This window comes from Phalaenopsis equestris, unplaced genomic scaffold (assembly GCF_001263595.1).
Source record: "Phalaenopsis equestris unplaced genomic scaffold, ASM126359v1 Scaffold000372, whole genome shotgun sequence".
NCBI classification, from domain to species: domain Eukaryota; kingdom Viridiplantae; phylum Streptophyta; class Magnoliopsida; order Asparagales; family Orchidaceae; genus Phalaenopsis; species Phalaenopsis equestris.
In genome coordinates, this window is record NW_018164814.1 from 922,200 (window position 1) to 990,501 (window position 68,302).

At 34.7% G+C, this 68,302-nt stretch overlaps 2 protein-coding genes across 7 annotated transcripts in view; both read left to right on the top strand.

The window, feature by feature from the left end:
• Nucleotides 1-18,508: 18,508 nt before the first annotated feature.
• Nucleotides 18,509-57,113, top strand: LOC110026495 (probable peptide/nitrate transporter At3g43790). Of its 4 annotated transcripts, none has more exons than XM_020727450.1 (17): nucleotides 18,512-18,789; nucleotides 19,156-19,196; nucleotides 37,108-37,168; nucleotides 37,278-37,380; nucleotides 37,479-37,581; nucleotides 38,282-38,335; nucleotides 38,420-38,482; nucleotides 39,071-39,120; nucleotides 39,199-39,274; nucleotides 39,747-39,956; nucleotides 40,129-40,216; nucleotides 43,522-43,607; nucleotides 43,695-43,802; nucleotides 53,258-53,302; nucleotides 53,408-53,496; nucleotides 53,991-54,031; nucleotides 56,828-57,113. In XM_020727450.1, exons 1-17 carry the CDS (start codon nucleotides 18,645-18,647, stop codon nucleotides 56,890-56,892), a joined length of 1,428 nt encoding a protein of 475 aa, XP_020583109.1. In that variant the 5' UTR covers nucleotides 18,512-18,644; the 3' UTR covers nucleotides 56,893-57,113. The 4 variants fall into 4 exon arrangements, 3 of the variants coding, with proteins under 3 accessions (XP_020583109.1, XP_020583108.1, XP_020583110.1); XM_020727449.1 differs by having other exon boundaries at nucleotides 18,514-18,789; nucleotides 56,795-57,113; XM_020727451.1 differs by lacking the exon at nucleotides 19,156-19,196 and having other exon boundaries at nucleotides 18,727-18,789; nucleotides 56,795-57,113.
• A 1,372-nt stretch (nucleotides 57,114-58,485) lies between these two features.
• The window catches only part of LOC110026435 (glutamate-rich WD repeat-containing protein 1), a 17,641-nt gene continuing 7,824 nt past the window's right edge, over nucleotides 58,486-68,302 (top strand). Inside the window, exons 1-12 of one of the 3 annotated variants that reach the window (XM_020727368.1) lie at nucleotides 58,486-58,705; nucleotides 59,087-59,195; nucleotides 59,288-59,309; nucleotides 64,391-64,519; nucleotides 64,758-64,864; nucleotides 65,196-65,274; nucleotides 65,849-66,022; nucleotides 66,113-66,211; nucleotides 66,971-67,139; nucleotides 67,462-67,565; nucleotides 67,645-67,784; nucleotides 67,887-67,959. In XM_020727368.1, coding sequence (XP_020583027.1) covers nucleotides 64,427-64,519; nucleotides 64,758-64,864; nucleotides 65,196-65,274; nucleotides 65,849-66,022; nucleotides 66,113-66,211; nucleotides 66,971-67,139; nucleotides 67,462-67,565; nucleotides 67,645-67,784; nucleotides 67,887-67,959 — 1,038 coding nt within the window. In that variant the 5' untranslated portion in view covers nucleotides 58,486-58,705; nucleotides 59,087-59,195; nucleotides 59,288-59,309; nucleotides 64,391-64,426. The remainder of the gene's footprint in view (nucleotides 58,706-59,086; nucleotides 59,196-59,287; nucleotides 59,310-64,390; nucleotides 64,520-64,757; nucleotides 64,865-65,195; nucleotides 65,275-65,848; nucleotides 66,023-66,112; nucleotides 66,212-66,970; nucleotides 67,140-67,461; nucleotides 67,566-67,644; nucleotides 67,785-67,886; nucleotides 67,960-68,302) is intronic. The other 2 variants (XM_020727367.1, XM_020727369.1) reach the window with 2 other exon arrangements.

Below are 68,302 nucleotides of genomic sequence, written 5' to 3' on the forward strand. Positions count from 1 at the left end.
TATATATATCTCTCTCTCTCTCTCTCTCTCTCTCTCTCTCTCTCTCTCTATACATATATATTCTTTTGCTTCTAAAAATGAATTACACATTTGTATACATAAGAAAGATGGCATAAATGTAAAAATGAGGTTTAGATGATAGATATGTAAATATATAAAAATTTGAGTGATATATATGTAAATCTTCCAAGTATAAAATCTTTCAAATCCAACCCTTTGATTAAAATTCGAATAAAATAGAAAGCATCAAGTGAGATAAATAATAGTTGAACTTACGATAATAGAAGACTTATTCAAGGAATATGAAAGCATATATATATATATATATATGAGAATTGAGTGGTGTTATGTTTGTCAATTATAATTTTTTAATATGTGGTATAAATGGTTATAAACATTTGGGGCACTTGATGAAGTCGACAAATAAACACATTAGTGAAAGCTTTATCAATTAAACGGATATTATATCTCTAAAGTCACATATTTCAATCGCATAATTTATATAAAAAAAATATTGGCTTCAAGAGTTCCCTTCCTACTCAATTTGTCCCCCCGGGAACTGTCCCTCTAGACCCAACATGAAAGGGACTAGAGCAATAAAAGACAAAGTAATATTTTAGGAGGAACAAAACTGATATTTCAGAAAAGACAAAAGACTAATTATTCTCTCATATATGTAAAATATTGAATTTGAGGGGAGCAATTGGCCCCTCGGACCCTGCCTGAGTGCACCCTTGCACGAGTCGATTTTGACCCTTAACTACCCCGAACAAATGGTGGTGCTACACTAAAGCCATCTTTTCCAGATAAATACTACCTTAGTTTCACTAAGCCTTGATTTGTGATTATTTAATTGGTCATTTACATACATACCCCTGAATTCTTATTTGTTTTTATATCAAACCCCAGAGCTTTGCTTTTTTACATTTACATCACCAAAAATTTTCATATTACATGAAAAATATCACTGTTTTAATTTAAGAACATATATGAAAAAATAATAATAATAAAGTAAATGTGCTAGATATGTAAATACATAAGAAATGAGTGGCATGTTTGTAAATCTCCTTTTTTAAAATTTGTTTGAATTTGGACCCTATATACTACATTTTTAAGTTCTCCAAGAAAACAAAAAAGATTTATTAGACTATTTTAAGTGTTCAAGGCAAATGGATGAATGAATCATAGTATTTGTTGCTAAAATGTTTATATTGATAGAGAAAGAATTGGCCACCTTTATATTTGATACGCCAAGAACAAAATCCTTCTTCCGGCATGAATCTCTAGTCGTGACACAGATCTCGAAATAATCGTTTAAGCATGAAATATTCAAGTTTTGATTAAAAGTCATATGGAGCTCTGATTTCAATAAACTCAGTCAAGCTGACCAGCTCAAAAAGTTGGACCCAATGATATCAAAATTGGTCAAATTTGAGTCGAATCAAGCCCATATCAAGATACTAAACCGCTTTTAGAGGTTTTCTGGATACTCTTGAAGGTTAAAGGGATGTTGAATATGACAAGCTCATAACCGAATCGAGCGTCTCGACAAGATAAATCCAACGAGACTAAATTCACTCAATTCTGACATCGTTAAAACACTCAAATGTTCATCAAATACCGTATGATCAAAAGAAGGTCAGAAGTTGTACTCTGAGTAATATGAAAAATAAAAAAAATTAATGCATTATAGTAGATAAATACAATGGGAGGTGGTTTGTATAATAGAAAAATGAGATGTTTTGTGATATTGGAGTTGTAGCCATCTGAGAATAGAGAGTGGGCAATTGCCTCTCCTGGAATTATAATTTATTTATACAAATATTAAAATTTAATATTTTTTTCTTATGCAATTTAGGCAATTTAGTAATTTTGCACCCAACCCCTCCTCCTTATATTTTGTTTGCCCAATTCTCAAACAATAGTAGACATTTGGTGATTTGGCCCACCTAAATAAAATTGTTGGTTCCAGTTCCCCTGTTTGTCAGCAAGAGAAGATCATTGGTTAATTTCTAATATCATTCTCTTTATAAGAGAAGATACTAGTAATATATAAGGTATCTATAAACTTAATTTTTATGATGTCGACTTTGTTGATGATAAATTGTTGTTGATGTTGTTGATCATAATGAGTGTCATAGTTGTCGATGACGATAGACATTGCCTTACCATTGAGGATAAGCAATGCCTATTGGTGATAATGATGTCGATGTTATTGGTTGTAGTGGATGTTGCCATTAGTGGTGATGATAAGCATCAATATTGTTAGTGAATTTGTGTCGATTAGATAAAATGCTTTTTTTTACCATGAATAAAAACATTTCACTCAAAGATTCTCGTTGATCCTAATTAATTAGATAATAAATTCTAGACATTTCATTATTTTGATGTGTATGACTAGATTATAGGAGCACAATTCTAAATGGAAAATTAAGGAACACGACGAAAGAAGTGGGTCCTCGATCAAAATATGACAGACCCAATAAACGCGCTAAATCAAATAATCAAGAAAATTATTGCACGAGTCAGGAGATCGTTTTAGGGCTGTTAAGTTGTTCGCCTAATCAAAAGGCCAAATAACGATAAAGACCAAATGAAGAGCACATTACTGCTCGACAAACAAGGAGGGTGAATTAGTATATGAGAAGAAGTCGTGGGAATACTTTGTTGAAGAACTTCCATACTCACTTCACGTGACTCGACCCATGATCATCGAGCAAGCGGGTGCAAACCGACGTCTAATAAGCGTGCTACCTTCAGTTAATGATTGTATATTAGCCTAATCACATGTATCACAAAATTACCGCAATGCCCCTATATCCTTTTACATAGGAAAGAGCTTAAAGGTAATAATGTAATCAAGTTGTCTCATATACTTATAAATAGGAAACCATTTCATGAAAAATAATAATAATAAAAAAAAAAACTTTAGGTGCCCATCATTACTATTCACTCTCTGCCTTATCACTTGTTTGAGTGTTCTATTTCTTAAGTGTGAATCCCAAATATTTTTGGGTTCAACACTCTAAAAGATGTGATGAGCATGGATAAAAACATGATGATAAAAATATGATGATATCATAATCGAACAATCTTATTCATTACATTTGTATCCATTTGTATCATAAGCTAGCTCCCATTTCAACTATATGAATGAATGGTTTTATAAAGTCCAATTATATTTCATGTGTAAGACTATGAAGCATTTTTAAAGTTTCTTATAGCTGTTTTTGACATTTCTACCTAAAACTTAGACACTGTAAGGCAATGTTAATAATATTTTACATCATTGTATATTGATAACTTGCTAAAATATTCATAATAATAGAGTTTAATGTATAAATTATGTACAAAGTTTTAGCACAGAGATATATAAGAGATTGTTATAAGAAAATGGAGTTGTTATATTAAAAAACTAAAGAAACAAATAAGATTATAAAAGTTCTCTTTTCTCCATATTAAAGAAGATACTATTATAAAATGCACAGCACAAGCTTGAGTAGAGAATGTAGGATGAGCAATGTATTGCCATAACAATAGTTAAGAGACTAATAGGGCAATGAAAAACAGATCATGTGGTCAAGGGATGATCATGATCAAGAGATGAGAGTTGAATGATATTGATTGAAAGATTATGTTCATTTGATGATAGCTATATGACAGTGATAAGACATTAGTAATTGAACAATACTTGTGACATAATGGTTGTCTGCAGAAGATGAATAAAATATGATGGCCACACAATGATGATTAAGCAAATAATTGTTGGATGATGGTGATGGGATGACAATAACTATTTGTGACAATCATCAAATAAGGCTTTGTAATTCTTCAAATACCTATTTTTTCTCTAAATTTAACTCCTAGTCTTCTTTATATGAATGATGAAAGTTTATTAAGGCATTGAATTTCCTTCATTGACACTTGTTTTGACTATAGAACTATAAGATTTATATTGTCTAAGTTTTGAAGGTCAATTAATCATTTAATTATACTATTAAATTTATAACAGCACTTCAAGTACTTGATTTCAGACTCGAATAAAAAAAAACTTTAGATCAATGTTGTTGGACTTGTTTTGCCGCCTTGTGTTCTATGACTATAAATATATTAAAATTAGGACCTTGATGCGCATTTGATCAAAATTCTTAGGAGTGTCCTAAAGATCCATAGGTATCTTATGAAACAAAAAAAAAAAAAAAGAAAAAAAAAGAGGTAAGAACAACTATAAAAATCTAATTAAAGAGTTTAAATAGTGACATAAAAAATACAAAATATATCTTATCAAAGAACAAAAATAATTAAAATGAATTATCGAATTTGAACATTTACTCGTGCATGCTACGCATAATCGAGCCTTCAAATAATTAATAAAAACTAATGATCACTGTTAACTATCTCTGCCTTGATCTTCATTTTATTTCAGAAGCAAATCACAACAATTCTCAATGTTCAGATAGTGATTGAACTTTACCGCTGATAAGCTCTTAGTTAACATATCTGCTGGATTTTCTTCAGTTGTCAACTTCATAATCTCTACATTTCCTGCAGCTATACTATTTCTGATAAAATGTAATCTGACGTCTAAGTGCTTTGATCTCTCATGCTAAACAGAATTTTTCATCATGAATCCTTTTAACCAAAGTCCCTATTTTGATGGCTTCAGTAGCAGCTATAAATTCAGCTTTAGTGGTTGGTAAACCAAATGTTCATTTTAGAGAAGATTTCCAGCTTATAATAGTCCCAAACATAGTAAATGCATACCTTGATGTAGATCTTCTTGTATCAATACCTCCTGCAAAATCTGCGTAAGTATAATCAGTAAGAACATCATTTTCAACAGCAAATCCTAAGAGTTGCAGACCTCGATTTAATGAGCCCTTTATGTATCTCAAAATCCATTTAACAAGTAGCCAATGCATCTTACCTGGATTAGACATAAAACGACTAAGCATGCTTACAAACTAGACAATATCTGGACGTTCACCAATCATTCCATGCATCAATCTAGAATTTTGATATTTGCGTGAGTATTTGATAATTAGATGAAAGAGGCTGGTAGCTAGAATTGAGAATAGTAGTGTTTCTAGTGCTATGTGTGTAACTATGGATATTTTAGTGCTTTCTCAATTTAAATCTAACCATAGGAGTTGCGATGAAATCGTGGCTTTGTATTCGTCTATTTATTCGGCATGGGTGGTTTGTTTTGGATGAAGTAAATGGAAGAGAATGAAAAATTTTAGTTCAAAATATTTCGATCAAAATTTGATGAATTATTTTGAGATGAGTATTGTTGGATACTAAATTGCACTTTAAAAGTACAAACCTCGAGAGTTAGGGCCGAGAGAAGGAGAAGAGGAGAGAGCAGAGCAGATAGAGAATCCGGGGAGAAATGTTTTTTACTCATGATCTTTTGACCCTCCTATTTATAGGGGCCTAATTGTACAATTATGGAAAGGAAGGAACGGTTATGGTAACCGCCCTAAATACAATTAATGTGATAATTTGATATCAGATTTGCAATACAATTTGAGTGAAGTACAATGACTATAAATTGGTACGTGAGTTGGATTCGATCGAACGAGGCGATCGGTCGCATGAAGGCCGCTCTCTTCGAGGGAAAACGGTTGGTCGACTAGTTTTGACCAGTTGGCCCTATGAGAAGCTCAGGTGGTTGGGACCATAAGCAAGGTCCACCGACTGGATTTGTCGACATCGTATGCCGGTAGACTCAATCAAGCAGTTGGTCGCCAGATGAGCTGGTTCAGATCACGCTCATTGGTTCGAGACATTAATTGTTTGGTCATCATCCTCAGCCACTCGATCCCTTTGAGATTCGTGCTAACAATTTTGGTGCATATATATTAGTTCGCCAAGTTTTCCTGTTACTTGATAGAGACAATTACGATAAAGAAAAAAAAAATTTATTATACAACAAATGACATAAGAAATTAAACAATTAATTTAATAACCAACTTTCCCTTGGGTTCTCGTGCCCAGTTTCCTTAGTTTTTCTTAGGGTTGGCATTACATCCTTTGTTGTCAACTCTTCTCAGGCGGTCGAGGGACATCATGGTTGACGGTACAAGCCAGGATGATATGGACGCCTAACTTCTGGCTATGGCAAGCTTTCGGGTCCCTGCCTCTGTGGCAACAACAAAGAAGAAAAGGATTATAAAAAAAGAGAAATGATTAAGACCCAAACTTGTATTTCATAGTCCTTATCGCTAAAAAGAAGGAAGACAACCTCCCACGAGATGGTTCTCTCCAGTTCTCTCCACAAGCACTCAAACCACAAGCACTCAAACTTTAAAAGCAAAACCTAATTTAAACTTTAAAAAAGCTTGATTTTTAACCATAACTGACAAACCTAGGTACAAAGAAAAAAAATGAATTAAATAACCTAAGTAACACTTAAAACAAAAAAAAAGATAAAGAACAAAAACTAAACCTAGGTAGATCTGACATAAACCTTAAGTTAGCTAACTTAGACACAAAACTTACGATCCTACACTTACACGAGGTTAATTTGAGTATGGAAACCTAGGTTAGTTTGATAGTTGCTCTTATTAGTGATAAGGACTATGGACTATAAAACATCCTCACGAGAAGAACTTCATCGTTCTTTAGAGAAGAACCTATGCCGGAGCTTGGAAAATTCGCCCCTTTTCTTGTGACGAGCCTATGAACTACATTATCATTGTCGATGACGTTAGATATTTCCTTACTATTGAGGATAAGCTATGCCTCTTGGTGATAATGATGTCGACGTTATTGGTTGTAGTGGATGTTGCCATTAGTGGTGATGATAAGCATCAATATTGTTAGTGAATTTGTGTCAATTAGATAATATGCTCCATTTCACTCAAAGGTTCTCGTTAATCCTAATTGACAAACCTAAGTATAAAGAAAAAAAATGAATTAAATACTAAACCCTAAGTAACACTTAAAACAAAAAAAGATAAAGAACAAAAACTAAACCTTGGTACATCTGACATAAACCTTAAGTTAGCTAACTTAGACACAACACTTAGGATTCTACACTTACACCAGGTTAATTTGAGTATAGAAACCTAGGTTAGTTCGATAGGTGCTCTTATTAGTGATAAGGAATATGAACTACAAAGCATCCTCACGGGAAGAACTTCATTGTTCTTTAGAGAAGAGCCTATGCCGGAGCTTGGAAACTTCGCCCCTTTTCTTGTGATGAGCCTATGAACTACATTATCATTGTCGATGACGATAGACATTTTCTTACTATTGAGGATAAGCTATGCCTCTTGGTGAAAATGATGTCAATGTTATTGGTTGTAGTGGATGTTGCCATTAATGCTGATGTTAAGCATCAATATTGTTAGTGAATTTGTGTAATATGTTGCATTTCACTCAAAGGTTCTCATTGATCCTAATTAATTAGATAAAAATTTTAGGCATTTCATTAATTTGATGTGTATGACCAGATTATAACAACACGATTCTTAATGAAAAGCTGAGAAACATGACAAACGAAATGGACCCTAGTCAAATTATGACAGAACCAACCAACGTGCCAAGTTAGATAATCAAGAAAATTAATGTCTGAGTCAGGAGATCGTTATATGGCTTTGTCAAGTCGTTCGCTTAATCAGCTGACCAAATAACATAAAGGTAGAACGAGAGACTTCCAAGGGGAGGGCCGAACCAAGAACATCTTACTAATCAACAAACAAGTAGAACGAATTGGTATATGAGAAGAAGTCATGGAAATAATTTGTTGAAGAACTTCCATACTCGCTTCACGTGACTCGACCAGCGATCATCGAGCAAGTAGGTGCAGGCCGACGTATAATAAGTGTGCTATCTTCAGCTAATGATTGTTTATTAGCCTAATCACATGTATTACATAAATTCCTGCAAAGCCCCTATATCCTTTTATACAGGAAAGGGCTTAAAGGTAATAATGTAATCAAGTTGTCTCTTATACTTATAAATAGGAGACCGTTTCATGAAAGAAAAAACTTTAGATGCCTATCGTTACTGTTAACACTCTCTCGTATCACTTGTTTGTGTGTTTTATTTCTTGAGCGTGATTCCCAGATACTTTTGGGTTCAACACACTAAACGATGGGATGAGCATAGATAAAACATGATGATAAAAATATGATGACATCATAATTGAACAAACTTATTCATTACATTTGTATCATAAGCTAGCTCCAATTTCGACCATATGAATGAATGGTCTTATAAAGTCCAATTATATTTCAAGGGCTTTATTTAACTCAAATTGGACTTGAATCAATTTATTTTGATATTAAATGATATATATCACATGTAAGACTATGAACTATTTTCAGAGTTTTTTTGACATTTCTACCTAAAATTAAGACATTATAAGGCAATGTTAAATAATATTTTTCATCACTGCATATTGATTACTTGCTAAAATATTCACAATAATAGAGTTTAATGTATAAATTTTGTACAAGGTTTTAGCAAAGATATAGATAAAAGATTGTTACAAGAAAGTGGTGTTTTTATATTAAAAAACTCAAGAAACAAATGGGATTATAAAAGTTCTCTATTCTCCATATTAAAGAAGATACTATTATAAAATGTACAACACTAGCTTGAGTAGAGACTGTAGGATGAGCAATGTATTGCCATGACAATAGTTAAGAGACTAATAAGGCAATGAAGAACAGATCATTTGGTCATGGGATGATCATGATCAAGAGATGAGAGTTGAGTGATAGTGATTGAAAGATGGCGTTCGTTTGATGATAGTTATGTGACAGTGATTATACATTGGTGAATGAGCAATACTTGTGGCCACGTAATGATGATTAAACAATATTTGTTGGATGATTGGCAAAGATCGTCCAATAAGGCTCTATAATCCTTCAAATACCTATTCTTTCTCTAAATTTAACTCCTAGTCTTCTTTATGTGAATAATGAAAGTTTATTTACAATTTTAGCTAAAATATGCATCACCAAACACTCAATGGAATAGTCTATCTTGATTCCTCCATTTTCATAGGCTATTCTTTTAGCATTCAAGTGCCTATAGATATCAAGTTTTATACAACAAAAACAACAAAACCTTAATCCCACTACGTGGGGTCTGCTGACAAAAGGATTCATGTCATAATTTTTTTTCGACAAGTTTTACGCTAGTTGTTGACTGCCTAACATAGCTCTCTACTTTTCACATTCGGGACCAGCAATGGTAGTGTTAATAGATATCAAGTTTTATGTTATATATATATATATATATATATATATATTGCACACGTAAGTATTTCTAGGCTTACTCCTTAATTGTAACGTGAGTAAAAAACTTCAAACTACAATATTGACAAGATGCCAAAAATATATCAAGTTCTGAAAAAAATACTGAAATAAGATGCGATCACTGCTAACTTTCTCTGCCTTGATCTTCATTTTATTTCAGAAGCATACCACAGCAATTCTCAATGTTCAAACAGTGATTGAACTTTGCCGCTGATAAGCTCTTAGTTAACATATCTGCTGGATTTTCTTCAGTAGTCGCCTTCATAATCGCTACATTTCCTGAAGCTATACTATTTCTAATAAAATGTAATCTGACATCTATGTGTTTTGATCTCTCATGCTAAACAGAATTTTTCATCAAATTTACAGCACAATTATCATCACAAAACATAATGAATTGTTGTTGTGTGAATCCCAACTCCACTAATCCTTTTAACCAGAGTTCCTACTTTGATGGCTTCAGTAGAAGCTATAAATTCAGCTTTAGTGGTTGGTAAACCAAATGTTCATTTTAGAGAAGATTTCCAGCTTATAATAGTCCCAAACATAGTAAATGCATACCTTGATGTAGATCTTCTTGTATCAATACCTCCTGCAAAATCTGCGTAAGTATAATCAGTAAGAACATCATTTTCAACAGCAAATCCTAAGAGTTGCAGACCTCGATTTAATGAGCCCTTTATGTATCTCAAAGCCAACGCATCTTACCTGGATTAGACATAAAACGACTCAGCATACTTACAAACTAAACAATATCTGGACGTGTACCAATCATTCCATGCATCAATCTAGAATTTTGATATTTGCGTGAGTATTTGATAATTAGATGAAAGAGGCTGGTAGCTAGAATTGAGAATAGTAGTGTTTCTAGTGCTATGTGTGTAACTATGGATATTTTAGTGCTTTCTCAATTTAAATCTAACGATAGGAGTTGTGATGAAATTGTGGCTTTGTATTCGTCTATTTATTTGGCGTGGCTGGTTTGTTTTGGATGAAGTTAATGGAAGAGAACGAAAAATTTTAGTTCAAAATATTTCGATCAAAATTTGATGAATTATTTTGAGATGAGTATTGTTGGATACTAAATTGCACTTTGAAAGTACACACCTCGAGAGTTAGAGCCGAGATAAGGAGAAGGGGAGAGAGCATAGCAGATAGAGAACCTCGGGAGAAATGTTTTTTACTCATGATCTTTTGACCCTCCTATTTATAGGAGCCTAATTGTACAATTTTGGAAAGGAGGGAACGATTATGATAACCTCCCTAAATATAATTAATGTGTCAATTTAATATCAGATTTGCAATACAATTTGAGTGAAGTACAATGACCATAAATTGGTACGTGAGTTGGATTCGATCGAACGAGGCTATAGGTTGCATGCAGGTCATTCTCATCGAGGGAAAACGGTCGGTCGACTAGTTTTGACCGGTTGGCCTTATGAGAAGCTCAGGTAGCTGGGAATATAAGCAAGGTCCACCGACTGGATCTGTCGATATCGTATGTCGGTCGACTCAATCAAACAGTCGGTTGCCAGATGGGCTGGTTCAGATCATGCTCTTTGGTTCGAAGCATTAATTGTTCGGTCAACTCGATCTCTTTAAAATTCGTGCTGACAGTTTTGGTGTATATATATTAGTTCCCCAAGTTTTCCTGCTACTTAATAGAGACAACTACGATAAAGACAAAAAAATTATTATACAACGAGCGACACCAAAATTTAAAAAAATTAATTTAATAACCAACTTTCCCTTAGGTTCTTGTGCCCAGTTCCCCTAGTTTTTCTTAGGGTTGGCATTACATCCTTTGCTGCCAACTCTTCCCAGACGGTAGAGGGACATCATGGTTGACGGTACAAGCCAAGATGATATGGACGCCTAACAGCTGGCTATGGCAGGCTTTCGGGTCCCTGTCTCTGTGGCAACAACAAAGAAGAAAAAGATTTTAAAGAAAGAGAAACGATTGAGACCCAAACTTGTATTCCATAGTCCTTTTTGCTAAAAAGAAGGAAGATGACCTCCCACGAGATAGTTCTCTCCACAAGCACTCAAACTTTAAAAGCAAAACCTAATTTAAACTTTAAAAAAACTTGATTTCTAATCATAACTAACAAACCTAGGTATAAAGAGAAAAAATGAATTAAATACTAAACCCTAAGTAACACATAAAACAAAAAAAGATAAAGAACAAAAACTAAACCTAGGTAGATATGACATAAACCTTAAGTTAGCTAACTTAGACACACAACTTACGATCCTATACTTACAACAGGTTAATTTGAGTATAAAAACCAAGGTTAGTTTGATAGGTGCTCTTATTAGTGATAAGGACTGTGAACTACAAAACACCCTCAAGGGAAGAACTTCATCGTTCTTTAGAGAAGAGGGTATGCCGGAGCTTGGAAACTTTGCCCCTTTTCTTGTGATGTGTTTTAGATCCCTTGGATCTTTAGGACGGGACCGGTATGGCGATCCTGTCAACTTCATAAGGTAGTCGAAAACTTTACCATGTGTACTTAGATGCTGGTTAGGACACTTTCCGTTATATAGTGTGTTAGGCTAGGACTAGGTCGATAGGTAGTATTTTTTGGCATCTGACTATTGTTCTACGCTGGCTTGGTTATCCTAGCCAAGTGCCTTTTTTTTGCTCATGCTTTGGTGTGTATACGTGTTTTTTGATTTCAATATGCATTATAGTATAGTATGTCGGTCTTCTGCAAAGAGCCATGTCATATATATACACACTCACATACACAATAAAAAGAGGGAGCTTGTGATGATTTATAGGCTAAATTTCGCTTGGAGGTGCTGCTTAGCTCCCCACCAAAGATGACTCAGACACGTTGCATGTAGATAACTTTTGTGTTAATATATTTTTCATAGAGGTCTAGTTCTTTTCTTATTTACTTTTTAGAGTCCTTAAGAGAGCCATGTAGTGGAAATAGGTACGAGCATGAGTTTCGAGACGTTTTGGCGAGGAAATCACTTGGCGGAGGTCTAGAAGCAGCAGCTCGTATCCTGTATCTTAATTCTGCATTGATATTGATGTATAGATTTAAAATCGGACATATGCATGAAAAGTCCAGCTATTTCTTTTTTTTATGTGATATGTTGTAGACCCAGCGACACCGATCTCTTATTATTTTGATTTGACTTGCTTTCCTGTCTTATTGCAAGCTTGAATGATTGAAATGAATTTTATTATTTATTTATGTGAGGTTTGTCTAGGAATCACTAATATAATTTAGGTTCTTTAGAATTTAAAATTCTAAATTTGTTACAAAATCCTAATAAAATATTCAAGTTTAATCAAAATTTAGGATTAAAACATTCAAGTATTTAAAACTTGTACTTTAATTTTTTGCATGGTCTTGGGGTCGAATTTGAAATGGGTTTGCAAGCATGACTCTCACCCAAGTCATCCCTAATAGGGCCTCCACGATTAAAACTAAATAATTGCATCATATTGCATGTCCCGAGGAGAAGTTCCCATGCTTTTTCAACCTGACTGGTCAAACATAAGTTTTTTTATACTTAGATGCTTGTCTAGCGCATGTAGGGTGTTAGAAAACTCCCGATCTAGATGAGTGTAAGTCCTATTGTCAGGAGCATTTTTAACTTTGCAGTTAAACCTCCATTTCTCCTTTTTTCCAGCGAAATATGCTCCACTTTAACAAGTAAAAGCCTCACCTCTTGAAGCTTCACCTGATAGTCGTGTGATAGAGTCTCGTTCCTTTGACCTTCGGACTGGCGAGATCCTCGTGTTTAACACATTTCACGAATTGCTGGCTGGAGATCTCTGGATTCGTTGGGTCGATTACCTAAACAATCAGATAGACTTAAGATCCTAGTAGCTTGGGATGAGGAGTCTGTGGTACCCCGACCCGATTACCTTGATCTTTTAGGATTAGTTTACCATTCCTCTTGTTGAGCCCCTTCAAGTCTCGTCGCTCCTTTTGACTTTGTTAATATCATCTTAATGACTCGATTATCGACGAGTTGTCGCTCGTTTGGGATACGGTGATTCATCATTTGCCCTTATGGTCTGATGAGATTTGATGTATATGGATATCCCCGTCAACATGATCTTTTTTATTTCGTAGGTTCCAATGCTGACGAACCACTACTCATTTCGAATGTGAGAAAACTTATTCTCCACCCTGTGGCTGAGGGAGAGCTTTAAAGCATCGGGGCGTTATCATATGAAATAACCTTCATTTGATAACCTATTATCTAGGTTCATAATAATATAAGTGAAACTTGTTTTATCGAGAGTGTTCCTAGGTATCTCCCAAGATATAATTAACCAGATAGATATGTTACTCTAGGAGATCCTAACCCCAGAAAAAATGCTCTTTTTGGTTCTCTGATTACATGTGGCTTATGTAGGAATTCTCTTCATGGATGTTATGTTTCGAGGTACTCCAATCCGATCATGTTTAGGCGTATATTCTCAACCCACAACATGAGGATTACTCATATATAAGCCTCTCGCTTATTTTTTTTGTTTTCATTTGTTTATCTGTTATTGTGTATCCTTTTTTTCATTTCTTCTCCTATTCGAATCATTAAAATGATTCAAGGGAGAGATTTGTTCGAATAAAAAAATTACACGACAACATATAAATAGCCAAGCTGGTAACTTCGAGTCTTTAAAAAGAACCGAGAAAACAATATCCTTCAGACAAGCAGTAATGAGGTTGGTAAAGTTGACACATATTCTTCATTTTCTGCCTGGCTTTCGAACCATCACTACATTCGAGAGCCAGGTAGGCTGCCACACCTCCCAGATGTAGCCCGCATCCTTCAGTTTATAGACCTTCGTTGCTATTGGCTCGACCAAGGTTCTTGCAATCGACCGAAGCTTCTCCTATACCAGTCGAGTGAATTGGTTGATATTAAGCCAATGGCACATGACATCAATCGAAACTCCAGTCATATCCACGACTGCCCAAGAGAAGGCATCCCGATGCGTGTGGAGGGTTTGGATCAACGGGTCCCTGTTTCCTGCATCAAAACTCTCACTAATAAAAAAAACTTTACCAGGCTCCTCCTTATCGGGCACCCGAAGAATGGTCTCACTGGTCTTGAGACCCCCTTCCCTTGATATCTGAATGTCGAGCGGCTCTTGATTGATAATGTTGACCGCTCGAAGGTGACTGCTTCTTGAGTGCTCTAGGTTTTCTAAGACCATGATTATCTCCCCATCTCTGAGAAATTTCATGATCACGTGGTAAGTTGAAATCACCGCTTGGTAACTATTCAGGAATGATTAACCAAAGATTGCATTATAAGTCAGTAAAGATTCTACCACCAAAAAGTCTTCCATACTTATGAACTTCTTTTCTCGCTCACCACAAGAGATGGCCAAAGCAATCACGCCCAATACTTCTTTCTTTTTACCGGAGAAGCAGAAAAGTGGACCAGCCGATGTTGCTAACTAGTCAGTTTTAAATCTCATCATGTTGAACACTGTTTTGAATAAGATGTTCATCGAACTTTCAGTGTTGACCAGGATGCTACCCACCTGATAGTTGTTTATGATTGTCATAACAATGATTGCATCATTGTACGGGTACCCCTTTGGTGGGAGATCTGTATCTGTAAAAATGATTGGAGGATGAGTATGAGCGTAAGAGGCGAGGGAACATACCTCCCCCGATCGGTGTATCTTCAAGCTAGACTACTGGAATGACTCTCCACTTCCCCCGAAGATAGCTAAATTGATTCCAGCTAGGTGGATCTTATTTGCTCAGACGGGTCCATATACAACTTCGTCGTTGGGGCCTTCCCTTGTCACCGTGTGTGCCCTTCGACGCCAACGAACTCCCTCAGTTTCCCGACCTTAATCAGCTTCACAAAATTCTTGAGATAGAGACACTCCCGTGTGTCATGCTCATGGTCCTAGTGGTAGGGGCAATACTTGGTTGGATTTTGAAGTGCCAAAGCGATTTTCAACGGAGGGGCCTTCTTGCATCAACACATTTAGGGGTTTTGAATCCTGCATCCCCCAAATGCGGTTGCTCATAGTATTGAGCCGACCACTAGTCCAAATGGTACCTCTGACCATTGTTGCCCTAGTTACTTCCTCAGTTATCCCGGAACTGAGGGTTTTGGTTTTGCCGACTAATAGGGCATCGATCGTCCTTCAGCTTTTTCCCATTGTTTCGATCCTTTCGCTTCTCCGACCGGCGGTCGGATGACCACAGTTTGGTCTCTAAAGAGTCCATAAGGCCTTCCTCGGCAGCGATGAGAAGGTTGGCTAGTTCTAAGACCTCAACGAAGGATCTTGACTTGACCAGGTTCAGGTCGTACTTGAATCGCCTGTTGTGGATTCCCTTCTTTAGGACAGTCCGGGCGATGAGAGGCTCCAAGTCTTTTTTTTCCAACATTTGCTTCTAAAAGCGAGTGATGTAAGCCCACAGGCTTTCATGCTCTCCCTACTTAATCTGGAGCAAAGCCTTGGTATCCCTCCTTGGCTTCTGCATGTTGGTGAAGTGCGTCAAAAAGAGTCTTGAATTTATAGAAGGATGGAAAGATCCCATCCGACAGGCTGTTGAACCACCAAAGTGTGGAATCCTTTAGCATAATATGAAAAGGCCGACACATCATCGTGTCGTCGATCTACAAGACTCTGGCCGATGATTTGACAGAGGCCACATGTTTGGCTGGGTCACTCTTTCTTTTGTAAGGATCCAAATGAGGAATCCTTAGCTTCACCAGGGTTATAATCTCCAGGATCCGCCGAGAGAAGGAACTGCCTGCAGTTGGTCGCGCGGGCGCTCCCCCTCAATCCACTCGATGCCTGAACCTGAGCATAGATCTCACAGATCTCACACTGTCAGCGCGCTAGGAGTGCCCTTACCCTTCGGTCTGTCGATCACCAGCTTGACTGTTGGGCCTTGGTCAATTCCTAAGAGGAACCCTCTGGGAGCTAGTTCCCCGAGACTCACCCTCTAAGAACGGCGGTTAAATGTTACTCTGAGTTATCGTCGCCCGGAGGGCGTCAAACCGGTCCATCATCTGCGCCCACAGTGCTTAAACTTCTTCCTGAATGTCTTGACGTGTTGTCCCTCTATTGAACTTCATGGATGCTACATATCTCTGTGAAATCTGTCCTTTGTATTTTGCACCATTTCTCGTTTGTGGCATGTCTAGGCACACCGCACAATCTTTTAGGATGTTGGATCATAAATTGTCCTTCGAAAGTACACACCTCGAGTATTAGAGCCAAAATGAGGAGAGAGAAAAGACAAAATAGAGATTTCAAGGAGAAAAGTCATTTATTCATCTTTTGACCTCATATTTATAGAGGCCTAATTATACAATTATGGAAATGAGGGAACGGTTATGATAACCTCACTAAGTGCAATTAATGTGTTAATTTAATATCAGATATACGTTATAATTTGAGTGAAGTAACATGACTATCAATCGGTAAACACATTGCGTTCAGTCAACCGAGGCAATCATTCGCATGAAGGTCGCTCTCGTCGAGGGAAAATAGTTGGTCGTTTAGTTTCGATCAGCTAGCCCTATGAGAATATCATATAGATGGAACCGTAAGCAAGATCTGCCGAGTGGATCCGTCGGCATCGTATGTCAGTCAACTCAACCAAGCAATCGGTCGCCAGATGGGCTGGTTCAGATTAAGCCCTTTAGTTTGAGACTTAAATTGTTTGGTCATCATCCTCAACCGCTCGATCCCTTTGAGATTCGTGCTAGCAACTTTAACGCATACGAGTATAATATGTTTAAACGTAAAAAAAGTTGACATTTTATGACCTTACACATTCTAAAAATTAATGTTAGTTCTGCCCCTACTTCATTTCATGATGCTAAAATGTGTGTTACTATTAGATTGAGGAGAAATATTGGCTAAGAATATTTGATCAAAATTTATAGTGATATGAAAATTAAAGTGAATGGAGTTATTGTTAGATTGGTGCAATACAAATTTTGCATGATTTTAAAGAATTATTTTTATCTTGTAGCAAATCCACTAATTTTGAAAGCCATCTTTATTATAAGTCAGAACAAACTAATTTAAATTTTTTTAAGGTTATTTAATATCACATTTTGCTTGTTTTTAATTTCTAAAAATATATATTTAATTAGCATTGTGCCTTTTTTGGCATTTAAAGTTAAATGAAGATATTAAAAAAAAACCATCTAATTTTTATATGTTATCATTATTTTTAAAACACCAAACCACCAAAATTTTGTGCTGCTGTCTCCGTCCAGTCTTTTGGGTGATTTAAAAAAAAAATAAATAAATAAACAAACCTATATTTAAGCCGTTAATATATATTTATCTTTCATTTCAAAACATAAAAAATATAAAGAAATAATTTTTAAAAATTATGCTAAATGACACCAGACCTTTTGGTTTATTCACTGGAAAGCCGTGCAGTGACGCAGTGAGTGACGTATATAAGGTTTGAATAATGGAATTTTACAAAAAAACTCCGAATTACTTTTGAATTCGCATTTTTGTAAGACACTGACATATAAGATCATGATTAGTTATTTCTATCAATGGAAATGATGATTTTTGCAATAATTTTTAAAAACAATTATATTTATATAAATAATAGGAAATCCTCCGATATATCCATACATACCACCCAATTCCTAAATATATGTAAAATCTAAACTTTATTTTTTATATTTTTATCATCAAAATTTTTCATATTACATTAACAAAATCACTTATTTAACATTGTACAAGTGAAATATATTTTCATGCATGAATAGAATATGCAAATACATAAGAATTAAGTGTTCTTTATGTAAATCTTTCTTTTTTTTCCTATGAAAAAACATATTTTTGCAAATAAAAAGAATCATATGAATTATGATCGTACAATTTCACGTTGCCGTGAACAGTAGGGCTGATAGGCTTCATTCTGAATAAAAATGATTCCTTTCAGACTCAAGGCTTTGGAATGGGAAGATTTACATACATGCCACTCAATTCTTATATACTTACATGTCTAACACCAAAACCTCAATTTTTAGGGACACACAACCTTATCAATGAATGGAAAAATATATTTCACATTTTAAAAGTTTAAATACCGATAAGTTTCATATGATATGAAATATTTAAAATGAATAAATATAAAAAGCAAAATTTCGATGGTAATATGCAAATACATTGAAATTGGGTGGTATGTATTTAAATGCCCATTTGGAATATTGTGATTCTAGTTTTTACCTGTACAGAAGTCGTGTTCATGTTGCCCTCCATTTTCGAAATTACAAAAAGATCCATTTTTCTTGGCTTTGAGCGGAAGAGAGCATCTTTCCATCTAATTGCAGTGAAGTGAAGACCTGCTGCTTTCTTTCATCCAATCTTTTTGGAAAAAAATGTCAGCAGGCGCAGAAGTTTTGTTGAAGAAGAAAGTGTACTATGGGAACTGCCCAGGATGCAAGCAGGATCTGAGGAACGAGGAACATCCTGGAATCCCCTACAGAGAATTTGTTTATATATGGATCGTCACTATATGCTCAGGTATATATGTAAATCTTCCAAAAAAAAAAAAATTATAATGATGCATTTACTTGATATCTTCAAAAGAGGCTATACTATTCTTTGGATAGCTTCACTTCAAAGATTGATTTAAAGAGGATGAGGATTCCAAATATTTAGGAGAGACTTTTTTGTACAGATTTTCTCCTTTAGCATGCAGTTGGGTTTTTTAAGTTTGTCTTGTTCATTATAGTATGAATTATGGTATTTCAAGTTGACTGTTCTTCTGCTGTTTATTTTAGTTTCTCTTAGTTGTCACCTAAGCCCTTCTAAATTTATGTATTTATGAGCGAAATTTACATACTTAGCACACAATACTTATTTATTTACATATATTTTGACTTTCAGCCTTGCCTCTATGCTCTCTCTACCCATTTCTGTACTTTATGGTATGTACAAATTCTTCACACTAACTTATCTATCATACTTATGAATTTACTCAAGTTCATACAACAATGAAAGCTATTATGAGATTTACGATGATTATCTTGCCTTTTATATATGCCTTTTTGGTGTTTTTTGAATGTTTTTCTTTGTATTTACATATCTCACCATCCAACATCTCAAAATAAGTCTTCTTTTCAGGATTGTGGTTTTCCAAATGTTGAGAACATATATGCTAATCCGGGCTGTGGGTAATTTTATCAGCAGGTGGGAGAGATCAGTAAAAATGGTGTCAGTCTTATTCATTGAAAGCCACTCATTTCATCTGAATGAGATAATTGCATAGTGAAACCTTTCTAAAGGACTTCAAAATTCTAATTTTTAACATTGACACTGAATGTAAAATGAGAATTTGAATAGTATTTGCATCTTTGTTATTATGTGTTGATGCTTGGTTGAAGATCTAATGTGCGCATGCATCGATTGACGCCCTGCTGTCAACAACTACAATAGTGAAGTGCCATTGCAAGTGTTAGTCCCATATATCGGATAACTGAAAATATTTTAATATAGAAACAACCAGTGGTTGGTCTTGCTTAAAAGTTTAAGAGGGCTTTGGGATCCTTTTTTGTTTTTTGATTTTTTTTTTATGCTTAATTAAAATAAAATATGTTTAGTATGTTATAACATGATTAGTTGTTTTTAATAACACTTAAAATAACTTTTAGTTGTCTTGAGTGTGTTTTTAAAAATAAATTATTTTCTTAAAATAAAAAGATAAAAATATGCAAACAAGGCATTAAACAAATATATTTTTAAAATAATAACAAAACAAAAAACAAAAAAAAAAAATAAAAGTCATCCCTAAGAAACCCTAAGCCTTTCTGTTAAAAAAGAATTTGACCATTATTGAGTGTATTAAGTTTAACTGCTCATCTACTTTTATTCATCCTCCCCTAACAAATGGTTTTAGAGTTGATGGCTCCATTGGGATCAAGTGAATCAAGGTATTTGTGGCTCTAACGGACCTTTAGTGAGTTCTAGCATGGTATAGGAAAAAATAAAAGTTTGTGACTACCACAATGCCGCCACTTTGTTAAGTAGGCTGTTGGCTTATAATTTGACATCATACATTTAAAAATATATTGTTAAAAAAATACTAATTGTTTGGCACTAGTCCATAAACTTAGTTTTTGGGTTCAGTAATTGTTTGATCATTGGTTTATCTAGCCCAAATTTGGTCATCTTAGTTTTACACTTCCTTTCAACTAGACAGTTTGGAGTACTGATAGGACCACATTCTTGGATCGAGATAAACAACAATTCGATGATCCCCGCAACTCTAGAAATTGGGTGGGGGAGGATCAAAGAATAGAAACACAGGTAAAGTACGAACAACAATTTGAGAATGTCACTGATTCAATAAATATGGGGAAACAAGAAGAAAATACTGAATATTAGAAGAACTTGCCAAATTTTTATAACTAATCAGAGTCCATTTGGTGCAGCGTTTCCGTTGCGTCGCGGCCCACTGCCACTGTTCCAGGTGTTTGGATGGTAAGGTGCGGGCACGCTTTATTAAATGTGCCCGATAAGCCTCACCGCGATCCCACCCCTGCATTTTTTACTCCCGTGCCCTCCCTTCCGCTCGGCTTAGTCCAGCAAGCGACATGCCTAGAGTTTTTTCAATTTTCTCTCTTTGTTCGCTAACATATCTAAATAGGATTTTTGTCGGTGTTTGCTTCTTTATTCCTCTGGTATCCTCCCCCAATCATATCTGCTTCATTGATTTGCTCTATGAGTTGTATGGTTTGCAAAAAGATTTTTCTTTTTTTGAGGATTTTTATATACATAGCACCGGAGACTTCCCTTTTTTTTCTTTATTTTCGGTGGCTACAACCCCATTTTTCTATGTGCTTTGTGATTTCAATTGGCTTTTGTATATTCGATTTGTGATCTTTGGTTGATACATACAAAGCGCCGCTTCTATTATGTTGGTTTTGTTTTTATTGATATAATTACATACCCATCGGCCTAAAGATTTTGGCATTTTTCCTTTTTCCTCCATTTATTTGTGATGTATAAGTGAATTTTAGAAATGTTTGGAGTGATATATGAACAACAATATTTCAATTATTGTGTACTTCATTAATATGGATTGGGATTTTATCCAAAATTTTGCTATTTGAGTGAGAGTTTAAGAAATGGATGATAGTTGGTGGTATATTTGTTAACAACAATGTTTAAGGTGTTGTGTACGTTGTGAATATAGATTGGGAATTTATCATGAAATTTGTTTTTTGAGTATGAATTTGAAGAATGGTTGCAAACTAGTTTAACATGTGTTAACGGTAATGTTTCGGGTGCTGTCTTTTCACGAATATTGATTGGTAATTTATCATGACTTTCAATTTTTGACTAGGTGCCTTAGCAATTGTTAACCGCCATGTATTTTGTTTATGAGGAGATTTCGATCACTTTGTGCCTTTTATGTAGGGATTTTAGAATTTTGTGATACTTCCATAACTAGCGCAATATTCTTCTGTAATGTTTAGGGAAATTTACAAACGCAACACACATTTTTTATGTTTTTACATTCATGGCAGTTGTATGCATAATATGAAGTTTGAAGAATGATGATAGCCTTACTCGTGCATATTTTACTGCTTCACAATGATTTCCCTATGTTGCTTATGTTGTAAGAGTATTCATTTTGATATGGTTTGATAGATTTAAGTATTGTGTGCATAAATATTAAAGCTATTGTGTGAGATATATAAATTTATTAGAATTGTGTGTTGTGTATGTGATGGAGGGGGGTTGATGTATGCTATTTGGATGAAATTTTGCTAAAGGAATTTTTGGGGAAAAGATGTTTTGGATGATTTGACTATTTGGGGGAAAAATAATGCCTAAAACACAAATAAAAAAGAAGTTTTAGGATATTTATCTAGCTATCTCGGGATTATTCTTTAAATTTCTGAGAAATTTACAAACCTAACATACAATTCTTATGTGTTTATATTCGTGGCAGCTATATGCATTTATATGAAAGTTACTTTCTGCTCTTATGTATGAGTTATTAATCCTAATATGATTATTTTACAAATAATATTTGAGTAAGAATTTGTGGGGGTGGTATGGGGGCGGTGGTGTTTGGTGTGGGGATGGTAGTGATTGGTGTAGAGGTGGTGTGGGGGCAGTGGTGTTTGGTGTGGGGGCAATGGTGAAATATGATAATTTTATTTTTTTATGAGTTTTGCTAATTATTTCATATGTCAAATATTTATGTTGTTCAACTCTTTCTATGCTAGTAATGCAATGATTAATCGTCTGTTTCGGGGCAGTTGCAGCTTAATAATAAACCGCTGCTAATAAACTGATTGTTTGTTTGTTTTTTGTAGTTTTAAAACAACTGTTATGCAATTGTTTCTAGACAAATTATCATTCCTCTTGTATAGTAATGATGTTTGCAATAAAATCGTTCATGCCAGTACATTCTATACTTTAAAAGCAAATATCCAGTACATAACATTACAAAATAAAGAAAGATATCTCACTTAACAGTGGGTAGCATAATTACCAAAATTAATAAAATGACTATTAAAACAACAATTATAATATGATAATATTATTTTTAAAATGCAAACGAGGTATGTCACGAGCTAAGTCATCCTCTAGGAATACTCTCCATGCTCGATCACTCTCGACAGTGGAATCTTCCAGTCTATCTGCCTACCGAAAATAGGCACAGTTTTACGTGATTCTTCGTGAGCACCTATAAAATAGTCTCCCGTAAATATGTGGCTAACGTGAAGTGAGTAGGGAATATTGAAGCTCACACTAACAGTGCAATCATCTGGAGGTAACAAAAATTCTCAAGCTCATCTTTCCTGAAGGCTTAAAAAAGATATCCTTAGACATAACACAAGTAAAAATTGATAACAAAAGTAATTAATTAAAGTTTTATGCAGCTGTGACGTCTCAGATAACTCAGTATCTAAAACAACGAATATGTCGTTATAAGAAGACAATAGACCTTATAAAAAAATGGTTCTTTGCTACATTTAACCCACATAATACTAAGCTCATGTGTGTCAAATATGTATATCACCAAAAAATATCATCTACAAAAACCTCAAAAACCATATAACCGAAAAAAAGAGAGGAATTTGGTTGTCTTTATTAGAATTTCACATGTGACACCAACCAATAGTGACATACATATCATCCAGAAGAACTGATAAGGTCAAACGTCTCATCATAGACCTTCAAAACCCACCAAAAGAAAAAAAAATACAAAAGAAAAAAATACATACAAATTGCGTAAAAAATCAAAACAATAAATATCAAATGCATAAGGAACAAAAATAAACATGAAATACATAAAATACTGATATTATAAACAGTAAATTTCTTCAACAACCATTATAACTAAAAAAATAAAAAACTAACATTTCCTTCAATCACCCTCCAACTATCACATCCGTAATTTGTTCCTTCAACTCTATCATTTTGCTTGCACCTTCCTCATCTTAAGTGTAGGTCTCGGGAACAACATTTTCGGCCTATGACAAAGTCTGTCAAAAACAGTACTCATATGTCTCAGCAAAAACATGTGTATGATCCTCGTCTGCCCTACGAAAGTCGATGTCATTACGGGAATGATGTCGTGGAACATAATTATGGAGAGTAATTATGACAATCACAATTTGTACTTGTTTGGGAAACGAGTAAGATGACATCACAAAATTTAACATATTTATTCTTCTAAACACCAAAAGTCCTCTCAATGACACTGTGTAATGAGGAATATCTTTTGTTGAATATTTTTTTCTTTCCCCGTGTGACATTGATGGCTCGCTCAAAATCAGGTATGTGGTATCTCGTATCGGGACAGGACTTAAGATACCATCACTACAATAAATACTCAACATCGACCAAATAGTATTTTATCTGATGTGAATTAAATAATTAGTGTTGAAAAAAAGAATTAAGAGAGTAGCTCAGTCTCAAACGAACTTGTGGGAAGTTGCATATTTGAAAATTTAATTGTCATGCGCACCGCCCTCCCAACCGGCAATGACAAAAGTGAAGCACATGTTGATGTCGCATACCGCCATGACATTATGCATTTGGGACCCACAAATGTCAATGAATGCAATCTTCCCATTTTTTAGAATACGTGCATCAACGTGTGTTCCATCGATTGCTCCGAACAATTCTAGAAAGATAACGAACAGTTACGTAATTATGATATTTGTATGAAAATTGAATGTAATAAATATGAGAAATTACCTTAAAGTATGACATATACCGCTCATCGTGTGAAATCTTCGTAGGGGTCCGTTTGAATGTAGGATTTGTTGATTTTATGACTTATGAAGAAAAAATGACTAGTGCATTCAACCCTACTAAGAAGTATATGCAAATCGTTTAGGAAAAGTGTTGAGATTGCTCTATAGCTCCTCACATTGATTCATTCTACATCATTTTCATGTTGTTCCTCCAACATATCAGTGAATAACGTCTGTGTCATGCAGAACATACTGTTAAATCTCGTTGAGTGACCCGCAAACAACTCTTCACCCCATTTTTCGCCAACATAGAAGGATGTCATGCAACAGGAGAGTTTTATGCACGAGTTATAATAAAAGTAAATCAAGCGTACTACGGCTATAAGACTCTTTCTACGTCTTTCTCTAATTGCATTCATGTATTTTCGTATCGAGGTGGTTAACACATAAATATCAATGAATTAGTTACAATCATATAAGGTTTTGAACAAAACCAATATAAATAAATAAATTACAGAAGTAAATAGAAAACATAACGATGAATGAAAAACTCTCAAGTAAAGTGGCATGTCCAAAGCAACATCAAAAATCATAAACAAATAAAATTGTTTAAAGTAAATATGCAAATAACAAATATGAAATATCCCACGGGAATCTAATAAAAAAATGTGTCCCTCAAATGTCACCATTCCTATGAAAATAACGTAAGTCACCCTACGGTCAGCGGTCATCGTCATGAAAAACTCTCTCCGAGTCGGATCTTCAAACAACTTCATAGATAACAAATACAATGGCTTATCCTCGTAAATTTCTGGAGTTGTCTTTAGAATTCGCATAACCTTATGGATAGAAGTTGTTTATGATGAGCCGAGGTAATTGGTGCAAGAAGCCACCAACTGTGAGATTTGATTTCCAAGTAAAGAAGCTCCTTTTTTTTTCAACCCGAGGATGCTTTTATCAGTTCGTGGACTAAATTTCATGGAGGTTCAAGCTGGGGTCTTCATTAGAATCACCTGTTTTATCAGCTCCCAAATTTTCGGGGATGCACCAAACCCCGCCTCACTGGGGTCAGATGTATTATTGTCTGTTGCAATGATCCCTCCAAACATACAATCCAACTTGTCCTCCAACTTATGATCAATTCCACCGTATTTAAATTTTTCACAGCATACACCACTTACAAATTCATATAATATATTGGATTTGAAAATAATTTTAAAATTGACCAAAACAAAAGACATTTTAAAAATACTCACAGTCAATCTCTCTTCTCACCACTCCTCGGAGCATCAATTATTTGTTTTACCGGATACCACCCCAAGCTCATTCATCATTGTTTTAATTCCTTCCAGATTTTTCAATTCTTCTTTAGCCGATCCCACTTGTTTTTTAACTGCATTTATGTCTATACTTTCCTTGAATTTTCTAATAATATTTTGTCAGTCTTATTGAAATAGATTGTCTGCCTATTACCCAGTTCGACCTTCTTGAGGCAAAAGTCGCAAAATATTAATTTAGTCTTTTTATCCCACATTACCGATAAACTAACCACTTTTGTCATAGTCATTATATTATTAGCATGAAAAAAACAAATCAACATAAATAAGAATGTCACAATATCACAACCCAAAGAAAAATAGAAAAGCCACAATATCATCACCAATGTCCCACAACACTACACCACCTACACATCATCATTGCCACCACCGCCACACACAAATACCTCCACACACCAACACATCAAGCCACCAACACATTCATAACACATCATTGTTGACCTCATTTTTGGTTGAGGTCTAGCTTTTACTCTTTAATAGCCTAGGGTCTAGCCATATAACTTTCCTATTTACTATTCATAGAGAACTAAAAAAGGAACCCTCAACATTAGAAATTCTTAGAAATTCTACACTCTTCTTTGTGCTCAACTTGAAACTCCACATATTGATCTTAACCTCTAGCACTTAGTAGGTGGGGTCAATATGATGGAGCTCAAGCAGAGTCCCCATAGGATGGTCAAGCCTTAGGACTAACCCTAGGTGGTCTGGTCTTAGTTAGGCTAGCTTACACCCCAAACCCTAAGACCACTTGCACTTAATTTGGTCTCCTGACTCCTTTTAGAAAGCTCATATGGATGGACCCAAACCCCTAGCCCTTGGCTAAGAAGGTTAGGACCACATATTGAGCATCCAAAATGAGTTCTTATATGGCTCGTATTTGTTTGACATGGCCTACTTGCCCATCTTAGCCCAAAATCACCAAATGACCAAAATACTCCTACATTCCTAATTTTTGCCAAACTTCCAAAAATTATCCAAAATACCCAAATTTGTTCAAAAGTCATTTCAAATCACTCACAACTACCTAAATTCACCAAAAATCACCAAATTCCCAAAATACCCCAAAATTGCCAAAATAAACAAAATTCCCCTCATGACCAAAAATTTTCAAAAATTCTCAAAAATTTCAAAATCATCCCAAAGAATTCTCAATTTCAATTTTTTAACCATCACATTGACCCAATTTGACTAAAAGCTTCAATTTGCTCTTAAAGACCTAATTTCCCCAAATTAGCCCCAATTAGCCTCAATCTTGGCCCAATTGACCCCAATCTTGCCCAATTTCAATTCCAAACCAAAATTCAACGTTCTTAATACCAATTGAAACCAAACACAAGCTCAATTTGATACAATTGAAAGCCCAATTTTACCCAAATAAAAAAGCCTCAATTTTGACTATATATCTAAATCCACGAAATTGGTCTTCTAATTCAATTCAAAACTACTTTGAATCCTTCCTAAATTCTTCATGACATCTCCTTACACCAAATTCAACATTTAATTGACCCAAATTTTAGCCCAAAGTCGCCCCTAATTTTAAAAGCCCAAGACCACTACATAAGCCCAAAATTTACCCAAAGCCCACATGATAAATTTCCCCTCATCATCCATTTAATCAAATATCATTTCCTAAGTTTCCAATTCATGCCAAAATCATTCCAAATGAAACCTCATGACAAACTCTATAAAAATATTCCATAAATCCAAAAATCCCTTTTCATAAAAATTGACCAAGCCAAGGGAAGCTATGAAGTCATTCCCAAGCCATAAGCAAGCTATGTGAGCCTTGTCACATCATCAAACAATTAATGACAAGAGGTCAAGCCACTTTCAAGCCTCCTTAAAAAGGTTTTAACCATTTTAATGACACACTTAAACCCATGCTTAGCCCAACCAAATCCTTTGAATGGAAACCTCTCCACACTATATCAGCTGAGCCACCTGACATTGGTTAACCATGGGAAGTCACCCTAGCCATTTTCATGAGGCTAAACCCAAGCTTGACCCAGCCTAGCCCAAAGCCCTTTCCACTTGAATTAATCACGTCTACCCACGCACAAACCCAATTGGCTTCACATTTGCCCACCACTGACCATCCTCAGTGGGATGGTGACTTGAGCCTAGCCGGCAGGCCGCCTAGGCTGCCGCAAAACCCAAATCCAAAAGCTTCCCCTTTGCTAAAATCCAAAATTGAACCCAACCAAGTTGGCACATTCCAATTAGATTGTTGTCTCTTTCTCCTCTCCACCTAAGCAACTTATGGCACCCACTGGCCAGCCATGGTGGCCTCTCCTCCCCCCTCTATTTAAACTCACCCTTCACGGCCAAGGGGGGAGAGCTTGAAATTCCTTGGGGAGACTCTGCCAAATTGATCCCAAAGCTTCTTCAAGACCCACTAAGTTCAATCCAACCATCCTCAAGCCCTTAAATCCATTTCTTGAGCTCAATTTTGGAGCTCAATCCAACCATCCTCAAGCCCTTAAATCCATTTCTTGAGCTCAATTTTGGAGCTCAATCCAACCATCCTCAAGCCCTTAAATCCATTTCTTGAGCTCAATTTTGGAGCTCAAAATCAAGCCCGAAACATAACATCCCTTTAGACTCCACCAAACCCAAATTCATTGCACTCACACCGTCTCCTGAGTGAGAGAATAAGATCTCCCATAGAAGCCCCATCACCAGACTACCCTTGGGTGGACTTTGATCAACACCCCAAATCGGCCTTGGTCGATTTCATACCTAGGCATTTCATCACAGTTTGAGGCTTCATCTAGGAGCTCTTTGGACTCAAGGCAAGCTTTTGAAAACACCTAATTGAGGTCACATCTCTTGGGCAAAGATATTAAACTCTCCCTTCAAACCGAGCTTCATTTAATTCTACATGCTTATATACTTGATCAACCGTATGAATATGCTCTCCTAGTCAAGATGAGTCTATAGGAACAAACCACACTTAATTTAGTTAAACACTTAATTTATTAAGTATCGAGAGAGATATTAAGGTTTAAAGTTGGACGATTCTTGGGCTAGAGATTTGGGGACGATGAACGGATGTCTTCCGTTTCCGCGTGTATCGGACGGATGGTCGTGATGAAGTCGGACGAAGGAGTGGAACATGAACCGCAGGCCAAGTCAGCGCTGAGGTGTCTAGCGGTGTCGAACCAGAAGACGCCGCGTGGAAAGCTCGGAGATGCCGAGGTTGAGATGGCGCCGCGTCACTTAAGTATAAAAATAGGGATTTTTCTTATGTATTTAAATGCAGAATTTCAAAAATACATATCTTGATATAGAAAAATCACAAAATAAAATAAAAATACACTCTTGTTCAATGAATAGAGGAGAACAATGTGGAAATGGTTTCATGTTTTTTTTATGTATGTATGATTTTTAATTAATTAAATGGTGTTTTCCTTATTTGGATTCTTCATTTGAATAGCCATTTCACAATGATATGGCTTTTGGGGCTTTGATTCTCTCTGTCATGAGGGAACTTCCCTGATTTTTCCAAGGTCAGGGGAGATCTCTAGACAGAGATCTCTAATTTTTAAGTTAATGATCTCTATTTTGGTGAATAATTATAAAAATTAAAATACTCATAAACAATACAAAACTTATTTTGGTAAGTTCACTGTGGTCAGAGGACCATAGGAAAAATATAAACTTGATTTAATTCGTTAAAAACAACCCTAATAGTCACTAACCCCTAAAAATTGAATAAAATTAATTAACAATAATTATAAATGTAAATGATATAAAAATCATCTCTACTATGATTTAATGACAGAGGAGCTCCCCATAAAAATTTCAAGTCAATTGAAGTTAATTTGATCACTCAAATGAATTAAGTGAATGCATTTTTGACTTTAAAATAATTATAATAATTAAAATATAACTAAAAAAATCACCAAATTGATTTTGGGAACTCCTTATGACCAGAGAAATCTAAGAAAAATTAAATTAGAATTAAAATAAATACTTCATTTTTGAGCTATTTTTTAGCATTTAAATCATTAAAAAATTAATTAAAAATCATAAAAATTGTAAAATTGTAAAAACACACTAAAATATCACATTTGACTTGTTGATCACTTGAAACTAATTAAAATATTTTTTCTAATTTTCTAAGTCAAAATGTTAATTTTTAAAGGCTTAAAATGAATTTTCTTTAATTTTTCATTAAAATAATTCTAATAATTAAAATATAAATCACAAAAATATGAAATTTGTTTCTTTGGGTTCCCTGAACTCACGGAGAATTAAGAAAAATATAAAATTTAATTTTCTAATTCAATAATATTTTATATTTAATTAATACAGAAAACAAATAAATAATTTTAATAACTAAATTAAACCTCTAAAAATCATGAGAATTGGTCTAATTGGTCCTCTAACCTAGGTGAACCTCCAATAATTTTCTTAAGGATAGAGGATTTGTTTTGGTTGAGTTATTAAATTTTCATTAAAAATCCTTATTTTTGCATTAAAATTATAATATTAAGCAAATTCAGAAAAATCACTTTTTTTTCTCTGATGATTTAATTAACCCATGAGTGGGGTAACATAAAATCTTCAAGTCATTTGAGTTTTATTTAATGAATTATGAGATGTTAAGGCCTTAGGGGCAAAAGGATAATTTTGGAATTTAAGCCTTAATTAAATTCTAGAATTAATCAAATGGTAAATAAGTAATAAATAATTTTAAATAATATGTCTTGATGATTGAAACATAAAAGGGATAAGTGGTAGCAACCAATCTCATTTTGGTTAAGTGGTAGCAACCAATCTTATTTTGGTTTTACAAAGGGTAAATGTGTAATTTTTTTTAATTAATGGAATTCAGAAGAATATTTAAAGAGGGGAAGATTAAGGTGAGGGGTTTGATTTTGGAAAATTATGACTCCCTAATTTTAAACCCCAATAAATTGTGTATGATTCGTGATAATGATTAAGAATATAAACATTTAAAGTCTTTTTCTTAAAATTGCAAATCTACCAATTAAGTTCTAAGGATTTAGTAGTGAATTATGCTTGATCAAATTTTGTCTAATAAATTTTAGAAAATAATCTATAATTAAGTTAAAACCTTTCACAAAACTACAAGTCTGTTCTTCAAAAATCAAACTAGTTAAACTTCTTAATTAAGTCAATTTGCCCCCTAAAGACTTTCACCCACTTAATTTATAAATAAAATATCAAATGATAATTACCTCATCTTTAGGGTTGGCTAGAACATCAGTTCATATGCTAAAAATGAGTTATTAAGCAACATAATGAGTTTGAAAAATGGCAGGACTTTTCAAAGGATTGTGAGACGCCCGGAGCCTGGTCCCTCTAAATTTATAACGGTAATCTCTAACTGTTATTTTTTTCTTGAAGCATGATTAAACTCATTATGTCTTGCTTGAGAAATTATTTAAATGTTTAAATGAATATGACCCACCAAGTTATGACATAGAATTCGGCAGGCCTGTGACGAACCTATCTATAGGCTTTACTTTCCTGCAAATTACAAATGTTTACTGCAATATATACTAAAATTTCAGGTGGAGGAAACGAGAAGACTCGACATGTACGCTTTTATAGTTTACAGTATCTTCTTTTTCTGCACCTTCTTTATTGTACTTTTCGTGCTTATAAACTTGCATGTTAAATAATAATGTTACCTTGCATTTCAAAACTGAAACTTTTAAGATAGTCATATAACTGAAACTGAAATCAAAACTAAAATCAAACAAGATAAAATTCACCGCCACAACATTTAAAATATAAGACAACTCAAAATTTAATCATAAATAAAACAAAACAAAAAGTGCAACTAAATTAAAACGTTTCTATCAGATGATTGGAAATCCCTTAGAGGAGGCAAGGAGGTAACATACTCCCTCGGAGGAGGTAACATACTGTTGCTAACGAGATTTCTCATGATCTAAATGAAAGTATGGTTGAGTTTAGTAAATTATTAGTAAATTAATTTGAACTAAGTGAATCCGAAAGAAAATAGTGGTGTCGGAACGAGAGAACTATGAGATCCTAACTGGTGTCGCTCTAATCACTTTAACATTCCCCATAATATCTGAAAAACTATAACCTTAGGAAACATTTGATTTGACATCATAACTTGACATATTAGAAAACTTAAACTCGTCACGACGAGGAATTTGGAGCTAGCATTGTGGGTAGCACGATTATTTTCAACAGCAAAATATGTCTACACCAACTAAACCAGTCCTTAGAATTAAACAATTCATAGGACTTCGAGGTTGTTTGTTTGTGTAACATAAATTCTCGACTTTTCTTTAGGCCTTTATATAGTTCTGCTATACAATAGAAGCCCTAACTCGTTTTAGGATTTTGAGGTTGTCGTTCATCACGACCTAAATCCTCACATTTTTCAAACTATTTGTGTGAACGTTTCACACGAATGTAAGTCCTAATTGATAAAATTGACAGGATGAAACATTTAAATATTTCTCCTCTAAATTGAAGCCAAACAGTAGAGAAGCCAAACAGTAGAATAGTTTGGGAAGTCACTGAGGTTCTCCTCAGGATCTATGACGTCCCATAGTTCTTCTTTCTTTGGATTCAAAAATAAAATGTTCCAAATTTGAGTTATTTCACTTTCACACCTCTTTGTCCGATCTCTTTGAAAAGTTATCTCTTTGAAATTCTTGAAGACAATATCCCTTGATTTTTATCAAGAGTTTTCTTAGATGATCTCGGTTATCTATGATGTAATTAACTGTAGGGACTTGCCCTTATAAAAAGTTTTTTCAAACCCAACTTAATATAAACCTTATTTAATTTTTCATATTAAATAAGGGAACTTGTCGGCTTATACTAAAATGGTTTCGCAGACCAAACAAATGTCATATATTTCTTAGTTTATTTGATCGAGTCTCACCCTCAAGTCTTGTGTTTATCTTTCAGGATAAATACATAGCTTGAGGTGTATTGCTCTTTTATTTGAATATATATATAAATTAAATGTCCCTCCAAAGCGGGCGACGGGATTCTGATTCCGGTGACTGACAGCTTCAATAGAACGACCCACCCTAAAATTGTGTCGACAACCATCACCACCTCCACACAAACACAAACACACACCAACCACCACCTTCGCAATACCACCACCTCCACACATCCACCAATATATCCTCTAACACAAACACAACCACACACCAACCACCACATTCGCAACATCACCATCTCCACACATGCACCAACATATTCTCTAACACAAACATAATCACACACTAATCACCACCTCCACACATCCACTAACACATTCTTTAATACAAACATCTCCACAACACCACCACCTCCACACCAAAACCAACTTACACTACCACCTCCACATCCACAACCTTGCTATCAACAAATCAAACGCCCTCTTCTAGCCATTTTTCAAATTCTTCGCCAATCATCAAAGGTAAAGACAAAACACTGCCCCATATTTTTATTTGATGCAATTCCATATAGGGCATCCAAAACATTGCAATCAGCAAATCAAGCACCCCATTTCAGTCATTTTTCAAATTCTCTTTCAAACATCAAAGGTAAAGATAAAGTCATCACAATTTTATCATTTGATACAGTCACATACGGACCACCCGAAACATTGCTATCAACAAATCAAACACCCTCTTTAAGTCATTGCTCAAATTCTCACTCAAACATTAAAGGTATAAATAAAAACCCCTCATCCTATATTTTTCATTTGAGACTACTACATACAAAGCACCCGAAACATTGTTATCAAAAAATCAAACATTCCTTTCAACCATTTTGCAAATTCACAATCAAACATCAAATATAAAGATAAAACCTCATTCCATATCACATAAAGGCACAAAATCACAAAACCCAAATTCCAAATCATAAAGAGAAATCCACAAATTGCAAAATCCAAATTCTCACTTTAAACTACAAATGAGAAAGCCAAAAATCTCAAAGAAAAATTCATTCCATCGAAAAAAATAGTGATCTCATGGCAACGGGAAACAATGTATAAACCTTTAGTGATCGAGGGTTTGAAAGCATAACTGAGAACTTAGATATAGAATAAACAATTGACTCCAACAAAGACCCTTAGCCCAAACCAAAATAAAGTAGAATCCATTAGTAGGACAAAGCGTATAAAAAAAAGGGGTTGTTTTCATTATAAGCCAAATTTCACAACTGGTGGTCTCATGCACCAATGACCCTGGGACATCACAAACAACTTCCATGCAACAAGTTATGTGAATTCTAGAGGCAACTTCAGAAACTTATGAGGACATATTAAATTAGTTCTCCATGAAGTTGTTGGAGAACCCAACCCGTAAAGAGTTCTTAAGACTGACCCCTGACTGTAAGATCAATTGTTTACGTTTTTTACGGCAACATTGACGCTTGAATTTATTTATTTGTCTTTGAACTATTTGTATTTGTTTTCCATTAAGTTAATTTGGATGTTTATTCTTTTTCTTTGGAACACTCTTAATGCTTCTTTGGATGTCCGTTTTTTCATCGTACACTTTATTATTTGCTTTTCCAAGTTCAATTCTAATTGTTGATTGGCTATAGGATGTTGTTATACTACCTAATTCAGTGATTCTTATGTGTTACCTGAATAAAACACTTTTCTAACATGGATTCACAAAGAGAAAGACGTAGAAGGAGAATTATAGCAGGGGTATGCTTGATGTATCAGTACTACAACCCATACGTAGATCGATCTCCTTACACGACATCTTCCTATATTAGAGATAAATGTGTTAGAGAGTTGCTTGAAAACACCAAACAAGCTTCAACAATATGTTTCGTATGACATAGCCCGTATTTATCGATCTCTTCAATGAATTATGCATAAATCATAAGCTTCATGGCTCCTCTAGTATAACTTCCAGAGATGTGTTATCAGTAATCATCTATATTTTATCACACAGTGAATCTATGAGAGGTGTGATGGAGCGATTTTAGTACTCATCGGAGATAATCATCAAAATACTTTTTAGTTGGGTTGAATACACTTGTTAGTTTGTCATAAGAAAATATCAAGTCCGAGGACCCAATATTTGAGAGGACTACCATAGATATTGCACGTGACCCGCGGTAAGTCATATTTTAAGGTAAATTTTTTTTCATTATAATCAAAAGTCAAATTGAATATGGTAATTTACAAAACCTTCTTTAACTTGTTAGAAATGTATTGGAGGAATCAATGGAAAACACATGAATGCACGTGTATTGAATAATGAAAATGTCGTATTTATTGAGCATTGTTGATCACTAACACAAAATGTAATGGTTGTATGTTATTTTAACATATTTTTTACTATTGTTATGCTTGTTGAGAAGGCAGTGTGCATGACATTCGTTTATTCAAATTTACTACAAGAACTCGGAAGCACAGCTTCCCTCACTCACCCCCAGGTTTGCTCAACCCTAAATCTTATTTAGATATTTTTCAGTGCATTGCTAATTATTATAATTGTAACAAATAAATATTATTTGATCGACGTTGGATATCCCTTACAAATGGAGTATATTTCATTTCCGGATATCAAATATCATAATCCTGACTTTAAAAGAGTCAGTAATGTCGCTCGAGGCGAGAAAAAATAATTACCAAGAGACACTCTTCCTTACGAGGTGCCATTGAAATAACATTTGGAGTGTGAAAGAAATCTGTTTTCTAAGCAAATGCATGATGGACACAATGACTCTACACAACTATATTCAGCAGCATCCTTCACGCAATGACATTGACTTCAGCAGAGTCGATGAATATCATTTACATATCCAAACTGAAACATTTGAATATTGTGTAGGACATTCTTTATCACAAACAAAAGTTGAATTATCTGAGAGTTGCACCCGGGGTGGTGAAGGTGATGGAGAAATGATAGAGTTGAGAGAACAGATTACAGACGCCATCGTTAGTTGCTGAATGAAATGATTTTTCGTTTGATATTTTTTCTTTTTGTTGCATTATTTGCAATGGGTGGTGAAAACTTTTATCGTTTGATGTATCAATGTTTTGTCCAATAATTTATATTTTGAATCTCAATTTTATTTATCGCTCTTTTGCATGTATTATCCCCCACTTGGATGGCAGAACAGGCAACCGTGGATATAATAGGCTATATAAATATTTATTGCATGTTTATTTTTTATTTTTTGAAGGTTAATGATGAGACATTCAACCTTAAGGATTTTTCTGAATAACAAACATGTCGTTATTGGTTCTCGTCACATCTAAAAATCCAATAAAAGCAAACAAGTTCCTTCTTTTTTCAGTGCTATGGTTTTTTTAGGCTCTTCTGAATGGCGTTTTTTGTTGATATGCATATGTGACACATGCGGGCTCAGCATGAAGTCAACCAAGAATCTTTTTTTTTATAAGGTCTGCTTGTCTTTTTATAGTGACAGATTCGTTGTTTTATGCTATGTTTTCTAAGACCTTGGAGTCTAATAAAACTTGCATTGGATAACTATCATATTTTCTTTCGCTAATAATGTATCTAAGATTTGCTACTTTGTTGTTTTAAACCTTCAGAAAAAATGAGCTCGAGGTCTTTCGGTAATTCCAAAGCATTGTACTGCGAATGTGGGCTACCATGCTCTCTGCTTACTTCGCAAAAGCCGCATAATTACGGGTGACAATTTTACAGATATCCGAGAAGAAGACAGGAAAGTTAGAACTTCTTTATTTGGGCAGATGCATTGGAGGAATCAGCAGTTGATAATGAGCGGGCGTAGTGAGTTTCCTTGGAGGACGGTTTATCTAATGTCATAAGCAATGTGTATTTTAAAAACAATGTTATCATATTGTTAATTATTATTTTAATAATATTTATTTTAATTTTGATTATCGTGTTACGGTTTTGTGAGGTGTGTGTTTCTATTTTGTAACGTTTAAACTAGATAATTGTTTTCAATTATGAAATGTGTTAGTATGAACAATTATGTTATAAACAACACTATAGTACATTGACAGAAATATCATTTCTTCAGAAACAGCTGCAGCATAGCTGTTTCAAAACTGCAAAAAACAGACTCTCAGCTTCTCCGCAGTAGCTACTGCGCAATAGCCTTTTAATAAATTGTAGCTACTCCAAACATACCTTGAGACTATTTATATAATACAAAATTATTAATCAACAGCATTAATTTATAACTAATTAACTATATTAATTAACCAAAATACAAAACTAATCATCTCATTCTCAATATCTTATCAAGTCCTTTCTTTCAGTTTCTCTATATCATAGTATCTAACACTACTGTAATTTCTGCAGGTTAGAGACCTTCATATTGCAAAAAGGGCAGAAGATATTGGTTTTTATGCAGGGTTTGTGGGTAAGTATTCACAAATTTCATTGCCATTGTAGTTTTTATCTGCAAGAAAGTTTCATTATTCGAATTTCAACGAATCTCTCAACATCCTTAACATATATCCTAAATGAAGGCGCTGCATTTATGTTTGGAAGAACTCTAACTTCTGTCTTCTGGGGAGTTGTAGCTGATCGGTATGGGAGAAAACCAGTCATCATGATTAGCATTGTTTCCACGTAAGAAAGAAATCCTTTATATGGATATATATTCTCTTATATAAATGTGAAACCTTCAAGGCTAATTAAATAATGCAAGCCATATCATCAAAATATAGGATTATATTCAATACCCTGTTTGGCCTCAGCACGACATTTTGGATGGCAGTTGCAACGAGAGGACTCCTTGGATTTTTTTCCGGTTTGCTTGGTCCGATAAAGGTATGTGCTGAAAGAAATAGAGTTGATTACATACAGGTTTCATTGATTTCTGTTATTCACTGTTATAAAATAGATTCAATGAACCGCAAAAGAGGCAAAGCAAGTAAAACATTCATTTGTGTAGAAATCCTGGACAGAAAAACACTGCAAAGGATAAGAATTTAGGGTTGTCTGGTCGGCTACAAAAGAAGTGTGCTGCATTCTTTTTACAAGGGTTTTGGAAATCCCGGCTTTTAGTAGAAAAAAAAATCCACGTCAGATGTATAATTGAAATGCATTTGAAATTCATTCTTCAAGTCATTTTCAGTGTATTTGGAATTCACAAGATTAAAGCAAATTTCAAATACACAATTTTATGCACAGTGTTGGTTGCCGCCACCTGCTCACCTGCTCCCACTGGCCATTAGCTCATTCATTGCCAACCTCATATTTCATATTATTTTTGTTTACTTCAAACTAAACCAAAAAAATATAAAATCCTGCTTCTATTTTGCACTAAACCAAACAACTCCCAAGTACTCCAAATATAGTACATTACTTTTACACTATATAATTTTTTCGGCAAACCAAATTGTCCCTAAGAGTATAACTTTGATTGAACCATTTGTCTCATCGTGAACTTTTCGATCCAAGCCTAATGGAATTTAGGTCATCAATTCTAACGTTCATTTTATAGAGTTTATGTTTGGCTTGTATCTAGGCCTATGCTTCTGAAGTTTGCCGAAAAGAGCATCAAGCCCTTGGATTATCTCTGGTATTAAGAAGCTCAAATCCCACTCTATTCATGAGTTATATTTTTCTAATATAATAATGTATAATTACATGTCTCATTCCCCAGGTCAGTACATCACGAGGTATAGGTTTAATAGTTGGTCCAGCTATTGGTGGTCTTCTTGCACAGGTGAACTGTATATATTTGGTTTTTTTTTCTTTTTGCAAATGGTTAACATTGTTAGATATGTAAATAAATATGAGTTCAGTGATATGTATGTAAATCTTCCATAAACAACAAGCGAGTTTGGAATACACTGGAAATGAACTATAAGATGAGTTTAAGATTCCTACAAATTTTACTCTAAATTCCAAATTCTTCAACCCCTACATTGCAAATGCAATACACCTATTTTACATTCAACCAACTGAAGTGATTTAGATTATCAAGGATTTGATTTAAACCTGTTTGCACAACTCTGATTGCGACCAAACTCATTAGATCTCCATTCAAGTGCAAAAAAAATCCTTGAAAATTCCATCATATATAACACAAGAATAACAATAAAAGAAGTTAAATTGTCAAAGACGCCGCAATAAATAACCATATTATAATCTTCATAAGCCGTTGCAGCCTCATCCAAACTATTTGATTTGCAAAAATATAGAATTTTAGTAGCATAAAGTGCGTAAGAAAAGTAGAACAGTAGTTTGATGCCTATTGGCATTGATATATTTGAACTCCTCATATCTTCTTAACCATAATTTTTTTTTTCAGCCAGCAGAGAAATACCCAAATATATTTTCAGAGAAATCCCTCTTTGGGAGGTCAGAACATTTTATGACATCCATAATTAGTTTAGCTTCTTGTTATTATGCTAAACTTAATACTGCAATTATTTGTAGGTTCCCATACTTCTTACCTTGTCTATGCATATCAATCATTGCAGTTTTGGCATTCATTGCTTGTTTTTGGCTTCCAGTAAGTTAACACTTTTCTTTTTCTATTTCATTTTAATTATAGTTTGGTGGAATTTTTTCTACTATAATTCTTTCAATAATGCAACTAATATTGTAAATACAAGCCAAGAACTTTGTTTATAGAAATAGGATTATGAAGATAAGACAATTTGAAATAAACTCTAATCATACGCAAATTTTAATCTGAATCTAACATATAATTCAAATTTAAAACTAATATTAATTAAAAGAATAATGCATTCTAATTTAAAAATTATTTGAATCTAATAATATTTGATATCCTACAAAAATGAAATAAATCTTAAGATAATCTAAATTAAGTTTTTTGAGCAGTATCAAAAGCATTCCAGGTGAGTGCTTGAATACAGATCCTTTATTTTCTTTTGTATTAGAGATACAAACTTTTCAACAATGCTTTTAAATGTAAAAATTGATTCTTAATTTGATTGATGAATTTTCAAATGATTTGATAGGAAACTTTGCATTTTCATGGTGAACACGAGCTAAATGATGGAGCAGCTGATGAACTGGAAGCAATCGAAAAATGCCATCTGATTAACAATGCTGAAGAAACTGAAAGGTCGCCATCAGCTCCTAAGAAGAGCCTATTGAAGAATTGGCCCTTGATGTCTGCAATCACCATATATTGCATTTTTTCTTTTAATGATACGGCTTATTCTGAGGTAATACTCTGATGCTCTGTACCGATTTTATCATTTATAAGAAAGAAATGAAGATTATACTTTAGTCTTTCTAATTACTGCTTAAAGCTTTTCTCTTCCTCTAATTGCATGTTTTAAAACTTTATTAACTAAATTTAATCTCTATTTTTAATATAATTATAATTTTTATTAGATATTCTCCCTATGGGCTGAAAGCAATGTACAGTACGGAGGTTTGAGCTTTTCATCACAGGATGTGGGTGAGGTCCTTGCACTTACAGGTAATATATAGAATCATTGATGAATGGTAGTGATTTCAGTTTGCAGATATTAAAATTTTTTATTTACAAAAAAACTTGGAGTTTGGTTTGCTTTTCACTTGAGTTATTTGTTCAAGTGAAGGCTTAGAGGTAATTTTATCAGTAGCAATTAAATCTTTCATGGATTGTTATTATTAGGATTGACATTTGATGGTTTCAAAGGAAGTTAGTTTGTAGACGACTGATTATAGGGATATGTAAACTTATAGATAATTGAAAAGCCTTTTGTTGTGGCTTAGATTATCGGCTGAAATAATACCCTTGAAAATCAAAATTTGGATTTTGGATATTGTAACTAAACTAAATTGATTTTTGTACCCATCTTATTTTCTAGTTTAGAGTATGATGGGTTTATAAATAATTTTTTTGAGGCATTCAAATTTTGAACTTTTGGTTTGGAATAAAATTTCTATTTTCAATTTCAGTATGTTATGTTTAGTTTCTATTGTTGCAATACAAGTGTGATTATGCTATTCTAGAGGAAGCAATCAACTTATGTTAACACGAGGTTTGATTTTCTCTCCAAATTTTCATTCATTGTTATGTTTCAACTATAAAATTTATGCAAGTTAGGTTCAAGTTATAACACAAATTTGACCGAGGTCTGCGAAGCCATGAGGTATAGGAAGTGGTTGATGGTGAATAGCTTTGAACTAGGTGGGACCAAAAACTGATAACTCTAAACTCGCTTGTAGTCTCAAAGGTCCTCTAAGTTCAAATTGCTGAGTTGCCTAAGAGTTGGTACTATTTCGTCCATCGACACAAAGGGTCCGTTAGAGGCCGCAGTGTGGTGGCAGTGCTATACCGCAGTCTTATCTGTTTTGGTAAACTGTCAAAACGTAGCCACCGCAACTTTTTGAACATCAAATTATTATTCAGCAGCTTCTCGATTGTTTTTTAGTAAGCTACAGCTGCCACAAACAGATCTTAAGTTGTTCTACTCAGCCAAGAAACTTACAAAATTACCAATTAATGTATAGTATTGTCACAATCTGGCCCAGGGGCATGGAATTTTCAAGAAAGAAATATATGGTCGAACGAAAAAATTAAATTTTTAATTATTTATTAATGGATAGTACTATCACGCCCTGGCCTAGTGAATTTATAACATCCTCCTAGGAATGAGGTGGCCTAATTAAGAACGTGCACCATTTATTTCTCAAAGTGCGTTACATTCTAGCTTGAATTTATATTCAATCCACACAGCATTCTCAAATCATATGAATGAGTGTTTAGCACGTTAGTAAGAGCACATATAATTTTATTTAAACTCTAAAGATATGAATGCAATTTAAGAAACTTGCATGTTTTTTTTACAGCTTATATACCTTTCGAAGTAGAAAACTCGAGTCAAAGAGCATCTCATGAAGCACATGAAAGCTTTAAATTAACGTGATTTAACTATTTTATGTGAGTATTTTATTATTAAACAACATCAAAATTTTAACTTTGAATTTTCAAGCAATTTTTGTGCTTGTATGTTATTGTGGATTTAGTGGCATGTATGCATATTGGATGTTAATTTGCATTTTAAATTAGATTTTAGGGCTAGATGTCATTTCAGATTTTTTCCTGTTAGTGGGGGCAAGATTCGTCTAGATATGACTTATCTTATCCAAGTGAGTCCCAAATGCATCTTCCTCTACTTATAAATAGGGGGGATGCTCAATTCATTTTCATTCAATTCTCAATTCAATTCTTTGCATGTTCTGAGAGGTTTAGGCGCAAGAAGGTTCTGCTCATTCCTTGTGAATATAACTTTAAACCCCCCTGTAAGTTCTATGTATATCGTGTTTGTGCCCAATTTTAGTCTTTTAGAATATTTTGCATGATTATTTAAGTACTCATTTTACCTTTAATTTCGCAATTTATAGTTTCATTTAGTTTTACTTTTAGTCCAATAAGCCAATTTATATTTCATTCTGTTTGGGAGGATTTTAATAAAATTTTGGCAGCTTTCGAGCACCATTCTCGCTTAAACGAATGCATTGAGAGTGTTAAACATTTTCATCATACTTAAAAAAGTATGCATTGACAATAAATGCATAGGTATTCAACACCTGAATGAGAGAAATGCGAGCATAAGATTTTCTCATTGCATTGGAGCAATGCACATGAATATTTAAATTTTGCATATTTTTCTGTTACTTTAAAATAATGTACATTAATACTTAATTTAACAATTTTCTCTCATGTTGGAACAATACGGGTATTTAATATCTTGTGTTACCTTAACTGAGATTGACGACAGTGACGATGCTACAAAGTTGCACAAATTTCAAAAACTTTTTTTTTCTTTTTCTTTTTTTTTCGTCTATTTATTTCTCTATATCTGATTGGTTTACTTTTTGCTCTTTATTTTCCTTATTCCCTAATTATATATGTGTGTTCATGCAGCGTACGTGCATGTGTGTGTGTGTGTGTTTAGAGAGAGAAAGAAAGTGATTGTGAGATGACTATCGTCGACCATCTAGGTCATTGCAACGATGCCATCGAGGTGATGGCTGGTGGGGTGTCATGAGGAGAAGAGGAAGAACGGAATGGGGAATGTTGCGTGTAATTTCAGTCAGGAAGTAGGGAGTTAAATTCTTTTCTATTTAGAAAAAGAAAATGACAGAGACAGAAGTTAAGCAACGAATATCACTTGATCTTAAATTCCAGTATTGCCTATTTTCATTTAAAGAAAAGTGTTGCATTAATTGGTAACTTATGATATATGAGACCTAAATTTTTCTTTGTTCGAAAGCACTTTATATATCATAATAATTACATTCGGAAACATTAACCTCAATAGTTATGTATCAAATTGGCATAAGAGATTCAATTAAAGAATATATATATTTAATAATGCAATTCAAACACGTCATAATTTTAGAGCACTACAAGTTGATTATCATGAGGTTCAAAATTACATTCCAATATTCCGTTGGGAGTATGGTCTTAAGAAAATTTTCATGGCAGATCAATGATTAGAAGATTTCTTTGAGCATTATCATTTATTTGATTCTATATTGCATAGAAGCTGATGATGGAGGTGCATTGTCCAAGTATTTCAAATAGAATAAAATCAATATAATTTGATTCGAAATATAACCTAAGCAAAAATATGTATTAATTGCTGAATATCATGATCGATCCCATAATCAATTTCAAGGTAATAACCGAAAAGATTTTAACATGTTTGAATATTATCTGATGTTACTATGTAATTTTTTATTTGAATGAGTTATGCAGATTTTGTTTATTGATTGTTTGTTTGTCTCTAGGTCTCGGCCTATTCCTGTTTCAATTGTTCGGATACCCATATTTGAATAAAGCTCTTGGCCCTGTAACTTCTTCCCGTGTGGCAGCAGTAAGCATAAAATGGGTTTCTCTTCTATACCTGCTACGAGAGTTAATGTGAACTGTGGAATCCTTATATTTAAAATCTGACATGCAGATTATAAGCTTACCTGTACTTGCTTGCTATCCGTTCATGTCTAATTTATCAGGATTTGTTCTCAAGTTACTTATTACTTGTGCATCCTTCGTGAAGAACGTTCTGTCAGTGAGTTCAACTTCAGCCTAAAATTTTCCTTTTTCTATGTATGTGGCTAAATATATTTGTTAATTGTTGTTGGCCAGTCATGAATTTATGTTACTTTCTACTAGATACAGTCTTTTGTTAACTTCATGAGATATTTCTTAGTCATAATGGACATGGTAGATTTATGTGCTTTGGATATTTTTTATGGAGTAAAGTCTCAAAATAGTCCCCTTATTATTTACCTGAGATTATTTTAATATGAGCTGAAATAATCTATAAAAATGCCAATTTAATCTCCAAACTTTTTTAATATAAGCATAAATAGTCCACGGTTAAAATAATCCATAGGGAGGTGTTACAATGACTCACAATTACTAGACTAAGGCGAGGGGAATACTTGTAATTCTACGAAAGTTGTTAAAGAATTATGAAAGCTTCCATAGATGAATCGAGTCCACTTCTGCAAGGCTCGTTAGTTATAAATAATGAGAAACACTTACAGGGAAGGCGGAAGAAAAAAAAATCAGGTTGTTAGAGAAAGAAGAGTATAGCTTGTAAAGAGTGAGGAGAAAATCTTGGAGAACTCTTATCAAGGCAAGATAAGAGCTCATTTCTCAACGTAAAAGCCTTGTAATACTTTTTTATTGTCTTAGTGGATTTGATGGTTGATTTCCCTCTCATGAATGTAGGTCCTATGGACCGAACCACGTAATTCTTGGGTATTCTTGTTTCTTGTTTCCATATTATCTTTGTTGCAGTTTTCGTTTATTTTTCCTGTTTTCTTGTCTGCTGCGGTTTCACTCTCCTTCGGTTGTCAAGGAGGTGTTCGACATTTATTGTTTCTTCCTATTCGGCAATCCGGTTTTTGATTTTCTTCAGGTGTTCGGCACTGCAGTTCTTGGTTTTCTTGAGGTGTCAAGCGGTCATATTTTTCTTCAACAATTGGGGCCGTCTGTGAGAAACCTAGCCACGATAATGAGAACCGCCAAATTAGATCTCGAGAAATTCACCAGAAAGAATGATTTTGCCCTGTGGAGAGTCAAGATGAGAGCTTTATTGGTGCAACAAAGTGTTGCAGAAGCTTTGCAAGGGCCGACGGCATTGCTGGCCGAGATATCCGAGAAAGAGAAAAACGACATCCTAAACAGGGCTCACAGCTTGATAATCTTAAGCTTGGGTGACAAAGCTCTGAGAGAAGTGTCGAGGGAAACAACGGTTCAAGCACTTTGGGTCAAACTCAAACTACTCTATGTGACGAAATCTTTGGCTAATAGGCTCTTCTTGAAGCAACTCCTGTACTCTTTCAAGATGCATCAAGATAAATCCATCTCAAAGCAAATTAATGAGTTCAACAAGATTATTGATAATCTTGAAAATATCGATGTCAAGATGGATGACAAGGACAAGGCACTGCTGTTGTTAAACTTCATTCCTAAGAACTACGAGCATTTTAAATATGTGATGCTCTATGGAAGGGTGCAAACAATCTCCTTGGAAGAGGTTCGGTCGCTGATTAAAGCCAAGAACTTCAAATGAAACATGACATGAACGAGGAAATCAGTGGAGATGTTCTTATAGTGAGAGGAAGATCGAACAAGAAAGATTCAAGAAACGATCAGAACATATCAAGATCGAGACAAGGAAAGACGAGCAAGGGCTAAGGGCCCCTCGAGGCTAGGTGGAGAGAATCTCTATTCAAAATTTTGTAATTGAGAGTAAAGGTGGAGAATTGTTACAATGACTCACAATTGGTTAACTAAGGCAATGACAAACTTGTAATTTCATAGAAATTGTTAAAGATTCATAGAAGCTTCTAATTGTTAAACTGGGTCTACTTGGGAGGTCTCATTTTGTTATAAATAAATGAGGGAGGCTTGTAGAGAAGGGTGGACCAAGAGAGAGCAAATCAATTGGTTAGAGAAAAAAGAGGAGAGGCTTCAAGAATTGAGGGGGAGGATCTTGGAGATCTTGTGTCGAGGTGATTCGAGAGAGAAAACAAGACAAGATGAGAGCACATTGATCTTGGAGATCTTGTATCAAGGGGATTCGAGAGAGAGAGATCTGTTGATCTCATTTTTGGGTGAGGTCTTTACTTCTCTCCTTAGAGCCTAGGGTCTAGTTTTAGGCTTCCCTTGTTTGACCCTCCTAGAGGACTAGTATGGAACTCACACCCTTTAGAAAATTTGAGCCACCTCGTCACTTTTTCGAGTCTCATATAGGCGGTCCCGAATCCTCGGCATTTCGTTGAGTTGATGAGAACCGACACATGAGACTCGAGTCGAGTTCCTAGATTAATAGGAGCAGCCCCTAAAAAACCCTTTTGCGACTCGAATGCTCGATAACGCCACACGCACCACGCACGATTTTGAATTAAATCGACTCGTCCATCGACGAACTCGTCCGGACAACCCCGGATGACAAAACGCACCACACGAATGCGTCTGGGACGTTGACTTTAGCTAGGAAGGACACCCTCATTGTCATGGTTTTGCGTGCGAGCGACTAGCACGGATATCAATGCATATTTTTTTATGAGCGGTGCGCGGGCCCAGGCTCAACCTAGGTTCAACTCGGGTTCGATTCAGGCTGGACTCGAGCTGAACACGGGCTAGGCACCAGCTCACCTGAATTTGAAATTCAAATTTCAAAATTCAAACATATTATTTAAATTTGTCTTAATTAAAAATATCCAGGTGTCAATGTTTTCCAATTAAACATCCCTGCATATGGAAATCATTTAATTCCCTGCCCAACTCATGCTTAACGGCTATTTGGAATTCGATGGATAAAGATCCCGCTCGGACTTCGTCTTCCGCAAATTTCATTTGGCTCTCCCACTCGCCTCACTTGCTCACAGCGCAATCCCGCTCGTTTCCTCTGCTCGATCTCGCTCGACAGAAACCCTCGCCTCCCTGCTCTCACTCGACAGAAGACCCCCTGCCCGCTCGCTTCCGCTCAGCTCTCCCGAACGAAGTTCCTGCTCGTCTCCCCTGCTCGACAGAAACCCTCACTTGACTCCTTGCTGCGTCGAAGATCCCCGCTCGACGCCTGCTCCTTTCGATCCCACTCCTCCGCAACTCGATCACAGCTCCCGATCGAAGTTCCTGCTCGCTTCTCCTCTCTGCGACGTAGACTTGTGCTCGACCGAACTCCCCTGCCTCACGTCAAAGCCCTAGTCTCTCGCCTATTCCCCCTCTGAAGCCCTGATATGCTTCCCTCTCGCACATGACGCAACAGTGGTTCGCCTGCTTACCGCTTGACACCCTCGCCTCTACTCACTTGGGTTTGCGTTGTCAATAAAATTTCAATATCCTTGCTGAATGGATTTATATTTTGGCTATTATCATGATAATTATGCTGCTTTTCTGCACCTCAGTTAAAAGATCAGCTTTAGATCACCTTTAGGCCAAGCCGTCTTACCCTCAAAAATGAAATTGGACAACAGAATTTATCGTCTTCTAGGATGAGTATTTTATGGTACAGTGTTTCATGGTAGTAATAATATGCATATGCATTCTGGCAGTCAACTTCAAATTTTTTTTTTAGACGCTGGGCCAAAACTGAGGCATATGGCACTAGTTTGACGGGTCTTGGTGTTGGGTCGTTTGTGGTGGCAAATTCTTTAATATCAAAACAGGCTAGAGAAATTGGAAGGAAGCTCTTCAGTCCGTATGTCCACTAGTATTGCTTGGTGCAGGTTGTCTTATTTTCACAGCAGGTGTTGAATATCAGGTCCATGTGGGAAAATTTGGTGTTCATTAAAATTTATTTTTCATCCTAATAGTTGTATCTCTATTAATTTCCATAAGTCACATCCATCCAAATATTGTGGAGAATTTGGCATGGGCTTATTCTCATAGCTTATCCGTTGAGCTGGAAATATGAGTTGGGTAAATTTCTTTTTGCTGCCCAGCCAAAGTGTTTCAAATATCTTTAGCCAAAATAAAGAAGGCCTTTTCAGTATGTTTGGATATTGGGGTATGTATCTAATGGGTGTATATTCTATAGCATTTTCTTTGTGAATGGAGCACCAATTAATACTGGAAGCAATCGGCTTAGGCGAAATAGTGTTTTCTTTCTTTGCATTTTTTTTTTTTGGCCGTTAACTTTAATTCTGGACAAATATGCGGAAAGAGTTTCCTGACGAATGGATTTTCATATATGTGCCACGTCGACAAGAGTATACCTGAGGAATAAACGGTACCGTTCCGGGGAGGTTTTATCACTGTTTTAAAGAGGGATTTCGGGACTTTTAAATTGCCTTTTGTGATTGTTTCGACGACGTTTCCTCTGTTGTTTGGGCTATTTAAAATTGTTGTCCAGAGCTCCAAAGTCGCGATTTGAAGTATGCGGACGTTGTGTTCAAAGTCGTTGTTTGGAGTATGGGAACGCTGTGGGTTGTTGTCCAAGGCTCCAAAACCACTGTTTGGAGTATAGGGACGTTGTAAATTGTTGTCCAGGGCTCCAAAGTCGTTGTTTGGAGTATAGGGACGTTGTATGCTGCTGTCCCGTCCCACGGCTCCAAGGTCGTTGTTTGGAGTATAGGGACGCTGTAGGCTGCTGTCCAAGGCTCCAAAGCCGCTATTTGGGTTCGTAGGAAGTCATTTAGGTGTTGTCCACCAATGTTTGGGTTCGTAGGATGGGTTCGTAGGAAGTGCCATTTAGGTGCTTCCCACCGCTATTTGGGTTCGTAGGAAGCCATCTAGGTGCTACCCACCGCTATTTGGGTTCGTAGGAAGCCATCTAGGTGTTGTCCACCATTATTTGGGTTCGTAGGAAGTCATCTAGGTGCTGCCCACCACTGTTTGGGTTTATAGGAAGCCATCTAGGTGCTGCCCACCGTCATTTGTGTTCGTAGGAAGCCATCTAGGTATTGTCCACTACTGTTTGGGTTCGTAAATAGCCATCTAGGTGTTGTCCACCGCTATTTGGGTTCGTCTAGGTGTTGTCCACCACTGTTTGGGTTCGTAGGAAGCCATCTAGGTGTTGTCCACCGCTGTTTGGGTTTGTAAGAAGCCATCTAGGTGTTGACCACCACTGTTTGGGATCGTAGGAAGCCGCATAGGTGTTGTCCATTGCTGTTTGGGTTCATAAAAAGCAATATAGGTGTTGTTTGAAGTTCCTAGCTGTTGTCCGGAGTCATAGGAATCGTCGTACAATTGCTAGTTGTTGCTCAGAGCCGTAGAAGGTCGTAAGATCACCGTACTAGCTCGCTAGTTGCAATCAGGAGTTGTAGGAAACTTTAGGATCACCTATTTGGAATTCCTAGCTGTTGTTACGACTTGTTCTACTGCTTACTATTTTCTTCTTTTCTCTATAATTTATTTAAATTTCCTGCAAATTATATTGTGTTTTGTGGGTTAAACATGCAACAGGGATAGCAACAGCAGATACGCCACGTACGCAGGTATATTTTATTTGTTTTTGTTTCTTCATTGCAATTTATTATTGCTCTAACACATTATGCAAGTACTGAATACAATTTCACTTTCAAAATAAAATGATTTTTCAAAATTAAACAACATTTTCAAAACAAAAAAATAAATAAATAAAACATAACACGTTTTTTCGAATTTACGGAAGTCCCTCGGAGGAGGTAACCCACGGTTGCTAACGAGATCTCCCCAGTTTAAATGGATTTCATAATTCGTTTAAGCTAAGTAAATTTAAAAGAAAATAGTGATACCGGAACGAGGGAACCGTGAGATCCTAACCGGTGTCTCTCTAATCAACTTTAACATCTCCCATAACATTTAAATAATCATAACCTTAAGAAACATTTGATTTGACACATTTGAAAACTTAAACCCTCTTCGACGAGGAGTTTGGACCAACTTCATGGGCACAGCAAGGAGCTTGGAGCAGATTACAAGTGGAGGTGGTCGTCATCCTACAACAGCAAAATAAATTTGCATCAGCTAAACTTTTCTAGTCTAAACAACACATAGGATTTTGAGATAGCTCGCTCAATGTGATGCAAATCCTCACTCTCTTTTATGCTCCTGCACAGTCATACTGAGCAGTAGAAATCCTAACTCGCCTTAAATTTTGAGGTTATCGTCCAGAACGACATAAAACCTCTTATCTATGTAGGCTATTTGCATAATCACTTATTATGCAAGTGTAAGTCCCAAATGAATAAAATTAACGGAATTAAAACATTCAAATAACATCCTCTCCAAAATACAGCCACACAGTAGGATAGTTTGGAAAGCCACCAAAGATTCCTCTCAGAATCTGTAACGTCCCCTACTCTTTACTTCTTTTGGACTCCTGAAAGAATTGTTTTTACTTGAGTCACTCCTACTTATTTTTTTCACGTCCTACCGTGAACCGTGAAAACCTAAACCTCCCTAAACCTCGAATTCTTGAAGACTATAACCACTGATCATTATCAAGAGTTTTCTCAAGTGACTCCCGTCATTTGGAATGTAATTAACTATAGGAGTTTGCCTATATAGAGAAGTTGGAACCCAGGTAAAATAAACTTTATTTAATCTTTGTATTAAATAGGAGAATTTGTCGGTCACATATAAACGGTTTGCATACCAAATAGATGTCACAAATATCTTAGTTTGCAGGATTAGTTCTATCGCCGGTGTTTACACTTATCTCTTGGAATGTGTAGTATTTAGGGTATCAGACACGATTATGCAAATCATTAGACTAATGAGATCCATTTGGTCTCATTTTCTAAAAAATTAAAACACTACTTTCATAATCTAAACTATATACTTTATATTTAAATTAAATTTTCAAATCAAAAAAGTTGATCGACAAGATCATGGCAATATGAGAGCTCATTCCTCAATGTAAAAGCCTTGTAATTCTTTTTTATTGTCTTAGTGGATTTGATGGTTGATTTCCCTCTCGTGGATGTAGCTCTTATGCACCGAACCACGTAATTCGTGGGTGTTCTTGTTTCATGTTTGCATATTATCTTTCCTGCAGTTTTTCATTTTTTTTCCCTGTTTTCTTCTTTGTTGTGGTTTCACTCTCCTTCGGCTATCAATGAGGTGTTGGACATTTACTATTTCTTACTATTCGACAATCTAGTTCTTGGTTTTCTTCAGGTGTTCATCAGTACAGTTCTTGGTTTTCTTGAGGTGTCAAGAGGTCATATTTTTCTTCAATAGGAGGACTATTTCAACCCCCATTAAAAAGTATGAAGATTAAATTGACACTTTTATAAACTCTGAGAAAAAAATAACTCCTCTAAAAAAGTCAGGGTTCCATTTTAACACTTCCCCTTTTTTTTATTGAACTCCTATAGAGTTAACTTTTAAATAGTCGAAGTATTGATTGTTGAGTTGAAAAATTAATTTCATCCTTTTAATTTGTGTATATTTAATTTCATTATTAGGTGGCTTTTTCAAAGATCAAATTTTATTCGAAATAATTGGGATAAAATTGAAAATAGTATGATGAAAATACTGAAAGGAAATAACATATGAAACATAGAGCTTATAATCTCCTTCGGCTCCATACTCTTAAGTCATGTTATTTATTTAAGAAATTTCAAGGAATTAAACTATTTCTAAATAAAGCCTCTAGAAAAATCTTGTTTTTTTATCATATAGGCCTGGACATTTGAACTTCTTTATTTGAAGAAAGGCAAAGCACTCAACTAAAAATTTTAAGGCTTATTACCAAATATTACCAAATGCTAGAAATTCAATAGTATGCTATTGCACCGAAAATCACAATGGAGCCTCTAGAAGGTAGTTGAGTTTAATTAAAAAAAAACTTAGCCTTGATTTTTGGCTTACTGATCACCAAAGTGAGATATTAAATAAATGCAGTGATTTATACATTATATTCCGTTGAAGGATTGGATCCTAGAATATAAATGCGTCTTCCAGCATTTGAGGGGACGAAACTCCAGCCAAGCTTGTCTAACTCACAAATGTTACCTATACAACATCATCATTAGTCTTATCCCAGCTATTTGGAGCTCGCTTTATGAATCCCTGCTCTTTCATTGGATTTTGCTTAGCATTTCCTGCGATGTTAAGCTTATTATTTATAAATTATCTTGAACAACTTTTATCCATTTAGCTTTCTGTATGCCTCTCCTTCCTACCCCTCTAATAATAATTTTAACTACTCATCTAATAGACTCATTTTTCTATCATTATACATGTCCAAATCGCCTAAAGCTTATTTAAATTTCCTTCTTTTTTTTTTTAAATAGATGATGGTTCAGCTATTTACTTAATATAATAAGACTAAGTTAAGTGTTGTTAAGATGAGAATGCTTAAGTGGATGAATGGCTCGCCACTTAGAGACAAAATGCAAAACGAATGTATCTGTAAAAGTATTGGTGTAGCTCCAGTGGCAGATAAGAGTAGCGAGTCATCTTAGATGTTTGGTCAAATTAAATGTTGACCATTTGATAATTCGGTTAGAAGTAGATGTTTTAGATTTGACTTATATTAAGAAAGATAGAGGCAAACCTAAAAAGACTCCAATATATTGTATAAAAAATAATCTTAATTTATTAGAATTAAATGAAAATTTGACTCTCAATAGGACAAAATGGAGAAAAATGAATCATGTAGCCGACCTCCCACTTAATGGGATAAATAAAGGTTTGTTGTTGTTGTTGTATTTCTTAACTCAACTTCTATGATTTTCTACCCACCTTTTTTCACAGTCTCATTGTATCATGCTCAACTTAATTATCGATGATTTTTTATATCATAAATTCAAACCCATATAATATCACTGGCTTAATGGAAAATTTTAAAAAGTTTACCTTCTAAGTGTTCTTAATATCCACTTATTGTAATCTACTTCTAAAGCACTTTTATTTTCTTTCCTCAATTTTAATTCTAGAAGTTATAACTTCATTTATATCTTATTCTTATGTATAAGAAATCTAAGAAGCTTAAATCTAACCACCCATAGTCATCACTTCATCTTCTAAAAATATTAATTGATTATTATTAATATCACACCGACTAAACTCACTTTTAATACAAAAGTATTTAATTATTCGTTTATTTCATGGCTTTGCAATGAACATATTATAAAAATAAATGATTGAACAACAAAAAACTTCACACAAAATGGAAAACAAACAATCAACTTTTTTGTCGCCTAGCAAGCTTATACATAGAAATAAACAATATATAATGTGATATACAAGTCCTGATTTCCATCTAGTGGTAGCTCACTTAAAAGTGACTAACATAACATGTTTCTTATAGCTAGGGAATCCTGGTGGCTAAATTGAAAACTGGTAATCTGGCCATCATTGCTAATTTTTTATGTTCCAAACTCACAACATACTTTTTTTTTAGGCTTAAACTAGTAATGCAGCATACAGAGATCTAGAAATTTTCATTTCAAGTAGACTTCAACATGCACATTCTTACTGCCTAAATTTTACTTGTCAATGAAGACTGGTTTAGAATTTCTTCTCAGAAATTTTGTTTTAACGATGCTTATTTTGCTGTTTAAATGTGATCAGATAACTATCATCACTGGCCTTAACATTTTGCAAAATAATGCAGTGGTAATCTTCTATTTTGAAAGCCTTTGGTTATTATTACTTGCCTGACAAAATTCAAGAGAAAATGCTGTGAGATGATAATTTCTGAAGCTTTTGTGTCTTCTACAGCCCCAGAATCAAAGAGCTTTGGCAAATGGCATCTCAGTGACAGGGATGTCCATCTTCAAAGCAGTTGCTCCTGCAGTAGGAGGAACTCTGTAAGTATTTTATCACAGAAAATCTAATTCTAGTTTTTGCCATAAACTGCCTAACAGCAAAACCGGGTGACTTAATCTAATTATAAATTCATCCAGAATCACATATACAAGCTATATAACAGTTTATATCCACCAACACAAATTTGAAGTCCACTTAATCAAAAACATTACTACACAGTTGATCCACCAAGACAAAAAAAGGAAAGCCATCTAACACATACTTTCATCTCAGAAGACTCCAGGACTAATAAATGCTTTATTTCTAAATAAGAAACATAGCATAGGGTGTCATTTCTCAGTTAGGTTGCTGTCCCATCATTTATGCGTCTTTCTAATCTCAACATGTAATGATGTTTATAAATGAAGGGTTTTTAAGAATAAGGACCAACATAACATGCTTCTTATGCCTCAAGAACTGGTTTGAATTTATCCAATACATGAGCATTACGCATGGCTCTTAAATACTATTTTAACTATTATTTTTTGTTGGGCAGATTGTCATGGGCACAGAAGCGTAAGGCTTCCTTTCTCCCAGGTAAACTTTTATCTTTAAGCATGCCTTTTTCTCTAGGGGCATTTAATACATACCACGCAACTCTCTTGTGTTTGCATATCTAACATCTAAAGTTTACCTTTTACATTTATACCACCCAAATCTTTCATATCACATAAAAAACATCATCATTTTAACTATCAAAAAGTGAAATACACATTTTAGTGCATAAGTGCGGTGACATATGTAAATACATAGGAATTGAGTGGCATATATTTTTTTTATTTAGGATATCTGTTACCGCATGTATTTTTCGAAGACAACGGTATGCCAGTTTTAGGTACAACCCATTGGTTCTTCAAGCGAATTATATAAGAAAGCAAATAACAAAATAATGCATGCAGTATTGCTTGCTATTGCTCTGTTTTTTCTCAAAAAATTATACCGAAAGACAATGTTTAGATTATAATATGACTTGATAGATTCGAAAACGAAGAGATGAGTAAATTATGAACTAGATGAATGGTGTAACTAATGGTTTTTACTTTCTGGCAACGTCGCTGGGGAGTTCTTCTCTTTCCATCTCTGGTTGATGGTTGATGGTTTTATCTTCGTGTATCGGTAGTGTGCTCCCCCTCTGCAGGTCAGACTACCTTTCGTCCATTTGTTATCTCATCCATTTGGCTCTTGGACGAGTGTGGCGTCCATGGGCTCATCTGCGGGCTCCTGTTCCTCGTCCATAGTATCGTCATATTGTCCTCCTGAGCTTCCCCCGGAATTTTTTCTCTGATTGCTTCAATTTTCTTTTTAGCAGACCGTTCTTCTTAGATTTCCCTTATACTTCCCTGAGTTAGTCTAAAATCTCTTACATAGGCCGTCCTCGCACTCTTTGGGCATTGACAGGCATATATGCCCCGTGCTATCAGCATTAACACCAGTGATCTGCTATTTCTCAGGAATCATTTCTAAGATGTCTTTGTTGGGCTTACTCCTTTCGGGTGATGGGACCACTGCCTCGGGTCTCCACTCTCGCCTCTTAGATGATGATACTGGATGAAGTGACGTCTTCACTGCAGCATCATCAAGTGTTGAGAGAGTGTGATCCCCACCCAGGTCGCAGTGTCGTCACTGAACCAGATGATCCCTTACCATCATCAGGTTTATTTATGTCAGTACTTAAGTGTTGTGTGCTGGCTAGTTTTGGTGACGTTGGGCTGCGAAGCGCGCGTCGGGATTCATATTTTTTTTGTGACCTTAGAAGCTCCTGCGAAGGTCGCTTTGATGCCACAGTTTCACTGCGATACGCCTTTCAAACTCAACCCTTGGACCCAGTGGATATCATCTCTCCTGACTCTTTCGCATCCATGCTCAATGTGTCGGTTATCGGGCCTTTCTCTTCTCGTGATCTGCAATTTGAAATCATGGGACACAACACACCCCATCTTCTCAAAATCTCAGCAACAGTGCAATATTCCTAGCATCCATTCCTTCCATCACAGTACGGAATTTTACAAACGAATACTTCTTCCTCGTCCCACGATCACACTCGTATTCGATAGGTAGGGGTCGGGAGGCAGCAATTCTGCGAACATCTTCTTCTTCAGCTGCAGAGAGAGGGTGAAACCTACTACCTCCTGAGAGCTGAGAGATCTCAGGTAATCTGTAGTCTCCGTCCCAGCAAGCGAAAACCCTTTCTATTTCTTGAATGTCCTTCAACTTCTGGATCTTTCTGTCTCTGCAATCCGCGATACCCTCCTTGCTCCAATTGCGGGTGGAGCGCGGGTTCGGTAAAGAAAAAGAGATGTTTGTGGTATTAATTTAATTTTATTTAAGTTAATTTTATTAATTAATTATGAATTAAGCTATTATCAAATTAATTCTGGTTAAATAAATTTATACTTATTATTTCATTATTAATTAATTGAGAATAAGTATTAATTTTTTATTCATTCAATAAATTTATAATAAATTATTAATTAATATAATCAATGACTAATTAATTTTTATTTCATAAACGTTAAATTTTTTATTTAATAAGTAATTATTTTATTTTTTTATTGATAATTAATCAGTCTATTAAATGTATAATTCTTATTTATCATAATTTGAAATAAAAATTTAATTAAACTTAATGAATTTTAATAATCCATTTTTATCATAATAATAAAATTTATGATTATTTTCTTATTACAAATGGAACAACTTTTTATGTCCTGACAAAAATCATCAGGATGTTTCAAAGAATTTAACTAGATTTATTAAATTAGTTGTGAAACACTTATTTTGGAATTTAAGTTCACGGAATTATTAAATCCTACTAACCTAAATTTCATATACTTTCATACCCGAAATCTATTCGAACCAAAACAACTTGACTCGAATGTGTCAAATGTATTACATGAACACAACTCATCAGACGTGTAACATGACCCGAAATTGATTCGACCAAAAGCCAACTCAAATAAGATGAACAACGTGATGAATAATAGTTAATTGGGTTAAAATCAGATCAATTTTAAGTCAATCTTGGGTAAAATTTCGGTTGATGGTCAATTTAGGGTTGATGAGCCAATTTCAAGTCACTTTTGAATTGGCAGGTCAACCCAATCCGGACTCAAAAAAATAAACGGGTTAAGCATTATATCTGATTATTCCACATGCCTTGTTTGTGTGTGTGTTGAAAAGTTTCATTTTCTTTTATTACTTGGTTTTTTTGGATTATGTTTAAATTTAATCTCTACTGTTTATTTATTTATCTATTATCAGTTATGTCTTTAATATTTGCATTTGATGCCATTGATGCAGGTACTCAATTGGTTTTCCTTATCTTGAATGTAGGCTGTTTATTGGGGCTTATATTGACCTTCAAACCATTCTTAGCTCTGCCACGAAGGACCGCATAAAATATTAGGTCAAACATATAATTATTATCATCATTATTTTTTTATGAGCTTCGAGTATGAAATCTTTTGGTACAAAAGGAAATATCGAACCATCAGATCATCATCTCATCCATCGACTATTATTATTATCGTTGTAGTTGCAGTAAACATATTCCTAGAATATCATGTTCGAACATTAATGTTTCTTCATCAACAATGTATTATTGTAGATGTGATCTTTATGATTATTTGCATCATATGTTACTCAAAGAAAAAGGGTGTTTGCATACAAAACACTTGATTTTTATATATTTAACAAAAAATATTTTTTTTTGCATTTATATTGTATAAAAATATTATTATTTTAACTTTAAAAAAGTGAAACGAGTCGTTTAATATATAAGTACGATGAGGCAGGTAAAAAGTTTAAAATCTAACTGGCTGGATATGTAAATAGACTCGGATAATGTGATGATTTTTAGTTGATTAATATTAATTATTAAGATTAACTTCTAAATTTTCTAATTGCAAACTACTAAGTATTTGACAATAAATCAATCACACAATAATAATAAGTTAAACCATCTCCTTTCTCCAAGTGAGGATGTTGTGATAGGAGCTCATTGGTGAAAGTATTTATGAGGTAAGTGAAGAATAAAAGAGGATAAATTTCGCTAGAGATTGTTGAATTAACGTTAAATATATCAAATGCATTGATTAAATTCATAATAAGTCGAGAGAGAGAGAGAGAGAATGAAATATAAAATGTTCATATGAACCGTAAAAAATAGGAGAGAAGCGAGAACTTTTTTTAGATAGTGAGTTTAGCACTTGACTAGAATTACCTTTTTTTCTGCTATCAAGATGGACATTATGGTATTTCATAATAAATTACAAATTTTCTATTTTTTTATATGTTCGATTGATTTGGCTCAGTCGACTTGGCTTGATACTATTCTCTCATAGTATCTTGAAATGATTGGCTCCACCTTCAGCCATTTTACTTGGATATACTTGTTTCCGAGTCCTTGTTTTAATCGACTTGAGACTTGACTCGATCTACCAATCCAGTCAACTCGTGACCTTTGTTGGTTCTAAGTGGGTCCGGTTGATCCTTTACATGCGATCTCTTCCATTTAACTCTTATTACTAGCCATTTGATATTCTGAAGACCTATATGAACACATTTTTATGTACAAATATGAATTTAGCAAACTTTGAAATGTTTAAATCATAAAAAATTATTTGATATGATAAATGTAAAATTTCATTAAATATTATAAATTATTAATTTTATTATTTATAATTATGCTGATCAAGTAGACATCAATAAAAAAATTTATTAAACCAATTATTTTTAAAATAATAATTTAATACTATTTAATTAATAATCGAATAGTTATTTATTAACTAATAATAACTTGTTTTATAAATTAAATTCGACAAAAAACGATATTTTTTATTGATTAATTATTAAATAATAACATAGAGGTTTATCTATATATTTAATTAAATTTATAATATATTAAATAAATATTATAATTAAATAGTTAAATTAATAAAAACAACTTAAATAAAAAAATTAAAGTCGCAAAATAAACTTCCACTAGATATTCGCCCCGGGATTCGCAAAACTGTCGCTGCCCTACCTTGCGAAGCTGAAGGAGATTTCTGCCTTGGCGAACTCGACTCGCGCAGCCCCCCTGCTCCCGAATGCGTCGCGAATCGACGATCTCCTTCGAAGCATCAAGCCCCCTCGCGAAGCCCCCTGCTCCCTGCGCTCGTTCTTCCACCGTCGCTTGAAGCACCGAGCGCCCCCTTCTTTCAGATCAAGGTAAGTCCGCTTCACTCCCATTCTCCTCCGCCGTCGCTTGAAGCACCGGGCGCTCTTTTTTCCACCGTCTCTTTAACTTGTTGTGGTGTTAAGCCTTGTCTGATGTTGCAATCTTTGCAAAGGAAATAGATAGTGTAAGATCCCGTTTGGAAGGATTCAAGTTAAAACCTCTGCTTAAATCCTGCATAAAATTGTTACCAAGCTGCCCTATTTCGATGGACACTCAAAGATTGCAAAAAGCATTTCTATATTATTTTGAAACGAGAATAGGCTAATATGAACTCTAAATTTAATTCCATTGAAGAGAATGCCAATTGGTTATTTGTACTCTTCAAGAGTTGGAGGAATACAATGATGGTGAAAACTGATTTTATTAAACAGTTAAAGAGAAGGAAATCTAAATTTAAATGGTGCTTGAAAGTGGACAAAGCTCTTCTCAAGCAAAATTGCTAACCGTCTTAGAAAATTTAATTTCATCCAGAGTATTAAGGTAGGTGATACTGTTTTGTCTTTTTCCAATTTATAATAGAAGTTTTTTGTGAGATTTACTAGCCTTATTAAAAGATTAATTTTCTTGAACAGGGTGGATAACTTCTCTATTCTGGTTAGTCTGGATTCTTCTTTAACATCAGAAGAAGTCAAAGGAGGAAAAAGTGCTCCTTTTTTAATTCTCTTGATGCATCTAAAACTCTAGCTAGTTCCTGAATTTTTTGTTCTTTTAAAATCATGTTTGATACTATTAGCTTTAATTTCATGAATGGGTTCAGTGGTATTTATTGTGCCAAGGCTTCTATAGCAGGGTATATATGTTCTCTCCTTTATTTTATTCCTTCAAAAGTTTTGCTGAAATTCTTTTCAGTAGACTCAGATTTGATTTCTAAGCTGTTTGATACTTCTTGTTCGCTTTTTATTTATAGGAGTATCAGACTGTAGTATTCCATTCCATGAAAATTTTTATCCGTGCTCAGGTGGAGGCAAGAAAAGATCATCTTTACAGTTGATTTTGAAAGGAATTTTGATAGCTTAAAGCATAATTTATTTTCATCACACCATCTTATTCTTTCTTCTTCCATTGTATAAATTAACCGTGCATACTACTCTACCTATTTTTAATTTTGTTGTGGAGTTTTTGTGCAGTTTCTTCAATCAGTGGATCATTGGTAGCATTTGAAAGACCCTGTATCAGTTGTTTGAAACTCCTATCCATAGTTTTATGTGATTATTTGTTAATTATATTTTGTTATTTGTAGCTTTTTTCCTTCCATTCTTTTTTCTTTTTTTGTTTCTTATTTGTAACTTTTTTTTTTGTTTATTGGAACATTAGATATCTAGTTTTAACTCTTTCAGATGATGGGGTGAGGTGGCTTGTTGGTGGTATAGATATATTTAGTTTTATCTTTGAATTGCTTGATATTTTACAAGTTAGCTTTGGGTATAATGTTTCAACTCTGATAATAAAAAGGCTGGGTTCATGCTTCATATGATTTGGGATAGGTCAAATTTGTTAACAATAAAATGGCTGGGTTCAAAACCAAATGTGTTTTACTAACATTTTTTAAACTCTTAAATACTTACATATGCGGCAGCTAAACACAGTTGCCTATCACATGACGACACTTTCCTTTGTTATGTTACATATGCAACGGGTAATTATTTGTTTTGTTATGTTACACCTTTTTCTTTCACTGTAATAATACAACCAACAAGAACAAAGAGACTGACATGCCCGCACTGTGGGAAAAAGAAACGTGATTAGACTCTTACTCTCTCTTGAACCCCCCTGGCCTACTTCCCGCTCCCTCCCCCCGGGTCGACCAAAAACCCTAGCCTTCATGATCCAAACACTAGCGATATAATCGCGATCAAAGCTAGCTAGGAAGGCAACTAGGGATCGCGGCGTACAAAGCCCTTCGAAACTCCCATCTTTCACCCGCTTCCTCTCTGCTCCTACCCGAAACCATTAAGAAAGGTAATCCTCGTCTTTCACCCCTTACTCCCCACCTTCGCGCGCTTCAGCTTCTCTAAATCCCTCAAATACGTCTTACAACGGGATTTGAGAGTGGGATTTGAGAGTGTTTCTAAGGCATGTAGATTGATTTCTAGTGGATCTATTTGTTTGTCATGTGGCAAAAGCGATGCAGGTGGGGGCCTCCAATGAGACTTCTATTTGTATTGCAAAGTTTGTATCTTTCAAGTGGGAAATCATCTTTCTATTATAGATGGGGTTTCTGTGAAATTTCTCATCACAATTGAAGAAAAAATTTTATTTTCTCTCACTTCTCTATAATTTGTGCTTGAGATTGGCTTTTAATGAGTAGTTTTTTTTTTTTTTGGTTAATGGTTCAAAAGGGGTAAGTGGTGGTATTTAGTTTGACATTGGGGCTTATTGGGACTGGTGTTGTGATGGAAATGGCTGGTCGTCTTGAAACCTGTCCTCAATGAATAATATAACAAATTTAATAGCTTTGTCAATTTAGCAAGTTGGTGAATTTGCATATCTTTTCGTATTGTTGGTAGTAAGCCTGATCAAAATAGATTTGGAGGAATCATGTCATTATCGACCATTGATTTGAATAACTATTGCAAGTGCTGTTGATATTCAAAGATTGTCCATGTTTGCAACAATTTAGCGAGCTCACCATAAATTCTTAGTATTTGGAGGGTTCGAAGCAAATTTAACATGCGGCAAGGGACTTGGCCCAGGAGGTTAATCACTTAGTCTTGAACTGCCATAGATACCATTATTATGTTGGACCATCCGCATCAAACAACATGTGGGTTAAGCTTATCATTATCAAAGAGTTTATGTAATTTGTAAATATGCTTAATTTTTTAAATCCAAGTTTTTGGGATTGTTATGCATAGTGGTTTTAATGGTGTGCTACTTATCTATTCTTTCATGGTATTGATGAAAGAGATTGGATTAGGTGGAAGAGGCTGGGATGTTGTGGACTGTGACCTCCAGTATGGTTAGGTAGAGGTGCATGTTTTGTCACACCTTAACTTTGTTAATTTTATCTTCAGGTGTTTGCAAAAAAAAAATGATTTGAACGGTAAAATGCATCGTTGGCTATTTTTGGGAGGAAATGCTTTAATGAGACACAACAAATGATAAGATAAACAGTATATTTAAGCTCGTTGGAGGCTTTAGAGCATTGGACTTGCAGATTAGGTTAGAGTTTTTTGTGGGATGAGGGAAAGAAAATGGAAAATCAAGAGGAATAATTAACAATGGTGAAATGTTTATGATGTTTCAATTTTTTGGCAAATATATACATCGAGTCACTTATACAATTTTCATACAATTTGTTCTCATCATTGCTTTGAGCAGGACATCCTTTTCACACAGCTATTGAGTATTAATACTGACGATATGTTATCACCAACACTCATGTCAACATACTCTTTCATTTTTTATTTTTTGTTATATCTTTTATATTCATTTTTCTTAATAGGATCTAACCAAAATTTAGAGCTGCAACACTTGTCTTTAATCACACATCTTGTTTCTGTCACCTATGGTTTTTATTTATATTCTCTTGTAATATTTGAGTATGTTACTTATGATGTTTATTATGTTGGTTTTGCCTGAATTCACTTATAGCAATAGAATCCACTAGCTTGTGGGAGGTCTATTTAGGATGGTTGAAACTATCCATAAAATTAGTTGCTGAGTTGTTGTTGGAAAGGCTAGATTTTCTAAAGATATTGTGGGTTTATAGAATTTTTTCTTAAAAAGTTTTAGGGAGCAACTTTGTTATAATCATCACACTCAAGCAGATCTCGTTGTGAAAAGTTTCTAATCACTACAAATTTTTTTTAAACAAGAAAATTAGCCAAACAAAAGTGTGATAACGTGTAATGTTATAAAAAAACTGTCCCAAATATGCTTGGATAAGAAAAGTCTTGTTTAATTATTGTGGATGGGAAATTCATAAAATTAACTTTTCAAATTATAAAAGTTTTAGAGATATTCAAATGAAATTTATTACCAAGGCTCAAAAGCAAAATTATATCAATCTTCTGAGTTTGTTTACTGTGGGTGACAAATTCAATATAAATCCAAGTTCATATAGGGCCAATGTTATGTCAAATATAATATTACATTTGCACTCAAAATAACCTTAGGTCAGTTAGGACGTGAGTCAAGTCATATATCTGTGTGATTTGACCAGATGAGAAGTGGTTATAATTAGTGTTTTTTGATCGGGTGATTTGTCTAGTAAGGCCCACTGTATTACAATCATGATTGTAGCTCATATGTTTCTTAATGATGTTGTATCTCTTTGAGTTGTGAATCATAGGATATACCTGATAAAACAAGAAAACCTTTTTAAGTTAAGGTCAACTTGAATTTTTCCTCTCAGACAAACATGCACCTCAAGTCTATAATGTTTTATTGGATGAAATAATTCATAGCTTCTAATAAAGATTCTTCTATTTAGTTGGGTTGTCTAGCTCCTCTAACTATGTAGATCAATGACCATGATAATCCGAGATGATGTAATCATTGGATCATGATCGTGTTTGTCTTCACTCCTCCCATCTACCCGCACTTAAGCTCATGATGATAATTGTTGTAATCTAAAATTAAATTGTTGCTACTGTACGCCGAGCAATCAACTCACTGTTGACTAGCCTTAATCAAAAGCGCTCTCTCATCATTGAGAGGTGTAATCAACCATAAAAGCTTGTAATTCGGAAATCTTGAAACTTAGATCTTAAAGTCCTCTTAAAATGTGGATGAAATCTCTGTACAGTGTCCTAACTGTTTCAGCTAACTTTTGAAAATTTGACTGAAACTTCACTTAAAACTCGTTTTTATTCAATTTCAAGTGAGGTCGGTGTGCAAATTTTTGGAGCCCACAATATGTAAGATATTATGAGTTCTTTTATGTTACTTTAGTCAATGAAGTTAAACCACATGTTACCAATTTTTTGCAGCTACGACACTTCAGTATTTATGGTTGTAAAATGTTTTTTTAACTCAAAATTTTCTTGAAAAGTGACAAAAAAGCTGTAACCAAAATAGAATTCCTATTGTTGCCTAGAAATAAAGAATGAGAATGATGATCTCCTAGGAGGTGCAATAGTTTGTGATTTAAATACTTTCAATAGGGGGTTTGTTTGTGCTGGATAAGGGAATTTAGAATAGAAAAATGAAATTATCATTATAGGAAACTCTTTATTCTATTTATTTTTATTTCAAACACATTGAGTCAAAAGATAAGTTTTTATGTCTCTGGAATGATTATATTAAGGGATTTCCATTTTAATGTGTATATCTTATGTTGAACACAGTATTGATAAGTATTATTTGAGGATTGTGGAGGGAAGGCAAGTTTTATTAGCTAAATCTTCATCTTTGCGGTGAGCAATTCGACTCTTAACTAAACAATTAAAATTCTCTGCATGTTCCATCCCTTACTCTAGAGCACTGGATAGGTGCAAGTCTAGTTGTTTTCTGTCTATAAATTCTAAGCTTCTTCTGATAATGTTACTTGAACTGGTTGTGATTTTTGAGTACTTGGACATGTAACATTTGGTTACATAGCTGTGGTAATATTTTTTGCGGTTTTATTCTAATTTATTTTGTTGGATATAATTGTTATAAATTATGTGGATTTGGTTATTATGATATTGTAATTTGTAATTATACCGCACTTCTTTTGACTATACCTCCAGCACAGAAGTGTTAACTTAAGGTGTTGACCAAAAAGGATGGTTCGGAGTCTAAAAAGGCCTAAAAAGATCAAAAACAAATCCAAGAAGGGAGATTCTGGTTCTTCTTCAGTGCCATCCGCTCCTGCGAAGGTAAGGATGATGATATGTTTTGAATTTTTTCTTAATTTCTCCATTGCCCATCTGCTCCTGCAAAGGTAAGAAAGATGACATGTTTTCAATATTTTCTTAATTTCTCCATTGCTGCCTGAGAATGAAGGTATTTGTAGATTTGATGATTTGGATATTCCCATTGATTTTCAAGATTGAGTCTATTTTGGGATTTCAATCATGACTTTCATTTTCTTTGTTTTTTTCTTTTAATAACTAGGTATGGGAACCCGGAGTAGATAAATTGGAAGAAGGGGAAGAGCTCCAATTTGACCCCTCCGCATACAATTACCTGCGTGGTTTTGGCATTGGGTGGCCCTGCTTGAGGTATTTGGTTGAAACAATATCTTCTTCAAGTATTGATTTTGTTTATGTAGTTATTGAAATTGAAATAAGCATCAAAATAGTCCTATGATTCTTTGCAGGGCTTCTTTCTGGTACCAAAGTCTATATAGTGCCAATTTAGTCCTCAAACACTTTTAGTATGGACTGAAATTGCCCCGTGGGACTATCATGGGACTATTTTAGTTCCAATTTAAAAAGTATGGGGACTAATTTGAGACTCTGGGACTAAAATGGTCCCATGTAAATAATCAGGGGACTATTTTGGAATTTCACTCCATTGAAATTGCCCCTTTTAACCTTGATGCTGCAACAGTTTTGATATCATCCGTGATTCCTTGGGATTGGTGCGTTCGGAGTTTCCCCACACATTGTACGGTGTTGCCGGAACTCAGGTTATTCATTTTTCTATGAGTGCTTATCTGTGCTATTTTTAAAGTAACTTGAAATTCCATTTTACTAGTGTAATAAACGAGTTAATTAATTATTCTTAATAATTACTAATTATTTATTTAGCTAGACTAATTAAAAACTAATTATATTTTAACTAATATTTAATTATGATAATTTTCCAATGCTAATTGTTAGTGAATTCTTTATCTTCTAGGGGATTTCCCCTTGTGTTGACTGCCAAGTATTCTCCAATTATTAAAATGCTGGGGCATTGGCTTACAAGCCACACGATCCTTGTGAATTTACGTGTCTCACACCTAAACTTTCATATTTACACACATAGAACTCAAATCTTTAATATCACAACAAAAATAGCACTATTACCATTTTTAAAAAGTGAAATAAACTTTTGCACTAGTTTAAAGCACCAAAGTGTTTATTTATGTAAATATGAATGTTTAGGTGTGAGAGATGTAAATACATAAGAATTGTGTGCTACTTACGTAAATTTTTCCAAAATGTTTATGTTTGAATTTGCATTTTTTTAACGAGTTGCAAACCTTTGTTGCCTTGTAGGCTGAGCAGGCATCTTGGAACTATATTGGAGTTTTCAAGATCTCAAATATTTCTGGAAAAAAACGTGATTTAGTGCCATCTGCAACAGGTGATGGAGATACGGATATGGATAGTGAGAGTAGCAGCGATGAAGAAGATAATGTTGGTGATGTATCCACACAACCTATTTTACAGGCAGGAGCTTAGCCCCTTGTTTTTCTTCTTTATCTTGGTGATGAATGGCGTGTATAACACTACAACATTATTTTTTTATTTATTCCTCAGCTGCATAAGGTGGCCCATCAAGGATGTGTAAATCGCATTCGGGCTATGTCACAAAAGCCCAGCATATGTGCTGCATGGGCCGACAGAGGACATGTCCAGGTCAGATTCTTTTAGTAAGATTCCCTCTTCCGACTTTGCTGAAGCATTTAGATTCCTTAGTTTGAAATCCTCTAGGGCAGCACTTTCATGCTAGAGTAGCTTCTAGGGGTGTAACTCGGCCGAGCTGGCTCGAGCTCGATTCGATAAGCGGCTCTTGAGCTAGACTCGATGAGCTAACAAACCAAGCTCAACGTAAAAGTGACGTAACTCATTAGTTCTTAACCAGCTTGTAGTTTAAAAAAATATTAATGAAGGGACATTAACATTCATATCACCTAATTCCTATGTATTTACACATCTAACGCCTGATATTTGCTTTTATTATTTCTACCACACAGATCTTTCATTTCAACTCTTAAAAAGTTAAGGTCTTTTCATGCTCAAGTAAGATGGCATGTATGTAAAAATTGAGTTTAGTTGTTAAATTTGTAAATACATGGGATTGAGTGGTAAGTATGTAAATCTTTCTAATATAAAATATACTTCAAATATATTAAAATTCAAGGCCTTTATCTTTAAATTATTACAAATGTAAATAAATGATATTTTACATTTTATACCAGAGTCGAGCTCAAGCTTAATTAATTAATTAAGCTCAAGCTGAGAGTAGCTTGAGCTTGACTCGTTTACACCCCTAGTAGCCGCCAAGTAGCAAATTTTGTGTTCTATCTCATTCTGAATTGTTTATTAGAAGTCTTTAAATGTTATATGCTTAAATGTCAAAGCTGTTTTCATTCCTGCCTCAATACTTCAAAGCAGGTGTGGGATTTTTCCTCTCAACTTAATGCTTTGGCAGAGTCAGACGCTAAAAGTAACCCTGGTGGTAACAGTATAAATCATGTCGCTCCATTAATTAAATTTGATGGGCATAAAGATGAAGGCTTTGCCATAGATTGGAGTCCCGTTGTTACCGGCAGGCTCGTCTCTGGTATGGTCTAAAGGCAATCAATCCGTGGCTTAATTTTTTTTATCAAATTAAATAATCTTTGTTGATTGAGTAAAGTGCCAAAATAGTCCCTTGACTGTTTCCATAAGGCCATTTTAGTTTCAAAGTCTATAAAATGCTAAATTAATTGTCAGACTCTTTTAATAGAGGTTAAAGTAGCCTTGATTATGGGGACTAATTAGACTATGGGACTAGAATAACCCCACTACAAGGAGCCAGGGAACCATTTTGACACCTTTCTATTTGTTGGTTGCATGCAAAAAAGGTTCTTATATTGCTAAGAATGTGTACATAATCTCTATAGGTGATTGCAACCATTGCATTCATCTATGGGAGCCTTCGTCCGATTCATGGATAGTTGACGCAAATCCTTTTGTTGGACACAAAGCGAGTGTTGAAGATCTTCAAGTAGGTTTTTGGACCTTGAAACCAGTGTCGGAGCTCCGGCATAGTTCGCTTATGTGATTTTGTTTATTTTTCGGTGCAGTGGAGCCCAACAGAAGCGGATGTCTTTGCGTCGTGTTCTGTGGATGGGAATATCTCAATATGGGATGCACGGATAGGAAAATCTCCTGCAGTATCTATAAAGGCTCATAACACTGATGTGAATGTCATATCATGGAATCGGTTAGAGTTACTAGTAACTTTTTTATTGCACTTTTTTGTAGTAAAGCCAATGCTCGTTTTTTAATATTGCTTCAAGAAATTAGTTTTCGTTGTGATGAGCAGGCTGGCTAGCTGCATGATAGCTTCTGGCAGTGATGATGGTAGTTTTTCCATACGGGATCTTCGATTGATTAAGGTACAACTATTTCGCAGCTTTGTATATTAGTTGACTAACACCATTTTTGTGCCAAATGAGACAAAAAAAGAAAAGCCTGAACATCCTGCGGTACTGATGTGTAGTTCCTGCCTAGCTGTTGCTTCTGCATTTTTTTAGGACATTTACATGCATGCTTATTTATTTACATATTTAACACCCATTGTTTGATATATTTCATATTATTATCTTATGCATGAAAAGTTGTATTTTACTCTTAAAAAGATTGTGGTGTTGGTATGCATGTTGATATGGATCTATTGTTGTTAGATATGTAAATGCGTAAGAGTTGTGTGATATATATAATTATACCCCCACCCCCCCC

Coding starts and splice junctions, on each gene's coding strand:
- LOC110026495 (XM_020727449.1), top strand. CDS start 18,645: ATGTCAGCAGGCGCAGAAGTTTTGTTGAAGAAGAAAGTGTACTATGGG. Junction 19,197..37,107: donor ACCCATTTCTGTACTTTATG/GTATGTACAAAT, acceptor TAATTTCTGCAG/GTTAGAGACCTTCATATTGC. Junction 53,497..53,990: donor CCTGCAGTAGGAGGAACTCT/GTAAGTATTTTA, acceptor TTTGTTGGGCAG/ATTGTCATGGGCACAGAAGC.